Source organism: Macadamia integrifolia, chromosome 1, assembly GCF_013358625.1.
Source record: "Macadamia integrifolia cultivar HAES 741 chromosome 1, SCU_Mint_v3, whole genome shotgun sequence".
Taxonomy (NCBI): domain Eukaryota; kingdom Viridiplantae; phylum Streptophyta; class Magnoliopsida; order Proteales; family Proteaceae; genus Macadamia; species Macadamia integrifolia.
In genome coordinates, this window is record NC_056557.1 from 15,301,001 (window position 1) to 15,365,502 (window position 64,502).

At 37.6% G+C, this 64,502-nt stretch overlaps 5 protein-coding genes, 1 long non-coding RNA gene and 1 pseudogene across 6 annotated transcripts; 6 read left to right on the top strand and 1 right to left on the bottom strand.

Annotated features, from left to right (window-relative positions):
• The first annotated feature begins 420 nt into the window (after positions 1 to 420).
• LOC122083178 (uncharacterized isomerase BH0283-like) lies at positions 421 to 4,557 on the top strand. The gene is made up of 6 exons (XM_042650890.1): positions 421 to 1,591; positions 1,677 to 1,895; positions 2,562 to 2,867; positions 3,708 to 3,869; positions 4,081 to 4,164; positions 4,257 to 4,557. The coding sequence occupies exons 1-6, from the start codon at positions 1,562 to 1,564 to the stop codon at positions 4,362 to 4,364; spliced, it is 909 nt and encodes a 302-aa protein (XP_042506824.1). The 5' UTR covers positions 421 to 1,561; the 3' UTR covers positions 4,365 to 4,557.
• A 3,504-nt stretch (positions 4,558 to 8,061) lies between these two features.
• Positions 8,062 to 11,318, bottom strand: LOC122080692. Its single transcript, XR_006140872.1, has 2 exons — positions 9,029 to 11,318; positions 8,062 to 8,771 (listed from the first exon to the last, which is right to left on the bottom strand). It is a non-coding gene; the product is annotated as an uncharacterized LOC122080692 (long non-coding RNA).
• A 313-nt stretch (positions 11,319 to 11,631) lies between these two features.
• On the top strand, positions 11,632 to 16,602 carry LOC122080684 (uncharacterized isomerase BH0283-like). Its single transcript, XM_042647502.1, has 6 exons — positions 11,632 to 11,817; positions 11,909 to 12,139; positions 14,072 to 14,389; positions 14,631 to 14,792; positions 16,165 to 16,248; positions 16,329 to 16,602. Exons 1-6 carry the CDS (start codon positions 11,788 to 11,790, stop codon positions 16,434 to 16,436), a joined length of 933 nt encoding a protein of 310 aa, XP_042503436.1. The 5' UTR covers positions 11,632 to 11,787; the 3' UTR covers positions 16,437 to 16,602.
• A 1,294-nt stretch (positions 16,603 to 17,896) lies between these two features.
• On the top strand, positions 17,897 to 19,811 carry LOC122068181 (annotated as a pseudogene).
• Positions 19,812 to 20,187: 376 nt separating this feature from the next.
• Positions 20,188 to 24,570, top strand: LOC122080698 (uncharacterized isomerase BH0283-like). Its single transcript, XM_042647520.1, has 6 exons — positions 20,188 to 20,368; positions 20,470 to 20,706; positions 21,995 to 22,312; positions 22,739 to 22,900; positions 24,056 to 24,139; positions 24,222 to 24,570. Exons 1-6 carry the CDS (start codon positions 20,339 to 20,341, stop codon positions 24,327 to 24,329), a joined length of 939 nt encoding a protein of 312 aa, XP_042503454.1. The 5' UTR covers positions 20,188 to 20,338; the 3' UTR covers positions 24,330 to 24,570.
• A 1,598-nt stretch (positions 24,571 to 26,168) lies between these two features.
• LOC122088804 (probable E3 ubiquitin-protein ligase LUL4) lies at positions 26,169 to 39,385 on the top strand. Its single transcript, XM_042658171.1, has 3 exons — positions 26,169 to 27,081; positions 37,185 to 37,695; positions 39,005 to 39,385. The coding sequence occupies exons 1-3, from the start codon at positions 26,612 to 26,614 to the stop codon at positions 39,095 to 39,097; spliced, it is 1,074 nt and encodes a 357-aa protein (XP_042514105.1). The 5' UTR covers positions 26,169 to 26,611; the 3' UTR covers positions 39,098 to 39,385.
• An 8,695-nt stretch (positions 39,386 to 48,080) lies between these two features.
• Positions 48,081 to 50,699, top strand: LOC122073921 (heavy metal-associated isoprenylated plant protein 32-like). The gene is made up of 3 exons (XM_042638676.1): positions 48,081 to 48,567; positions 48,760 to 48,835; positions 48,993 to 50,699. The coding sequence occupies exons 1-3, from the start codon at positions 48,538 to 48,540 to the stop codon at positions 50,228 to 50,230; spliced, it is 1,344 nt and encodes a 447-aa protein (XP_042494610.1). The 5' UTR covers positions 48,081 to 48,537; the 3' UTR covers positions 50,231 to 50,699.
• The last annotated feature ends 13,803 nt before the right edge of the window (positions 50,700 to 64,502 follow it).

The window sequence follows — 64,502 nt, forward strand, 5'->3', positions numbered from 1 at the left end:
TCCAATTAGGATTAATATTGTCATTAACTGTTGTGTTAAAATGATTTTTAACTTTTGAAAATCTTTTTTTACCGGTGTTTTAAATAATTTTTCGGAATGATAAGATAAGGGATAATTAAAAGGTGTCAAGTTCTAAACACATCTATAAAGGTGTCATTTAGACAATTCCTTTAAGTAGTAAGCATTAATTCAAAGAGAAAGGGATAATTGTGAAGGAAGCGGTTTGAGATATAGAAGATTGTCACCTCATTAAGCATCATTAAAGCCTCAACTGAACGAATCAATGAGTGATAGGAAATAAAAACAAATATCTCCTAAACGAAAACTTTTGTCAAAAATCAAAGCCATCAAACTCCAAGACCTCTTTACCTTTTAGAATCCAAATAAATAAACAGTCACACCAGAAGTTAATGAAATGACCTTAAAATCAGATCAAATTTTATGATATATCTCATGAAATTAAAATGTCAATTGGCCACATTGTCACATACTCCCGACAAAACAAAATTCATAATTTCAAAATTGTATCAGCATCAACTAATCCCGATTTTGATTAATTTCAATACGATTTTTTCCCCCTTTGAAATCAGCAATGGATGCGCCATGCGCATACATCTACTTTTTAGCCATTTCTTACATTTTGAGGACTCGTTTGATTAGCAAGGAATTAATAGATTGGAAATGAACATTGAAGCAAAGTTCACAACTTTAGGCTGTGTTTGGTAGGTGTCAAAAGAAAAGAAAATAAAATAAAATTGTACAAAATTTGTAGAAATTCTCTCGGATCTGTATTTCTCCCCACGTTTGGAACGCATAAAGCCGACGGAAGATTCCAAATTTAAAATTTGATTTTTACATCGAATTGTAACGCCATTTTTTTATCGCCGTCAAGATAAAAATCTCGTCTACAAGATGAGATAACTCGGTTATGAGCGAGAAAACTTTGCTTCGATGAGTTTTCCCTCCCGTTGAAACTGTTGCAAGCCCTGTGGAGAAGATATGGAAGTTGTGGAAGGATCACTCATAACAGATGGTAGGGTAGCGACACAACTTCATGTGCTGGTGCCATAACCTATGAAGATGTTCGGATGACAGAGGTCCTCGACCTGGGATCGATATTGGCCGAGGCCAATCCAAGAGTGGTAGCTGGGAATGGGGATCGGATGATCCCATACGTAGAAAGGGATTAGAGCCCAGTTTGTAAAAATCCAAAATTGAACCTATTGACTTTACGTCTGTGGACTTGATTCCAGCTCAGCTTTGCTTGTCATGCACGACTCACGAGCATAGCTCAATTGCTCGAACGCATGCCGCGGTCGAATTTGGATCCTCTCGAGGCTACAACCCCATGTCACACGATCCATTTCCCTTCAGATTTAGGTTGGGACTTGGGAGGAAGGTTCCTCTATCTATTTACTTATAAATTACAGGAAAGACAAAAACTCACGCAGGCACACAGCACTCAGTCGATATAGGAAGAACCTTGCACGTTTCCTCTTCGATTCTCTCTCTCTCTCTCTGTCTCTCTCTCTCTCTTTCTTGGTTCTCCCATTCCGAAGAAATGGTGAAGCGTCCCGTAAAGTACTCTCTGGTAAATTCTCTCTCTCTCTTCTCTTTCTTTGGCTATGAGATTTTGTTTTTTAAAGATGAAAAATGAATGAGTGGATGATGAGTAGGTGGACGCGTTCACTGACACGGCGTACAAGGGAAACCCAGCGGCCGTGTGTTTGTTGGAAGAAGAAGAGCGCGATGAGCAGTGGATGCAATCTGTTGCCGCGGAGTTCAACCTTTCAGAAACTTGTTTCTTGACTCAGATTTCCTCTACTCACTCCAACGCTGATGCCCAATCTGTCCCCCCGCGGTTCCACCTCCGCTGGTTTACTCCTACCACTGAGGTTTGTTTTTTTCCTATGTTCTTCCTCTATTCTACCATCTATCGCCTATTCTAATCTCTAAGCCCTCACTTGTGACCGGAAATTAAAAAACAATACATTCAACTTTCAATTTTGCTTTTCCTGGGAATTTAGTACTCATTGAAGCACCGAGACTCGAGGTTTCGGTATTTTGAATATGATTTTTTTTTAGGCTGCGTTTGGTTGTTATCCAGAAAAACGTTTCTGATATTTTTTGGTTATATGGGAACAGAAAATGGAATAAGTTTTTGGTGTCAACTTGGTATTTTTTGATTTTTTTTCGGAAGGAAAAGAGCAAAAAATGCTAGAAACGCAAAATGATGGAACGACGAAACCTTGTTCCATCATTTCGGTTTCATTTCAAACACCAAAAAAAAAAAAAAAAAAAAAAAAAGAGGAAAAGTGAACTAGGGTAATCGGTAATCGTTCTTGAAACAGGTTCACCTACCATCATTTTTTGTTTTAAAACGACATTTCGACATAGAAATTGAATTTTTTATACGAAACATCGTTTTTGAAACTGAATGCCTATCAAACGCAGGCTAACTTTTTAATTAAAAAAGAGAAATATTTTCTGAAACTGTATAACTAACTAATGCAGCCCAGTTGTAAATAATCAATTATTTTTTTTTTCATTTTTATGGACAGGTGAAGCTTTGCGGTCATGCAACCTTGGCATCTGCCCATTTTCTCTTTACATCCAGGCTAGCAGCAACAACAAATGTCATCGAGTTCCTCACATTATCTGGAGTTCTGATTGCTAAAAAGGTTCCTACAGCAACAACAAATGTGGATGCATCACCAGAAGAGAACTTCTCTATAGAATTAGACTTCCCTACTTATCCTGTGCTTGAGTGTGAACATGCAGATATTCCATCATTTACTGAAACCCTCAATGGTGTTCACGTCGTCAGTATCAGTAAAACAGCTCAAACCAGTGATGCTGACCTCATGGTATTACTTATTTTATCTCAATATTCATTTATAATGACATTTGATTTTGGAGATGTTAGGATTCATCATTTGTATAGGTTTGAATCAGCATGCAAAAACAGTATGTATAGAACAACAATAGGAACCCATTTTTGATAGTGCAACGGTAAGGTTGTATTGGTGTACGATGTCTTGTATTCCTTCGCAGTTTAATCTAAAGAGTATTGGTACAAGTCCTCTGCCAAAATTGCAGTCCTATTTGCTGGCAAGTGGGCCATGGGGGTTGCAAGGGGGGCAAGAGGCCCCCTGCATAGCGTGGTTGTATGGGGGTGCCTCAAATTTTTTATTTGAGGATAGTTTTGTACTTTTTAATAGTAGGGTTTTTCGCTATATATTTGTAGAGAGAGTTACTTTCTCTGTAAGCAATTCTGAGAGGTAAGATGATGAGCGCTATAAACCTATTCTCCATTGATAGTGAAGCATAATCTCATCTCACTGAAGACGTAGGCAATCTTACCAAACCTTGTAAACCTGTGTGCATTGATTATTCTTGTTATTTCATTACCTTCTGCATTGCTTTTAGGGTTGCGTTTCTACAGGTTGCTCCATTTCGATCTAGTGTTTGTCAAATTGAATTGAAAAACAACCTCTCTATGAAGTGAGGGTAAGGTTACATACATTATGACCATCCCCAGACCCCGCAACATTGGGCAACGTCCCCTTATTATTGCATGTAATATGACATTATGGCCTCTAGGCACCACATGTTTGTTGGAAGCTATGTGGGTGCCTTCTTTTTGCTCAAATATAAGAATTTTTGGAATTTGTACTCACGGAGGGAACTTTGTTGCATTTTCTTAGGTGGTGCTCTCGTCAGGAAAGACTGTTGCAGATTTACAACCACAAATGGATGAGATAAAAAAATATCCTGGAAGAGGGGTCATTTTTACAGGGCCTGCTCCTGAGGGATCTGGCTTTGATTTCTTCAGTCGCTTTTTTTGTCCAAAATTGGGAGTTAATGAGGTAACTTCTTTGTTACTAATGAACATAAAATGGACTCCGTTTATTTTGTTGATCTTTCACATCTTCATCACATGTTTGGGTTTTTTTATATGATCTCTCTATGGTTATGATCTACACATTTAGTTGTTTAATTATATCAAACTTATGGAGGTTTTTAATATCCTTAATGGGTCTGGCTCATTTGAAATGGCTTACTCCATTTGTGTTCTAGGATCCTGTTACTGGAAGCATGCATTGTGCCTTAGTGCCCTATTGGAGCAAAAAGCTGGGAAAATGTGATCTTGTTGCACACCAGGTATCCTCTTTCACTCCCTCTCTTTCTATATATTACAGACACAAACAAATGTATGGGATTTCTGAATAATACAATTTATTTGGGTTAATTAGGTATCTCCAAGGGGTGGAGTACTGGAATTGCATTTAGATGAGGCAAACCAGAGAGTGCTGATTCGAGGCAAAGCTGTTGCTGTCATGGAAGGTTCCCTATTAGCCTAGCTTAAGAAATAAATTCCTCTTCCTTGGGGTTATATGTATACCGGTATTACGTGGAATTTTGAAACTATGTATTCTATTCTTGTGTTCCCTTAACTACTTTCTGTTGATTACCAAACCTTGTATTTTGCATTAATTGAAGGGAAAGTCCTACCCAGTTTAAAATCTAATGCTATTGGGTTCTCTCCTTTATTAATCTTCTTAGCTATACATATGTGCATTCATGTCTTTTAATTAGAAAGCATTAAATTAATTAAAGAGACGGGGAACAACAACGAACCCCAAGGGGTGTTGGATGCAGTTTCCAGCTTAGTATGGATTTACACGACACTTATTAGAAACTGACCTGGAGGAAACTCCATGATGAAGGCTCCGATGCCTAAGTCAGGTCTCAGATAGGTGAGAAAGGAAAGGAACGTAAAGTTCTGTGTGAGTTAAGAGTCTTATATCCTGCATATCCGTTACGTTCCCTTTTATATAGAGGTGGGTGCCTCCGTCCATTGGCTAACTGGTTGCTTTCCTTGTTGATGTGGACTTGCTTACTATTGGTAGATCAATCACCATCTAGGCTGAGGTGACTGATCTTATAACAGTTAATCTAATCATAGTCAATCCATAATAAAATAATCGTCTAACCCAACTCTGGTTAGGCTCGTTGGTTGTGTTCGAGTCTAGAAACAGTTACAGGTGTCACTATTCTATGATCAGGTGCATAATCCATATTGGTTGGTGTCATAATGACCTATTAGTTTGGGCCATGGTCTGGATGTTTGAGAATCAACAGGAGATTACTATTGATTGGTACTATAATGGTATATAAAAGGCATATAAGAGGGTAATGCAAAAAGTGTGTGGTTCCGAAATTGGCTCTTTATAGGACCACTCACATAGGATGTTTAGGGCCTGTTTGATAACAGTTCTGCCGTTTTTGTTTCAAGAAATGGTAGAAACAGAAATTCCCATTTCTGGAAACAGAAACGGATTTGAAGGTGTTTGACAAATCTTGTTTCTGGAAACGTTTCCTGTAGAAAATGGTGTTTGATAAAAGTTGTTTCTGAAAACGTTTCCCCTTTTTTTTTTTTTTTTTTTTTTATTTTTTGTCCCCATTAATCATGCTTAACCTAAGAACGTTAATTTCAAAAGATACACCTAACCCAACTAGATATTATACAGTGCAATTAGTCAAAATATAACAAATGTCTAACTTCAAGTTCAGCAGCTTGTCATGATCATCTAACTACCATATTTTTTAATGTCCAAATTCTTAACTGCATCCAGGATATCAGTATATATCCTACTCTTTTCCTCAGAAACATCCATCTCATTTTTCAATACTTTATATTACTCCTCTTCAACTTTGATTGCTCTTTCCAAGTACCCCTGCACAAACTCAAAGGATGATGATGATGGAGAAGAGTGGCCTTCAACCGTCGAATTGCTTGTTCCACATCCAAATGATCTTGCAGTTGATGAATTGCTGTCACTATAAATCCATCGAAAAAACTTGCACCCTCGATCTTGGGCCTGTAATTATCTTCAATTGAATTAGAACAATAATTTATAGAACATATATAATAGGTCGTTTAAAATATAAAAAATAGTTATACCCCAGTAGACTTAGGACAACACCAGAATCGACGATTAAAGTTCGTCGAGGTCTTCGCGATGCGTACCTTACACTGTCCTTTGTCACATTCACATAATCGGAATTCATCTACCCACATAACAAATTCATTGTGCCTTGGACATTTGAAATACGCTCTACCCCTATTAGGCCCTTGTTTTGTTGTGAATTTATCGCACAAATCATTACAGTATTCACATCTAGCCAGTATAGTGTCACTTGAAGACATCTGTAGAGCACAAATTATACTTATCAAATCAAAGTATCATGTATGACGATAAGTGGTACAAGTAAAGGCATCTCACAGTCACATTCAACAACACATATGATAGCACACCACCCATTATCAAGTATGTAACCACAATAAGCTGCATGTTACATTAATCAACAATTTTTACAAATGTATACTATGTCAAATCCCGACTATCATCGACAAAATTTACGATCCATCAAATGGAATCATAGCCATTCTCCTCGATCTAGCCAATTGATTAGCTATATTGAGGCGTACTAATGACATTTCTCTCGTCGAGCATCTCTGGGTCGTATCAGAAGTTGACGCATAGTACACCACAGGATCAGGATTCATAGGGTCATCAATAGCTTGTTCACTTTCAAGTTCATTAAATAACTGATCTTGAATTGTCTGTTCCTTGATGTGATTGTGGAGCCCACAACAGGCAACTATGATCTTTGTCTGATCTTCTATATTGTTAGCCTTCATACTCCTTAAAATATGGAATTTATTTTTCAAGACACAGAACGTTCTTTCAATAACATTTCGCAGTGATAAGTGTTTATGATTAAACAATTCCTTTGCTGTTCTAGGCCCAGGTCTACCGTCACCGTAATCCTGTAAGTGATACCTTTCTCCTTGGAATGGCACCAAATACCCCAGTTGATTTGCGTACCCCGAGTCAACCGCATAATACTTGCCTTGTATTAATTTAAAAATATGTACGGGATTAGATATGTACTCCATATCATACTTCTACAAAATAACAAACAGAAATTCATAATATATTAGTACTTGGTGGCGAATGAGGGAACCATAAAGTAACATCGTTCTTGCTTTTTCAAAAATCCGGGAGTCATGTGCACTACCTTCCCAACCCGCATACACAAACGTGAATCGCATGTCGAATGAACATGCACACATAACGTTCTGTGTGATCAGACCCTTCTGATTTTGATACCATGTTTCCTCCAACCTAGCTACGATGGCACTGATGTGGGTGCCATCAATAGGTCCAATGCAATCCTAGTTTTCAGTCCATATATGTTAGTCCAATATATCCACCTAAAGTGCATCGAAATTTCAGGAAAAACACAAGCATAAATTTGTTAAATCAAGATAGTAAGTTACTTTAAAATATGGATAGAACTTTAGATTGTGGGCAATCTCTGGCGGCACCACTTGGAAATTCGGAAGCCTAATTGTCTCATGCGACAGATGAAGCATAGCTTCTAATACCGTGTGAAAGACAACACTAATCGTCTGTCCCGACCTCTGAAATCTCCATTGTGTTTGTTTGTTACTCAATCTTTGGCCTACTACCATGAGAAACATTGCAAGCTGCTCATCTACTCGAATGTAACGGGTGTCTTCTAACCAACCTCTATGTACCATTCTATCTCGTAGATTGAGGAAGACATGTCTTTCAACTCTAAACTCGCGGTAGCATACATCTGCATGTCCTGCGAGAATCTCTACATCATTACAACACCAGTGTGACTACTATCATTCAGAGGTTCTCTTATCCTATATGTACTTAGCAGATTTTGGAATTGATATAATATAACTATGTCGTTGTCATCACTAGATGACCACTTGTCATTGGTTTCAGGGTCATTTGACATCCCTGTAATTATGACCAAATTCAGTATGCCACAATCTTAATTAAGCTATATGTACTATGACTAGTATTACTTGAAAAGAAAAATAAAATAAAATAACATCCTACAATACTAAAAGCCTAATAAGTCACACACTTTACCTTTCCTGTATATATGCGAACATATAAATATTAACATGCAATAAGTAGTTACATGATATCAACAAACAAACATGGAAAATGAGCATAAATATGAACCATAATCATTACCTATCCATATTTAATTATATGTCACATCCTATATTAAAAAGTTAACAAAAAACATTTACGAATCCAACATAAAACCATAAAACACAAGCAACATCCACCTAAAGTATCAACATCCCGGTCAGTTCACAACAAACGTATGTTAGAAAGAGGAATATATAAGTCCCAGAAATAAAACCAACTCAACCAGCTCAAATCAGTTCTGAAAAGTCCATACAATCTCCAACCCAACCAGCTCAATTTCTAAAAAGACCATGAAATAAAACCAACTGAAGTAGCTCACGGGATATCCTTCAAGTGTTAGATCATCCACAACCTCCTGTTAGCCCTAACTTCCACGAATGACAAGCGCCAACCAGCATCACTATGTATCTTATGCTGAGCCAAGACATACAAATCCAATGGAAGCTCTTCTAAAGAGTCAAAGAGCTTTTGACAGCTCATAATACTATGTGGCCTGTCATACATTGGATATGGAGGTCGGACAACGGCTGAAGTGGCAGAGGAGTTTCCCTTCTCCATCCTCCATCTCACAAACTCCCTGAAGTCCTGTGTAGAGTTCGTGAGTGTGCGTGTCTGACTCTTCCTCCTACTATCCGTAGGAGTCCTATCAATGTGTCGCCTAGGAGGAGCTGAATTATCGGGTTCGCCACTACAACCTTCACTTACATCCGGTTCAATGTCCTGAAATTTATCATCAACAACAACAACATTAGTGGACCTAGGAGTAATTGCTATAGTCTGTGATAACCCTCTATCCCCACGAGCACTGGAGTCGGAGAATATCTCTAACAACTCCGGCCACCATGGTAGACCTTCTCTCCTGTATTTTTCCCACTATTTGTTTTCTTATAATTCAAAGAAGTTTCTATAAGTAATCAACACAACGAATATCAGTAGTACATTTTCATACATATCTAAACCGAATAAAATATTCATACCTTAATTGTAGATTCCCACACAGAGTCTTCCGTTGTCGTAGTCCTTGCATTTGCATCCCATTCGAATCCCGTCGTTTCTAGCAAACGCTTGAAGCTGTTGTACTGCCTTCATAACTTGTTCATTTTGTTACGCAGTTGCTCCCTTGCAAATGGGTGACTGAATTCCTATTCTAAACCTTTCTTAATATTATCCCACCCCACCTTTGTGAAGGTGGAATTGGTCTTTTGACCTTTCCGGACATTCTCAACCATATGATTGATGAATGCTCTAACCTTAGCCTTATTCCATATAATAGTATTGCTTTTGGGGGTGGGGGTTCTTGGAGATCTCATATCGTTGAAGATGCATATGTAATTTAGCAAACATTCCAAATATCTAAATTAGTTGCATTCACATAAATTGTGCTTATATAATAACAAACTTGATGAACTGCCTCATTCCATACTTGCATCAATATAACTTCTATCAATGATATAAATAAAAGTTGTGTTTAAAAAAAAAATGGAAAATAGAAGGATGTGCAAATATATCCAATGCATTAGGTTCACATCTAAACATGCAATCCTTAAAAGGTGTAGGAGGTTAAAAATTAAGAAATGATGTTAAAGATTACTTTGAGGTAGAGGGAGGCAGAGAGCTGGAGAGAATAAGTAGAATTTACAGGATCAAACTCAAAGAAAATTTGAAACACTGACATAGGTCACTAATGCATATAAATAGTACCATATACTTCATTAACCTTTTATTTACTAGGGAAGAATAGATATTGGCAATAAATAAAACACAACAATGACAATAATAATGAAGTAATGTTGGAAATGGTGTTTGAAGTAATCATAAAAAAGGAACCATAATGAAGTGGGTGGATGGAAGATAAAAAAATATAAATAAGAAAACAGTTTTCAATGAGCCGATGATCCATGTACATGTCCACCATAAGGTAAATATTGGGGAAAAAACAATCTCACAACAACCTACCAACCCTCTTCAATCAAATACTTATACATATCAAGATGGTATCCATACAAGAGTTTAGTGTAGAAAATTTCAATGTCAAATAGTTACTTTGAACAAAAATGCAACATAACCTCTTTTGATTAATGATCACAAAAGAGTGTGAAAACTTCCCCCACTTGCTTCCTAAGAAAAAAATTACAAAGCAAAAGCTTCAATAGGAACATAGTCTCAATACTATACTGCATTCATAATGAAAGTGAACTGATAAGCCTAATTTCCTCATTTAGGACTCAGCCATGTCAAAGGAACTAAGGTAGAAACGAAACCCTCTATTATAGACAGAGTAAAGGCTTTAGTACATTACAACAGAAGGCAGAAACAGAGCATTTTAAGTGGTGAAACATATATAAATCTTTAAATCAAACAATGGCCAAAAATCGCATAACCAGTGGTGGCTCTTTTCCTCAATAAGAAACTTTCACATTCCTTCAGAAACGTATCGGGTATCCAACGATCTTCAAAGGATTTCCACTAATTCCAGTCGCACAACGGATTTACCTTGAACAATCGATGGTACAAGAGACCAACGGAATGAAATTCTCAAACTATAAATGGGTGCCGAAGTTTGTTAGAGAGAGAGACTCTGATGAACTACCATCTACATCTACTGGAAGGGTAGATCATGGAAAACCCTAAGTCAAAGAGGGATGTCAAAACCCCAGAAGAGAGGCCTGCTAGCTAGCAATCAACGATTATCAGGGTAGGGAATCAATAGTTTAAAAAATCCAACTACATACCTAGGGCACCAAAGGCTGAAATGCACAGGACAAAAATCCAGTCGCACAATGCAACGATCTTGAACAATCGAAGGTAAAATAGGTCTCCCGAAGTCCTATTTTAAAGCTGCATCTCTGCAACCCTCTTGCAGCAGTAGTATGTCACGGGAGCGTCTCTGCAACCCTCTTGCAGTGGTACTAGGTCACGGGAGTGCGAACGTACGACGTTGTTCTGCAACTTGAGAAGATGGATCGTCCTGTGCCTTCACGAGAGGGGAATCGCATGAAGAATATCTCTAATAACCTTAGGAGGCAACGTCGGTTTGTGGATAAGCTTGGCTCGGAGGTGGGAGGAGGAGTAGAGGTGGACTACTCTCGTCGAAAGAAGCGTCAGTTTGTGGATAAGCTCAGAGGTGGGAGGAGGAGTAGAGGTGGACTGCTCTCGTCGAAGGCAGCTTCTTTCGAAATAGGGCAATCAATTTTTGATCAAGGGTGGGTGGGTTTTTTGAGTGGAAAATGGTTCATGAAATGATGAAACATGTTTGGGCCGTTTCGTCAAAACTGGTTTTTGAATCATAAATCAAAAAAAAAAATTCTATTTCTATTCCTAGAAATAAGTGAAACGAAATGGATTTGCCAAATGTTTTTGCTCCTATTTCTCCATTTTTTTAAACAGAAAGCCACAAAAACAGCTGAAACGAGCCCTTAGTGTGCCAACCTTTTGCCGTCCAAAAAAAAAATTAATAAAATAAAAAGCTGCTGGTAGCAATTGTGCTGTTGGATATTAATACGGACGAGATTCCAGCTCAGCATGGATGCCCTGATTCATTTCCCTTTCGTTTTAGGTGGGGACTTGGGAGGAAGTTTCGTTCTATCTTTCTATTTACTTTATAAATACCAACTTTGTAAGGAGAAATCTCGGCTCAAAGCACTCAGTCGATAAAGGAAGAATATTCTTGCAGGTTTCCTCTTCGGCTCTCTCTCTCTCTCTTCCCACCCTCTCCCTCTCCCTCTCCAAAAAGACAATGGTGAAGCGTCCCGTGAAGTACTCTGTGGTAATTTCTCTCTGATTCTTGTCTCCTTTCTCTCTCTGTGGGCTTTTTTAGATTTTGGTTTTTTAAGATGAAAAATGAATGAGTCGAACAGGTGGACGCCTTCACCGACACAGCGTTTAAGGGAAACCCCGCGGCGGTGTGTTTGTTGGAAGAAGGAGAAGAGAGGGATGAGAAGTGGATGCAAGCTGTTGCTGCGGAATTCAATATTTCGGAAACCAGTTTCTTGATTCCGATTTCCTCTACCGACTCGGACGCTAATGACCTTTCGAATGGCCATTCTGTCCCACGGTTCCACCTCCGCTGGTTTACTCCTGTCACTGAGGTTCGTTTTTTATATTTTTCGAATTTCTAAAGAGAAACTTGCAATTTTGCTTTCACTGAAGCTCTAAGAGCTAGAGGTTTCGGTATTCTTCAATTTGATTTTTTCTGTTTAATTAGAGCGGATCAGGTTCACGTGCGAGAACATTTTCGTGAACCTGATCTGTTTAATTGAAGTTGAGCTTGAGAAGTAGGTCTCTGTGTTTGGGAGCACGATGGCCTACATCAGCATTTCATGTCTCTATAATTTTTTTTTTCTAAAATAAGAGATAAAGATGTCTTTTCACTTGGAACGAGATGAGGGAAAAAAAAAAACGAAGGGTTATATCATATATGTCATGCACTCATGCCTAGCTCCTAGAGCTCTTTTATTTTTATATTTTATTCTAAAAAAAAAATGCTACTTGCTCACAACCCTTATGACATTGGATTGGGTGAAAAGTTTGCCCTGGCCATGTGGTGGATGCCTTCAAGCTCTCTTATTTCTCCACGTGCTGACATAATAATAGTCATATCGTTGGGAAGAGGGAAAGGAAAACCCCCAAAAAAGAGTCAACTTCGCTTCTTTCAAGAGCTAAATTGATAGGAGAGGTCTTTAGGCACACGGATTGAAACCTCAACCTGTCAAATGTGGGGTTAAAATCGTCTGCAATTTTAATTTCGTACAATTCTGTGCAATACCATCTTCAAACGATGATACGTGTATTGATACCAATACGATGGCCCAGATCTGGTACAATTCATAAAACATTAAATTAGTGAAGAAACATTTAAATCAGATCTGGACCATTTTATTGGTATCAATACACGTGTCACTCCCTGAAGGTGGTATTTCACGAAATTGTACGAGATCGAAATTACAGACAATTTTTTTCCGTCAAATGTGGCATAAAAGAGGACCTTTTATGTCTAAGGGGGGACCCAGACTAGGGAAGATATGAAGTAATACGGTGGCTTAGACCCTGGTTCCAACTCAATGCGATGATCCACCTCTCGCTTAGGTGGAAGTCTTTTCAACAACTAAGATTGCAAGACATCTTTAAACTCTTTAAAGACTTCTACTATTACAGTATAGTCTATAGCTCCTCATCCCCATCTAGCGCAGTCGTCATCCCTCTTTTGTTTTACTTATGTAAATTATATGTAAACTATCCACCAAACCGATTTATAATTCCTAGAAGCAACTTAGCAACTTATTTTCATATAAAAAAAAAAAAAAAAAACTAAACCTTCCCTTGAAAAAGGGAGGGGGGGGGACCAATTGAGAACTCAAAAATAAATCAAATTAAATATATAAATTTAACTAAGCTTTAAGTGTCCCTCAGTGTTCCCATGTGTGTCTCTCTTTTCCTCTAGGAAATGACATCCTTACCTTTTGTTTGAAGGAGAGAGAGAAAGATAAGGAGCACTAGCATAGGCTCTCCCAAATTGAAAACCGCTTTTAGTAGTTGATTTATGCGGAGACATTAGAGAGGGATCCACTTTTTGAGGATTAAGAGGGAATTTTTTTTATTTCATATAAATAAATTAAAAGAGAGAGAGAGCGCCGTAAACTCGGACGTCCTAAGTTCGACTCCTACTAGACACACCTTGGCCCGCTCACACAAGGGTGTTTGGTGCTCTTCACTGCTTTCAATGAAAGTTGAATGGTTCTCATTCAAACCCAGTATAACTTGGTCTATGCGGTTGTGGGGTCAGTATGGACCCGTAGGACTAGTCAGGCCGAAGGCCTGGATACCCATTGTTAACAAAAAAGAAAAAGATAGTATTTCTAGTGAATCAACCCCTACAACGTTTTGGACCTTTGGTGCACTGCATACAAATTGAAACTAATTGAATGAGGAAGGCCTTCCTCCCGACCATGCCCTAGGTTCACTAGTGACCATTGTATGGTACCAATGGATTCACATAATTCTGTTTTCATTTTTATGTATAGGTCAAGCTTTGCGGTCATGCAACATTGGCATCTGCCCATGTTCTTTTTACATCCAGGCTACCAAGAACAAATGTTATTGAGTTCATCACGCTATCTGGAGTTCTGATTGCTAGAAGGATTCCTATAGTAAGAAATGTGGATGCATCAGAGTTTTCAAGCGGTGAAGCAGAAGACCAATTCTCCATAGAATTAAACTTCCCTACATCCCCTGTGCTTGAGTGTGAATTTGAAGACATTCCATCACTTACTGAAACCCTCAATGGTGCTTCCGTCGTCAATATAAGTAAAACAGCTAAAGCTGGTGACGAAGACCTCATTGTACTCACTTTATCCCCTTTTTATTAGCTTGAATACAAGTATAGGAAAAAAGAACTCTGTCTGGGAACATGGTCTATGCTTTCTCTCTCCTTTCCATGTAAAAAAATATTCCTGCCTCTTTTCTGAGAGAGGAGAGAAATAGACAAAGAAAGTGTTGACGTAAATCTCAGACAGAGAACCATTTCCCATAAGAATATTTGACATTTGTACTAAATAAAAGAACTTGGTTGCATTTTCATAGGTTGAGCTCTTATCTGGAAAGACAGTTGCAGATTTACTACCACAGTTAGATGAAATACGAAAATTTCCTGGAAGAGGAGTCATTGTTACTGGGCCAGCTCCTAATGGATCAGGATTTGATTTTTTCAGTCGAGTTTTTTTCCCGAAATTGGGAATTAAGGAGGTAACTTCTTTGTTTCTTATCACCATAAAATGGACTTGTTTTGTTCGATCTTTTTGATAAGGAAGGGTGTCCCTGGGGTTGTCAATGGGCCAAAATGGGCTGGCTTTTTTAAAAACCTGATCCAAACCTAAAGTTTCTTAACTCAACTCAAGCCCTGCTCAGCCCTAGGTCGGACTGGGATTTCTTAGCCCAGGCCCAAAGTGTTGGGTTTAGCCCAACCCAGCCCAACCTTGATGAACCTTGATCGGGCCGTGCTTAATCCAATCCAGCCCAGCCTAGTACTATTGGTTACTTGGTTGCTTGATCTTGATGCATTGCATAGGCCAAAGACCAAAATTTTTGTACATATGTAGATTGTGAAAAATGAAAGACTTTTTTATAGATATTTTTCTATAAATATCTATATATAATTATTAATATATTTATATTATTATATACTTAATATAGGGTTGGGTTGGATTGGGTTGGGTTGAGGTCTCCTAGCCTCGGGCCTAAAATTCTCAACCTAGCCCAGGCTTTGTTCGGGCTCAAGGCAGGTGCAGGTTCGGGCTGACCGAGTTTTTTTGACACCCCTGGTATCCCTATATTCTTTGAAGTGAAAATATTCCCTATGCACACCTGGGCCTTGGCGTGGAGGTTTGCAGTGCTCAGTGGAGTACCTTCCTGAAGGTTGGTCACTTGATCAACTCCTCTCAAGTGCATTGGTACTTGGTTTGTACCAATTCCCTTGCTTTCCAAGAAGTGTGGTCTTGGGCCCCTGTTGACTCCGTGGGTTTGTTCTTGGCCCCTATGTAGGTCTATTATGTAATGGCCAATAGGCCCTTGAACTTGAACAAAAAAATACTAGTCGCTATCAGTCCCCACAAGCCGTTTCCATTCTGAAGAGGGTGGGAGCCTTAAGGAATAAACAAAGATGGTGCCAATACAATTGATTTGGCGAAAGGGATTCGTTGGTTCAACTCGCTCCACATGTTGCAAAGCATGTGTCCTTTTTTTTTTTTTTAAGAAAAAAGGTGCGCTCTATGGTACTGATTATATCTCCCATGCCAAAGCGGTCATATGACAACCAATATTTCTACGGGATCGAGTGAGTAGAATATGTTGACTCAAACCCATAATCTGCCAACCCAAATTGTGATGAGGCAAAGGCTTCCTTCCACCATGCTACCAACCCCATTGGCATTTTTAAACCCTCTATAACCAATATATTTGCCTAAATTACTCCTAATTTGCAAATAAATTCCAATGTTGGACCATAATGATTGTTCCAAAGATTTCAGAGCAAAAAAAAAAATGTTTTGAACGTAATTTTATACTCCTAATATCCTTAATGGGTTTGGCTCATTTGAAATAGCTTCCATTTGTCCTTTAGGATCCTGTTTGTGGGAGCATGCATTGTGCCTTAGTGCCCTATTGGAGCAAAAAGCTGGGAAAATGTGATCTTGTTGCATACCAGGTATCCTCTTTCACTCCTTTGTTCTATCACTGACACAGACATTCATTGGATTTCTCAATAATACAATTTATTTGTATCAGGCATCTCGAAGGGGTGGAGTACTAGAATTACATTTAGATGAGGCAAACCAGAGAGTACTGATTCGAGGCAAAGCTGTTGCTGTCATGGAAGGTTCCCTATTAGCCTAGCTTGGGAAATAACTTCCTCTTCCTATGCAAATTGTACCGGTATTTTGCAAGTATAAAATATGTTATCTATTCTTCTGTTCTGAAGATCTCACATGTAGGACTTCCTTCCAATTTTGTAATTTCAGCTCTACCTATATTTAATTCACGTATGGCTATTATGAGACAACCTTGAAACAACATAGTTTTAACGTAAAATAGATATTTATCAAAAACATAAAAATATTTTTGATAGAAAATAGATGAATATTTATTGAAATAGAGAAAATTTTGAGTCCGAATCCTTTCTAACGCGTTCAGCATCCCAACACACATTGGACGGTTGAGAGGACCTAGGAATGCAACCCAGGTCAGCCCAATGCATGTTGGGGTGTTGGAGAGGATCCTGATGTACAAATTTTATACCACTTTCCCAGAAAATATATCACCACCAAGAATCTCATTTCAAGGAGAAGCTAGTAATGTCACATTTGTAAAAGGGGTAGAGTTAAGCTCATTAAAGATCAAGATCGAGTGAAATCAAATGGAATAGAAATTATGGAATAGTAAGAATTTCTGTTCCGTTTGATTTTTATTTCATTGAAATAGGATATAAAAATCAAATCAAACACTTTCAAAAATAAAAATCACTCTAATCGGGCCTTAGCTTTCTTTTCCTAAAATTTTTATGTGAAATGTATCATTACTAAAAAAAATTTAAGTTGTTATGAGGTAATGAGTAACAAAATTTCCTTTTTTAGGATTGCAAATTTTCAATTTCCTTCCTCTTAATTTCTCTTGCAACCAAAGGTACTCTTATGCTTGGACGTTAAGAAAGAATAATAATAATAATATTAAGACAAAAAGAATGGTGACAAAAATGATTAATTTATGGCAATGAAAAGACCGCCTTAACCCCTTGAGAAGGTGAAAATGCCCAACTATTGATTCTTCTAGGTGTGCAGTGTGCTCCTTTTGTTCCATTCTGGCGCAAGAGTCATGTTCACGGATAGAGAACTCATCCCATTACTTATAAATGAATGTTCCCCAATTGTGTGATGCCCCCACCCCTGCGAAACCTAAAAAACCAACTAGCATGAGAACCATGTATGCTTGCGTTTTCCCACACCTAGACACATGAGGAGGATTGTCACGGGCATCTTTTCATAGCCTGCCCCCATGTGCCTAGTCGTAGAGAACGAAAGCGGACAGTGTTTTTTTTTGTTGATGCCTATGTGTGCACTGCAAAATTATCCTCTGCAGTGAGTGCGGTCATACGGTGAACATCAGATGGTAGAGATGACCTCAGGGTGCGTGCCCGGATGGTCTCAGCCATCCGATGCTCACCGCTCGACCGCTCTCACTGCAGAGGATAATCACTTCGTGCACACCTGGTTGCCCACACTCGATGGTGCAGGGGCCGCGCGACTAGCACTTGGTCGTTACATAAAGAATCTTGTAGTCTCCTCGGATTTGGCTCTTCTATGGAGCGCGGGGTAAGCCACACATCTTCTGGCACGGCCCATCTAGTCGACACGTGTTGAAGAGACGATCGGGTGGCCAAGAAGGATGATGACGCAGAGAGAGAAAGGTACATGCAAAACACTAGGCGAGATTTTCCGTCTTCTCCCCCACCACCACGGCCGACCTTCACGACCCTGCATGCGTCTCCTTCTCTTACTACTTGCTCAACTTCAAGGGGCTTCCTCACTTGCCATGCTTAGTGCATCACTCACAAGCTCTAGAACTCTCATAGCCCCCTTGCCCTCGCCCTGCATTCTCATATCGCTGACGTCTTTGCCATCGACATTCACTCGGTAGCCAAGATTGGAAAGGGGATTCTGCTCGATCATGCCACTGGGGTTGTCGTCGGAGAGGCCGCAGTGATTGGAAATAATGTGTCCATTTCAGGGGATCGACACCCCAAGATCGGTGATGTGGTCCTGATTGGAGCTGGAGAGCCGATTTTGGGGAATGTGAAGATCGGAGAAGGAGCAAAGATTGGGGTGAGAGCAGTGGTTCTGATCGATGCACCATCGAAGACTACGGTCATGGGACATCCGGCCAGACTTGTGGGAGGGAAGGAGAAGCCTTCGAAGCTCGAAGACTGATAAGAACATGGTAGAAAGAGGAAGGAAAAATACGAAAAAGAAAGAAAATAGGGAGTTGAGCATATTAGGATGTTCCCTAACCTCGTCCTAAAAGAGAGAATATTCCTCTAGAGATTACTTGTCCAGCTTTTATTACATAATAATTCCTATTATATAGGATAGGATAACCGGTTATACCTTACAATCCACACTCTCAACGTTTTCATTATAACCTCTCTCCACTACTCCACCCTATAACCCCTTCTATAACTTTTCTCTTAATTACGAACTTATCGTAATAACTAACAATTCCACCTATAATAGTAATAATTATAATAATAATTGGGAATTGAAAAGTTTTAGGTACGTAACAATCCTTCCCCTTCAAATTGTCTTTGTCCTCAAGGACAATGAAGTAAAGTCATATAATTGTCCACTGGGATCTCATATCTTCACAGGAAAAATCACAATTAAAACGGTAATCTCATGGTATACGAATCTAGTTGTAGAAGCAGGCATCTCATTGAAGGAAGTGGTGAATAATACTTCCCTCTTCTTCTCCTCCTCCTCCTTTTTCGTCTTCTTTGGCTTCTTCTTTTTCATCTTCTTCTTCTTCACTTTCTTCTTCATGGTCTTCTTCTTTTTTGTGGTTTTCTTCTATTTCTTCATTTTTTTTTCCTTCTCTTCCTCCTTTGTTGGTTGCTCTAGATACACGAGACGGTGGCCACGGGCAATAACTCAATCTTTTTCAAGATTGTTTTCAACAATTCCAGAATTCTCAATTGAGAATCTCAATTTGGTTGAAAATTTGATCCATGAAGAACCGGCTCTGATACTAGATGATAAGAACACGGTAGAAAGAGGGAAAAAAAAAAAAAAATTGGAAAAAGAGAGAAAATAGGGAGTTGGGCGTATTAGGAGGTCGCCTAACCTTACCCTCAAAGAGAGAAAACATTAGAAAATAGGAGTTTTAATTTACTTATCTACCTTCTATTATATAATAATTCCTATTATATAAGATAGGATAACCGGTTACACCTTACAATCCACACTCTCCACGTTTTCTTTATAACCTCTTTTCACTACTTCACCCCATAACCCCTCGTATAACTTTTCCCTTAATTACTAACTTACCATAATAACTAACAATTCCTTAATTACTAACTTACCATAATAATTAACAATTCCACCTATAATAGCAATAATTATAATAATAATTGAAAAGTTTTAGGTACGTAACAAAGACATTCCTGAGGAGTCCACGGATCATACTTGCTTCGTCTATGAGTGGATTGATTTAAAAATCTGATCATCCAAAATTAAAGAACAACAGAAAGTCCAAAAATAAAACAACATAAATGATGTGTTGTCATCTATCATTTATGTATGAATTTAACTCATGGATTAATTCATTTTTTCATAGTCTAAATTTCCCTTTTCAATCTTGGCAGCCGTTTGAATGTCAACGGCAAAGACATTGGCGATGCGAGAATGGAGGGTGAGGGTGAGGGTGGGGGGATTGGTTCCAAGGCTTGTGAGCAACGCTCTAAGCCTTCCTTCTAGTTGAGGAGGCAGTGAGAGAAAGAGACGCATGGAGGGTTGCGGAGATAGGCAGCGCGGAGGTCGGCAATGGTGGTTGGGAAGAAGACAAAAATCTTGCTTAGTGCTGTCCCTTTCTGCGGCATCATCCTTCTTGGCTACCCAATCGTCTCTTCAACACGTGTCGGTTAGATGGGCCGTGCCAGAAGATGTATGGCACACCCCGCGCCATAGAAGAGCCAAATCCTCCTTCCTCACCTCTTCGGTTCTCTCTCTCTCTTCCTCTCAGAAAAGAAAATGGTGAAGCGTCCCGTGAAGTACTGTGTGGTAATTTCTCTCTTTTTCTCTTTGATTCTTGTCCTCTCCGTCTCTCTCTCTCTCTCTCTCTCTCTCTCTCTGGGCTTTGAGAGTTTGACTGACTCGAACAGGTGGATGCGTTCACTGACACGGCGTTTAAGGGAAACCCAGCGGCAGTGTGTTTGTTGGAAGAAGAAGAAGAAGAAGGGCGAGATAAGAAGTGGATGCAAGCTGTTGCCGCCGAATTCAACCTTTCGGAAACTTGTTTCTTGATTCCGATTTCCTCTACCGAGTCTGACGCTAATGACCTTTCGAATGACCATTCTGTCTCGCGGTTCCACCTCCGCTGGTTTACTACTGTAGCTGAGGTTCGTTTTATGATCTTCTATCATCTATGGCCTCTGTTCATCACTTTATCTTTATTCCCCCTCTCACTCTAGCCCGGCAGGGAGAGAAAAAAATAATAATAACATTCGACTTAGTCTAGTGATACCAAACTTGAGATTCTCCGTATTATCTTTGTTAGGATTTCTAAGAGAAAACGCAAACTTAGAGAGAGAGAGAGAGAGAGAGAGGTATCCTTGAATTTCTTTTTTTTGTTTGATTAAAGATTTGTTAAAACTGGTTTATAGTGGAAGTTTAAGTCGCTAAGTTGTTTTTCAGGTATTACAAATCGGTTGGTGGGTCTTCTACATATATAATTTACATATAAAGTATATGCGAAGGTAGTGAATTCGTATGGTTGAGTCATGATTCATGACTCATGGAGTGTGTGGTTTTGTGGGGTCTTTTCTAATAGTGTTGCTATCATAGGGCTGTTCTTCCTAATCCATGACTAAAGAAGCCTCCACCTTTTTAAAAATTTTTCTGGGGGGAGGTGGAGAAGGGTTAATTTTCCTCATTTCGATTTACCTCCTCTTTTTAGTCATGTGGATGATTTTCATGTAAGTGATTGCTGTTGTAAATTAGATCTAGGAAGCAGTAATATCTAGTTGTTGGCCACCATTATCACCTACCAGTACCTAATATTACTTCTCTTAATTGAATTGTGAAGAACTACATGGCTTGTGTGCAGTTTTAATTATGAAGGAAACTTCTCTATTAGTTGGTAAAATTCTGGTTTGTTCGGTAAATTCACTAGACTAGATCTCTCATGGTAGACAAACAATACTATGTTTTGCATTGGGCACGTTCATTTGATTGGACGGGCTAACATAGGCAGTCCTGCTATACTAGAAAGGAACTGGTCCATTGAACACATCTGGTATGGAGTTGATATATGCAGAGCTATTAGAGTGGGATCCACTTTTTGGAGATTATGAGTCCAAGCAATGACAAGATTTTTTCATGTGGAACAACCCCTGCAAAGTTATTTTGTTTGCCTTCCCATAGTTCATGATGCCTAAGGTAGCACGGAGGAACAGTCAACCCAGAGAGAAGCGTTTTGAACCTTTGGTGCACTATATATAAATCGGAACTAATTGAATGATGACTCCCTCCCTCCCTACCATGCCTCATGTTCACTATTTACCATTGTATGGTACCTATGGGTTCTGTTAAATTTCATACATTGCCTAGTTGTCAATAGATCAATTATTTTCACACCTGTTGATAAATAAAACTCCCACATAATTTGGTCTTCATTTTTATCTATAGGTCAAGCTTTGTGGTCATGCAACCTTGGCATCTGCACATGTTCTCTTTGCATCCAGGCTAGCAAGAACAAATGTTATCGAGTTTGTCACACTATCTGGAGTTCTGATTGCTAAAAGGGTTCCTACACTAACAAATGTGGATGCATCAAAGTTCTCAGATGGCAAACTAGAAGAGCACTTCTCTATAGAATTAGACTTCCCTGCAATTCCTGTGCTCGAGTGTGAATCTACAGATATTCCATCACTTCCTGGAACCCTGAATGGTGCTTCCATAGTCAATATAAGTAAAACAGCTGCAGCCGATGATGGTGACCTCATTGTAATTATTTTATCCCATTCATTTATAATGACACTTGATAATGGATATATGAGGTTGCATCATTTGTGTAGGTTTGAATCAGTATGCTACAGGAGTATGCATGGAACATCTATAGTAGCCCATTTCTGGTGGGCTTTATCTTGGTGACAACTTGGATACTTTCATTTCAAGAATCGATAGTGTTGGAAGCATCTGCTTTTCTTAATCCTTGTCCATCTCCTGTTTCGTGCTTAATGCTTGTAGCATTGCCTGTAATTTGATATTATGGCTGTCCCAGGTTGTACCATTGGACAAGAATTAAATGTATACCCACTTCAGGCACCAGATGTTTGTCAGAAACTTGGCGGATGCCTTCTTCTTATTAGCTTGAATTTAAGAATCTTTGGCATTTTTACTCAAAGAGGAACTTGGTTGCATTTTTCTTAGGTCGAGCTCTCATCTGGAAAGACAGTTGCAGATTTACGACCACAATTAGATGAGATACGAAAATGTCCGGGAATAGGGGTCATTATTACTGGGCCTGCTCCCGATGGATCTGGATTTGATATCTTCACTCGCTATTTTTGTCCAAAGTTGAAAATTAATGAGGTAACTTCTTTGTTACTTATGACCATAAAATGGACTTGTTTTGTTAGTTGAGCTTTCACAAGTGTGAAAGATGTTAATATCAGGCTGAACAGAATAGAAAACACCCTATATCGATCTCAAGTTTCAAGACTTTAAAAAAATCCTACTCGAAGTAGGACTTCATGAATAAACCAATAGAATTGAGAACTGGAAACAGATTATGAAAGGATTATGAAATCAGAATTTAGATAGGCAACCTATATCACTTTCAAAGTAGCTATCCTAGTGAGGGTTGGATTGATGAAATGCAGGAACCAAATCTGGACATCCAACTATCTTCTCTAGGCACAGGCAATTAAGAGTTTATATCACTGCCAAGCAGAAAATGGATTATTTGACTAAGCCACCACCTACTATGACTGCTACTAAGTATCCTATATGGACAGCGGACAATGTTACAATACTTTGTTGGTTGTGGAATAGTATGGAGCCTTCTGTGGTTGCCATTGTCATGTTTCATACCACAGCCAAGGGTATCTGGGATGCTCCCAAAGCGAGTTTCCCTCGAGACAAAAACATGTATAGGGTATTTGATTTATGGGAGAGGGATAGGTATGCCGCCGATATCAAGTATGCTAGCGGATAGCACCAATAGGAACACATGATGGAGTATCATTCAGGAAGGATATGGGGGTCATTTCAGAAAAAGGGAAGAGAGAGATAGACACAATGGGTGCTAGCATACTTGATATCGGCGGCATACCCAACATTTTCCCTTGATTTATATGAGAAGTTTTTCTCCTTCCAGAAGAATGATTATTCTGTTGGCTTACTACTACAGTTCTTTAAGGGGCATGTGGGAGGAACTCAACGTATATCAACCTGTCTCTACTAATATTGAAGTTCTAAAGTCTCAACGTGTTGAATTCTTAGTTTCTAATTTTTTTTATTTTTTTTTTGGTTTAGACTCTAATCTTCAACCCGTCAAAATCCAAAGACTTGCAGGAAAAATGATACCATCCATGAATGAGGGTTTCCGTTGGATTAAATCTATTGTTTCTCTCCATCCTTCACCAAATCCGAATCAGCCTACTCTAATTTTTTTAACATAATCTTAGACTCTTAATATCTTTAAGGGGTCTGGATCATTTGAAATGGCTTCCATTTGTCTTTCAGGATCCTGTCACTGGAAGCATACATTGTGCCTTAATGCCCTATTGGAGCAAAAAGCTGGGAAAATGTGATCTTGTTGCATACCAGGTACCCTTCTTCACTCCCTCTTTCTATTACTGACACAAACACATTCATTGGATTTCTCAATAAGACAATTTATTTGGATTAGGCATCTCCAAGGGGTGGAGTATTGGAATTGCATTTAGATGAGGCAACCCAGAGAGTACTGATTCGAGGCAAAGCTGTTGCTGTCATGGAAGGTTCCCTATTAGCTTAGCTTAGGAAATAACTTCTTCTTCCTCTGTTTTTGGGTCAAAACTTCCTCTTTCTTGGAGTTATATATAAATTGTACCAGTATTTTGGAATTTTAAAAGAGTATGTTTTCTGTTTTTATGTTCCCTTAAAATACTTGTATTTGCATTGAATGAATAAAAAGTGTAACCCAGTGCATGAGGCTCCCGTTACTGCAGGGTCTGGGAGGGGCAAGTGTAATGCTATTGGCTTCTCTCTTTTATTAATCTTCTAAGTGATCCATAAAGTGCATTCATGTCTTTCAATTAGTAAGCATTAATTTAAAGAGAGGGAACAACAGTGAAGGAAGCATATACCCATGTACTTTTATCAATTTAGGTGAATTTCCCAAAATTTTACATAATTGCCGCCATGCGTGATCTGTGCTTTCCATTGCATTTATTTTATCTTTCTGGAAAGAAAAAGACCATTCTGATAACTGATAAGGTTTGGACCTTGACCTTTTGAGAATCCACGTAAATAAACAGCCCCACCAGAAAATCCTACAGTAAGAAAAGCCACCAAATCACCGTACCCTTATCCACTTCATCACACAAAAAATAGCAATCCAATGCACGAAACTCCCACTACTACAAGTTCTGGGAGGGGCAAATGTACACAGCTTTACCCCTTGCTTCGCAGAAGAAGGTGTTTCCAAGTTTCTAACCTGTGACTAACATCACACACTTTCCCCCAAAATGTCCATTGTGCTCTGCCCAAAGTATCTCTCTCTCTCTCTGTACAAAACACTCAAAACAAGTTTATAATTTTGTAGGCTGAGAACTCACCAACTTCTCTTTCTAGTCACTAATAGCTCCCTGTTCATCATCACCCTTCTTCGTAGCCATCCTCTCAGAAAATCTTCTTTAAAGGAGAAATGGTATCACCTCTGCAAAAGGTTTCAACTTGAAATATCCATTCTTGTTCATAAAGTGGTAGTTATTTATTCTCCATGGAACATAACTTGGTACTTTTAGCCACCAGCAATTAAACTAAGCAAGAACGAACCTTGAAGAATTGCTTTTGAAAAAAAAAACCCATTCTCTTGCATTTTCATTTTCCCCTCCTATCTAAATTTTCTGTTTTACACAGTGTTCCACCTTTGAATTTTGACTGTTTTGCAATTAGCTTGTGTCAATCTCGTTTCATGGTGATTAACCAAACTGATTTGGGTCTGGGTTGGTGTTGTAAACACCTAGAGGAAGCAAAAGTGTTGCTTTTCAATATGATCTTGACGTGGAGAAGTGTTCTTTCGGTGGTCAAGGAGACCTGACTACCAAAGGAACCAAGCATTTATAACGTCATTCGACTGTTTTTTAGGTAACATCTTTCTTTGTAATAAACGAAAATAACGTTTCCAAAAATTATGAAGAGTCATTCATTTTTACCAACATAGGAGCCAATGGAAACATGAGGCTAAGGCTTCCAACAAAGGGAGGTAGGATGGTAATTTTGCTACCCATATGTTTGGCGTCTAAGATTGAATAGCAGTCTTTTCTCTTTTTGTGAGTTTTACTTGGTGTAACTACAAATGGTTAGGCCGAATTTGACACCAAAGCAACTTTGCCTTTTCCTTCAAACCTCATACAATGGGGTTCATGGTATATTATAAAACAAAAAATTAAATGAAAAAAAATTCATGGGGATGTCTATTTTCTATTTTCGTACTTTGAATTCCTCCCAATTTTAAGTTTAATATTATTAATTTAAATTTGGATTTGACTAGAAGATATTTCTCAAAGGAAACATAATTTTATCTTAATAGTTAATACCTGAGGTAATTTGGTTGGAATTTAGATTTGGTGAAAATTTTAGAATTTGGGAAAGTTTAGAAAATGGAGGTGGACAAGAAATGCTCAAAAATCAGAGGAACAGTTAGCTTCTCCATGATGTCTGCAGTTGAGTTCCAGTTCTATCTAATAGATAACTTATCTTGCAGCTCTGTAATGGAAACTTTTCTCCCCCTCGAATCTTACTTTCTAGTAAAACAAAACTGGGTAAGTGGTTTGTATACGTTACATAGTTTGACATTCTCAATTGAGCTGAAGTCTTACCCTTGGATGAGGAAACCGTCATGAATCCTCCCTAAATTCGTCAAACCCAATTTCTATCCGACTCTACCACACAATCTTCCGCAGTTCATCAACCAATCAAATTCATATTCTATTCTCTCTCTCTTTCTCTCTGCGCGTTTTCTTAAGGTGTAAAGATTTTCCCTCCTCGCTACTGAATTGGTAAGGCGAAACCCAGAAGACCAGAACCCAGAAGATGGGCATCGCCTTTAGCATGATAAGAAGAAGAAGAAGAAGAAGAAGGAACAACGATCCCTCTTACAATTCTTCTCCTTCTCAACTCTTATATATTTCGCCCGATACTTCTTACCTGTCTGCTCCTCCTCCGTCTTCAGGCTACCCTCCACCTCCTCTTCCGCCGAATTTTTTTTCATTTCCACCTCAGAATTCTTACCCTGCACCTTCTCCTCCTTCTCGTTCGCCTTACTACCAGTCTGCGGGTGGATATAATGACAGCGGATATGCTAATCATGTTGATGACTCGACTACCGTGAGGACTTCTTCTCAACCTTCACAGACTCCGCATCCTTCTGTTGGTCATCTGAATGCTAAAAAGGTAAAGAACGATATCAATGTGCGTAAAGATACGATAAAGCTTGAAGTCGATGAGATGGACCCGGACTGCCACTTGGTTTCCTTTACTTTCGATGCTATGGTGGATGGCAGGTATGAGAAATTCATGAATTGCTTAATTGTTTAGTGTTTGACTTGGTGTTATTTATTTATTTATTTTTTTTTGATTATGGATGGTTTTGAATCACGGGTGTTGATGACCACCCTCTCAATTCACTGTGGATATAAATTCTTTGTGAGTTTAAGTTCGAGGAATTGTTGATTGAGAATTTGAGAAGAGTTTTCTCCTTTGATAAAGGTTTGAAAATTGAAGCTTGGAAACTCTTTCCTGTGAACTGCTAAAAAAAATTAGGCCAAAACATAGATTAGTAACTTGAATGAATTAACTGATTTTTTTTTTCTTGTTTGGGGGTGGGGGGGTGTGGAGGGAGAAGAGGAGTTTGATGGTTGCATTTGATATTTAATCAAGTAATGAATACGGATAAGTTGTTGATAACCAGAGTGAAGGTCCTGAAATACTAGGGATTTTGCATATGTTTTAGTTTCAGATTGTTTATTATCACAACCACACCTGTCCCAAACTTGAGACATGGAAAGAGCAATGTGCAGCAAGAGAAAACTCGGCCAGAGTCGGTCACCAGAAGGTGGAAAGGACTACTTGCATTTGCAGCAAAGTAAGTGATGTAATATGTGGGCAGCTGTGGATGTTAGCTGCGGAGCTTGATTGAGTTTCATGACCTGATCTGAAGTACTTGACAGGCTTCCATTATTCTTCAGGTTTCCAGCGTTTTAGTTAGGTTCTAACACAATACCAGCTAGTGGGCAGGCCTATTTGTTTAGCTGGACAGAGATCCGTGTTCTGGATGTTGCTGGTGTTTGGAGTTTCTTAATCCTATTACAATTAAGAAGTTTCTATCAATGTTTGTTTTATTTCTCACTGTCCTGATCACCAAATATCTCAAAGAATCAGAAATTTGCATTCTGGATAGATTGTCATTTGCAAGGGGGCTGAATGATGGATCAACCAGCCAAAGAAGTTCTCTATGAGCTTTGGTTACAATAATTAGGTGGATATTTAGTGAAGAGGTGGAGTTTGTTTGCAGGGTGGTCAAGTGTGCCATTGTTTGTAGAGAGGCAGTGCACTATGTTGCATGTGGGAGCCTTGGGAAACATAAAATCCGGAAACATTATTGCTTTCACCATTATGGCAGCATTGGGAATGATAAAATGCAGAAGCTCTTTAAGTAAAATGCGGAAACATTTTGACAAACAGATTTTAGTGGCTTTAGTTTGTTAGGTTCTCTTGTAGTTAATGGACTTTGGAGTCTGGCTTTTGTTGCTGATCTGAGAATATGTTGTCTATTTCTTCAGATGCAACCCATTTATGGGTTGGTGGTTGTAGACCCCCCATAAATGGTGGTGAAAGAAACTTGAAGTAGCTAATGGCTGATAGGAGGACTAAATAAAATTTTGGTGACAATTTGTTGTGTAGGACTGTCCATTGAATATATGTTTGTCTTCTAAAATGCAAATGATATTTTTGGACAATCTTTTGAGGTGTTGGAATGGCAAGTTAGGCAGACTTATGGGCTTTACTGCAAGGCTTATTAATTTATGTTGCCACTTATCTGATCCTCTTAACGATAGAGCAACGCTCTGTGGGCTTTACTATAATTCACACACTTTTGTCGTAGTTACAAACTATGATTGTGTAACTAAAACACTTCCCAATTGTAGTAACTACATTTTACTCTTTTTTTTTTTTTTTTTTTTTTTTTTTTGAGGAAATTACACGCCCCTCCCTTTTGCTTTGCCTTAATATCAATCGCCTCCCCTCTACTTTGAAACCTATCAGCACTCTCCCCTGAGTTTCCAAGATGTTTACTTCCGTCCCATTGTTCCTTAGCAATGTTAGATGGTGAAATAAAAAGACAAATTTACCCTTATCATACATAAAACCCCAAATCTAAAAGGTCAATAATACCCTCATCATCTTTACTCCCCAAAAGTAGCCTATTCGATCAAATTTAGGGATTAGGAAAGAACTGTGGATGGTGACCTGAGTGAGGCAGCGGCGACTGAGGCAGTGGCAACTTGAGTGAGGCAGCATCAACTGACCAAACACAACGGTGACTGAGGCAGCCGCAAACGTAATTGCATATCTTACACTCAAGGATTGATGCATGTTACTCATTAGAATTCAAAATTTGCAGTCATGAAGATAAATCTATGCGATCTATAATTACTTGCCCAAACTCCCAAGTCTTTACACATAAAACAGAGCTACCACCTCTGCCGAGAAACAATGGCCTTACAAAATCTAATCTTTCTCTTCTTTTCTATTTTATTCTCATCGCCCAGTTTCCTTCTTCCATAGCTCAAAATGTGGTTAAAGCCACTTACTGGTTCCACTGATAGAGAGATTTCAGCCTCTGACATCAACTCTACTGTGTTCACTCACATCCTCTATGCTCTTACCGATGTCAACTCTCAAACTTACGAGGTCACCATCTCCAGCAACAACCATAATTCCTTCTCCACTTTTACCAGCACAGTTCAACAAAAGAGCCCATCAGTCAAGACCCTCTCATCAATCGGTGGAAGAAACTCAAAAGCCAGCGGTTTTGCTGCCATTGCAAGACAGGCTTCTTCACGGAAGAACTTTATTGATTCCTCCATAAGCATAGCCCGATCCTATGGATTCTAAGGCATAGTTTTTAAGGCGCTGGGCGCTGATGCGGTCCATGTGTGGTAAGGCAGCCCACTGACTTATGGGAAGTGCATAAGGCGACCGCCTTAGACGCTAAGGCGCTATAAGGCGCGAAAGGCGACGCCTTATACCTGAGGCGGTCGCCTTATATGTTCACTATTTTTAAAGTAAAATTTAAAATTGTTTTGATGAAGATTCCAAATTACATTTTCTCATTGGCAAGTGTATAAGTTTTGATGCACATGTGATGCATTGGATCGAATTTTTTTTTTTTTAAAACACATTATCACATCCGCAGGAGTGACAATTGAATGCTTCTTGTCATATATTTTTTTTATTCACGTATATCTTCAATCTATCATAATTACTGGAAACATTTGAAAATAGGTTACTGTGAATTAGAACTTTATAACACCATACGTCGGAATATGCTATCGCGCAATGCAAGAGTTGACACACCTTACCTTATCCGGACCAGATCATCGGTTACTATTTTTTTTTTTTAAACAAATTTTAAAATTGCTTGATGAAGATTCCAAATTACATATTCTAATTGGGAGGTGTATAAGGTCTGATGCACATGTGATGCATTGGATCATTTTTTTTTTTAAACAAATTTTAAAATTGCTTGATGAAGATTCCAAATTACATATTCTCATTGGGAGGTGTGTAAGGTCTGATGCACATGTGATGCAGTGGATCAAATTTTTTTTTTTAAACAAATTTTAAAATTGCTTGATGAAGATTCCAAATTACATATTCTCATTGGGAGGTGTATAAGGTCTGATGCACATGTGATGCATTGGATCAATTTTTCTTTTTAAAACAAATTTTAAAATTGCTTGATGAAGATTCCAAATTACATATTCTCATTGGGAGGTGTATAATGTTTGATGCACATGTGATGCATTGGATTAAAAATCATATAAAAAATAAAAACCCTTACCATAAAAAAAAAATAAAACCAAAATCAGTAAAATCGCGCCTCTCATTCTCTCTCAGTTTGCGACTCTGCCCTCTAAATCGCAAACCCCAAACGTCCGATGGTGAGCCTCCTTCGATCCTTCTTCGGCGACTTCTCCTTCTCCTCAGACAGTCTTCGGAGACCTCCGGCGACCTCCGACGAAGTGCTTTCATCTCTCTCAGTCTCCGCCCCAAATCGCAAAACCCCAAACTAACCGACGGTGAGCCGCGGCAGCCGCCTCCTTTGATTCTTCTCCGGCGGCTTCTCCTTCTCCTCCGACAGCCTTCGGCGACATCCAGCGACCTCCAACGGAGTGTCCTTCCACATCTCCAGATATGTTTTAGTTTATATTTTTAATTTCTAATTTGTGCGATTTTTCTTTCTCTTTTCTTCTTTCTTCTCCCTGCTTCTTCGTTCTTTCATATTGATCATATACCATACGGTGACTGTATCAGACAGGTTCGGTGTCTCACTGAGACTTCGTAGTTTGTATGATTAGTTTTTTTTTTCTCTTTTCTTCTTTCTTCTCCCTGCTTCTTCCTTCTTCTTTCATATTGATCATACACCATACGGTGACTGTATCAGACAGGTTCGGTGTCTCACTGAGACTTCGTAGTTCGTATGATTTTTTTTTTCTCTTTTCTTCTTTCTTCTCCCTGCTTCTTCCTTCTTCTTTCATATTGATCATACACCATACGGTGATTGTAAAGACTCGTTCGGTGTCTCACTGAGACTTTGTAGTACGTATGATTAGTTTTTTTTTTTTCCTACGGTGACTGTAAAGACTTGTCTGGTTGATCAGTGCAGTTTTTTTTTTTTTAATAACATTAGGGCTTAACGTATTTATTAAAATAATTTTGGAGAAATTAGAAGAAAAAACTTAGTTATGTAAAGAAAATCTCACAGAAAGGCTATCTGAATTTGAGCTTATGAATGAGCAGCACAAGTTTTGACTCCACATTTGACTCCAATTTATATAGATTGCGTTAATCTGAGCACTACTAATATTTTTCCTGGAGTATTTTTTTCTTTTTCTTATTTTGATTTTCCCATATCTCTTTAATGGAGGCATTTGCTTTTATTACCTTATTACCTAATAGGCTAATATTATAGTAGTAATATTCCCTTTTATTACCTTTTTCTTATTCTGATTACCTTTTCACATTACAGCCTTAGACAAAGAGACAAGTTGAATCCACTTATCTATAGAAACAATTGGTGGTAGCAGTGGGGGTGAAAATACAAGTACTGCTGTATATTTTACATGTATATTTTCTTTATATTTTATGTCTTCTTTTCTTTATATTTATAATTTTGTTTCATAATTATGTATTTATATTATATGTTAATATGATTGATGATTGATGATTGAATATTGATGATTGATGATTGATGAAGATGAACTTAGCTTATTCACTTTATTGATTTGTTTTCTTGATGAATATCTTACATTGGTATGAATATAAACCTTTAATATTTATTTAGCATATGGGTAATAGGATTCAACTAGGATTTGAGCCAAATAGATTGATTTTATAAAAAAAATTACACAAGAACGCTTTAGTCAATAAGGCGACGCTTTATGCCTGCCTTATTGCTAAGGCGCTCCGAAAGGCCCTCAAACGCCTCCGTCACCTTACCGCCTTAAAAACTATGTTCTAAGGTCTCGACCTCTATTGGGAACAGCCCCAAAATGATTTGGAGATGTCTAACCTGGGTTTGCTCCTAGACGAGTGGAGAACCACCATGAACAACAAGTCGAGTAACTCGCCCCTTCTGTTGACCGTTGGCGTTTTCTACTCCTCAAACTATTACTCAGTGAGTTTCCCAGTTGACTCAATCGGAAATAACTTGGATTGGATCAACATTATTGCTTACGATTATTACACGCCAGCTTCGTATTCTTTGCCAAACGTAACTGGTACCAAAGATTAAACTTCATTAAACTTTAACGAAAATCGGAACTAGGTACAAAGATCAGTGGTTACACACTCCAATCAAAGACAAAATTGAGTGAAGCAAACGATTCAGCAAACCTAGTTTAGATCGAACAGAAACAGCCTCTTCGAACCCTCCTCTTGTTCAGCTCGAACTTCAGCTTCAAGTTCATACTAATCTTCCTTCTTCTCTCCTCTGATTTCAGATGAGGCGCAAGAACAACAGCTCTCTCTCTCGAACCCTCATCTCCTTCACATCGATCGATTGAGGAAGGGTTTCTCTTGCTTCACAAATCCAAAAACATAAGGGGAGGGTGTTTTAGGAATCTTATAAAATATAAGGGTAATATGGGTAATAGAATGTTAGTGTTAGGCTGATGTCATCACTTAATAGTGTTAACTCACGTTTAGGTGATGGAAGTAAGCATCTTGGAAGCTCAGGGGAGAGTGCTGATAGGTTTCAAAGTAGAGGGGAGGTGATTGATATTAAGGCAAAGCACAGGGGAGGGGAGTGTAATTTCCTCCTTTTTTTTTTCTATCAAATTAATTGGGTTTTGAATGGGGAAATAAATAATCCACTTGAAAAGTTTAATTGCCATATTTGATAAGACTTCAGGTTGGTTACACCACCATCATCACAAAAGTTTCCATCTTCTTATTAAATTAGTTCCAGTTCCTTTCACTTTCCTTTTCTTGCAACCAGTAGGAGCCAACAGGAATTAAAGACTGGGATGTTAGCATACGTGATTGACGTTGAATTTTGTTCTGATAGGGTTTTTACCTGTTAAACTTTTCTCTTAATTGAGGGTGGACCTGGTGCAACAACAGTAAGGTTGCTCCATTGTGACCAAGTGGTCACAGGTTCGAGCTAGGAAACAGCATCTCTGCAAAGTGGCGGTCAACTGACTTTTTTCCAAGGCTGGACTGGGTTTTAAACCCTATTTCGGTAGACTTAGGAATAGTAAAACCCAAGGTTGGATTGGCTGGGTTAGGCCCTGGGTTTAATGTGGTCCAACCTTAGCCCAACATTTTATGCATGCAATGTGCACATTGGTATCATCTATATCAGGTATATAACTTAATAAAGCTTGGACTGGTACAAGAAGATGAAGGGTCACCCTGTTTTCTGTCTTTTATACTAAGTGGATTGATGTATTTTTACCTTCATGGTTTTTTTATATACTTTGTGTTAACATGGCTTTCTCGGCTCTTGTACACAATTTGAGGTACCTTGCAACTGGGAAACCTGAGCCAGTCCAATATGTTGTCATTCACTGATGGGAGATCTAGGTCAAGATCTCCTCTTAGTGAATGAAAAACTTGCTGAAAGTTTCAGCAGGATCCAATGGTTGGATCAGAATATTATAGGGAATGCTAATTAGACTAGGGGAAGGGGTATATCAGTCAATTCACAAATCAGAGTAATAATCAAGCAACAGAATTATAATCCCCAAACAGAACTGATGTTACGATATCAGTTGCAGATCTATCGAACCAACAGAACGACTAACTCGAATTCAGCAACTAAAGGTAACAAGCAGTCCTACTTAAACAAAAACTCCATTAATTACTTGGCAGAATCTGAAATTGGGCAGAGGAATTGATTGAGAAAATTCTTAATTGCAGTATTCTGTAATCAAATTCAAAATCAGTCTCATAAATCCAGCAAAATCAAGCAATCCTAATCAGAATAGGATTATTGTAGTCAGCTGTTAGATTCAGAAATAGAGAACAGATTCTGATAGAAGACGAGATGGAATGCTAGGTACTGAAATCAGAACTTGAATCAAATATTATAATTCACCTTCAAACAGAAACTAACAGTTATTAATTTGAGGTATAAATGAGAACATTAATTGACAGAAATTCCAGACCAAAAATGGTTCAGTACCTTAAGAAGAGTAACAGAGAGCAATGCACCTGGAATTCCAGCCACAAGGTGTTGACTAGATCAGACACCAGGACAAACCGTGATCACACACAGGGGAAGAGTATACCACAATAGGCAGCAGAGACAAAGATTTACGTTAATTAAAAATCATGAACAATACTGGACCCCCTTACATACTTATATAGAAGATCAAACACTAAAAAAAAATGGCCTAACCCAATCCTTTACTAATTAGGTAACATAGACCGACTGGGAAACTGAAATGATAAAGGAAACTGACTCGAAACAAGAATGGACTTGTAGAATCCTAATCCAGCCTAACTAAAACACTTAATAACAGTTAAAATAAAGAAATAAAAACACTTAACTAATCCTATATACCTAGCCTCTACCCATATTATAGGTCCCTTCAAGTGGCCCATTACAATGAGAACACACGAGATCAAAGGCCTAACACGTACATAACCCAACGCAAAGCTTATTTCTAATCAAATAAGCCCATTTATATGACTTGTCTGCATCACTGAGCTTAACCCAAATGGCCTGGGTTAGGGTTGAAAACCTCAATGATTGGGCTGGGCTGGGCTGGGTGGGGTTCAATGTTTTAACCCTTCAATTATTCCTAAGAGGTCTTCATCCAATATTATGGTGCAGTTGGGCCGAAGGGCAAGTTTCCATCCCTAGTTAGAGTTATGGTTTGCCTGCTAGGAGGAGGATAGACATAACTCTGCTGGTGGAAAGGTTATGAACCATGAATTCGCGTGGACTGTGTATGTGAGGCTTCAAAGCATTATGTTGTCTACTAGAGGACTTTGAGAGTTCCTATGTCCTTTTCCCTGTTTATTTGTGGTGAAAAATCTAAAATACCATGGTGTGGATGGGTGGAAATTATGTTACTTTATATCATAATGATGGTGAGTTGTATGGAAGGAAATATTTCTTTATCATTCTAATTATTTTAAGAACGATTTCAGTGCACCTGAAACTTCAAAAGAGAAGTGCACCTACTGCTTTAGCTATTGTTTGGAAGTAGATGTGGTATGCCAAAATCACTCTCCTTTCAATTTCTGAAAGGTTACTATACTTTATGATGCTGGTGGTAATTGATCAACTTTTGGAAGACCTGCACAATCCCTTGACTGGAATTGTTCATGGACTGGAACAATTTGATGAATTGTGTCCTTTATCTGTTGATGCTATCTGATGCATCCATACTCTCTGTCTGTACTCTGTTTACCCGGATACTGCATGTAACCCATAAAATACCCGTGTTAACATGAGGACATGACATACCATCACGGTATGAGAATGGGATATCATAAAAAATGCACACAAAATTGGAAATTTGGGCATTGCTGAAAGGAGGAAGAAGAACATCAACAACCCCTCTTTCTTTGGCACATCAAACCCCCTTCAGTTTCTCTTTTTCACACATTTTAGATGAGTCTGGTCTCACCTACCCATTCTTGGACGAATATCTCATATTCTAAGTGGTTTTTTTCCATAATGCATATGACCATATCCAATCCCCTTATCAAAACCCCATGTAACATAGAATTATCTATATCAATGATTGCTATTATTCCCTTTTGTTTTAGTTGAGGCTAAATTGGGGATTCGTACTTTTCCTCTTTCCATGCGACTTAGAGAATCAGGGTCAGTCATGATGTATCTAAAACTTAGGTTGTGGCTTATTACTTATTTTGCAGTTACCTTGAAAGCTAGTAAAGAGGATTCTTTTGAACACTAATTCATCCAAGTCATTTTTATGGTAGCATTCCAGTATATTATATGGGGCATTTACACTTCTGTTAACTGCAAAAAAGTAGAAGAAAGATTCCTTTGTTAGTTATTTTCTGTTTCTTTATTTGTTAGTGAAGGTTTGGAAGCCTTACTTAGAACTTGTTCACAGAACCTTCAGATAGTGCTGCCGCAAGCATTAATAGAGACCTCCAATACTTCAATCATCTGTTTTTCTGAATGGAGTGTTGGTGAAAAAGTTCTGAGGGCAGACCTCGGGGCAACGGTAAGGTTGCTCCATTACGATCTAGTGGTCGCAGGTTTGAGTCCGGAAACAGCCTCTTCGTGGGGGTAAGGCTGCGTGCGTTATGACCCTCCCCAGACCCTGCAGTGGCGGGAGCCTCGTGCACTGGGTTTGGCCTTTGATCTGTACAACATAAATAAAGGCCTGGGATAGGAAATTCTAGTTGAGGAGAGAGTTGGAAATAGGAGATTCTGAGGGAAGAGATATTGGGAGAGGGACTCTGGAAAAATTAGGACAGAGAGCCTTTTGGTTCTTTGATGTCTCATATTTTGTAAATGTCTGGTTAAGTTCATGATCCAAGTACTATGGGCTTTATGGTACAAGAGCATAAATTGGGAGCATTGGCATTGCATCCTGATACTCATGATCTCTTGACGAGTTAAGCCCCCAAAGGTTGGCTTGTTGGAGCGTTGCTGGCTGTTAGGATGTCGGAACAACATATCCAGGAATCAGAAATGCAATAAACTGCCTCATGAACTAGAATCCAGATGTTGATTTGAGTGGCCTTTATATCGACACAAATTGTGGTTTATCCTTGAGAAATGTTATGCAAACTAGGATTTAGGTCTTTCTTTCTTGCAGACATGCTACACACACACACACATGTTGGGACTAAATTTTGACTAAATTTTTTTACTTTTCGATGGCAGTATCACTGTCTACTACTTTGCAAAAGAAGGGGCAGACTGCAGCTTCAGTCAACTATATTCTGACACCTATATGCCAGTAAGAATGCCCTTTCAGAAAGGATTGGGCCAGAAATTCCGTCAAATTCCAGCAACTGGCATTGACCTAGGCTTCTTTGAGTTGGATGATCTGTCTAAGCCATCAGCAGGTGAAGATGTTTTCCCACTTGTTATCGTAGCTGAAGCAAGCTTACCACCTCAGCCTGATGATCAGCTCGATCAATCTTTGCAACCAACCAGATCCTCTAATGCACAGATTACTCAAGCTATCTTAGAGACGAACAATGGAGACCCATTCCAAGTGAGAGTTGTCAAGCAGATATTGTGGGTTGATGGGGTTCGCTATGAGCTTCGTGAAATTTATGGAATTGGCAACTCAGTTGAAGCAGGGTTTGGTGACAATGACGAAGGGAAGGAGTGTGTTATTTGCATGACAGAGCCGAAGGATACAGCTGTTTTACCTTGTCGACATTTGGTAAGAGCCTTCAAGAGCTTATCTGTTTTGTCCGTTACAATATTGAAGATAACTATCAGGTAGCGTATGCTTTCTGGTGGATGTGGCTCATAGACAGAGGGATGTGAGCCACATGCACCATTCGATCTTTTGTGGTCTTCTGGACAGCTTGAGAGATGTCACCCCGTGTGATGTTGGCAGAAGAGTCGATAGATTGGATGATTGGGTTACTCAAATCCATCTGGTGGTTTTGCTGGTCCTTTCTCCAATAGAGTATCAATATTGGAGACGGGGGATAGAACCATTGGTCATTGTCAGAGATCAAGGTCCTTGGATCATGGGTTGCAAGAGAACTTCCAGAGAGATTAAAAATGTTATCTTGACCCAGGAAATAGTGACTGACAAGATAAAAAGAAGAAAACAATGCTATACGTGAAACTGTGAAAGTTATTTGACCAGGAAAAAACAAAGAAGAGAAAAAACTATGAAAGTCAAAAAGTTCACATTTTCTTTGTAACCTTTTCTAAAAAAATATCTTGGAATTTCAGCCAAAAAAAGAGATTTTCCATTATGAATTTCAGTAGTTATAGTATCAGGGTTTTTTACACTTATGTTCTTGGAGTTTGTTTATATCATTTTCTAAGTTCTTGGTAACAACTGGGGTTATCAAGAGGAAGAAGAAAAAAAGAAAAGAAAAGAGGAAACGCTTAAGGTTCTTTGTGCTACCCGCTTAGGAAGGTATGACCTAGCGCTGCCCCTTGTCATTGGATCAAATACTGCCACATGTATTGACATGCTTCTCTGTGTATATCCATGTATGCCTAGTTGCCTATGAGTACCCTGACCACTACTGTGCACTCTCCCATCTATACTTGAAAAATTCATTTGAGCAGAAATTATATGCAAGTAGGGGACTTTGGGGCCTACCTGCCCACAAATTTTGGGCCCCAAATGAGTTGCTATGTGGCAGATATTTGGGTAGTAGAAACCCTTCCTAGGTGGGTCATGCAAGAAATGGGAGCTGGAAGAAAAAAATTGTTTCTGTTTTTTGTTTTTGTTTTTGTTTTTTGTTTTGTTTTTGTTTTGTTTTTGTTTTTGTTTTTGTTTTTTGTTTTTTGTTTTTGTTTTTGTTTTTGTTTTTGTTTTTGTTTTTGTTTTTGCTTTTGTTTTTGTTTTTGTTTTTGTTTTTTGTTTTGTTTTGTTGTTTTGTTGTTTTTTTTTTCCCTGGTAAACGAGAAAAACTTTCCTTTGCTAACATTAAGTTGCGGCTAATTTTTACTCTCTTCGTCTGCTTTGTGCTTATGTTGAATAATGGTGCTTCTGTGTTCAGTGTATGTGCAGAGAGTGTGCAAATGAATTGAAGCATCAATCGAATAAGTGTCCGATATGTCGTCAGGCCATTGAGGAGCTCTTAGAGATCTAAATTCAATTAAGGTGATCAGTGAGAAGTGAGAAATCCACTTCTCAATATTTCATCCACTTCTGCTTCTTAAGGTTTTTGTATTCCTGTTCTTTTACCTCTGTGTGCTTTTTATTCACCCATGAACTATTTTTTAAGATGATCTTATTATTCCAATTCTTTAGGATCCATCTTGCCTTCAGATGTAATCATATCATATTAGTTTGTTGATCTCTTGTAGATTGTAAATATGATTGTACATACAACTCAAAAAGTAAAGCAACATATATGGCTGGTTTGCCTTTTCTTTTCTGCCTTACCTTCCTCCTTTTAAAGGATCTCCTTGGTAGATTTACAATCTGTGGGTCTCAGCCTCTGCACAAATGAGTGCAGCGGCTCATGAAGCTCTTTGTTTCAAAAGCTAGGAGAAAGTTTGCGGTGTTGCTAATTTCTTTAGGCCATTCCCATTCTTCTGTCCTGCTCTTTCCTTTTTCTTCCCTTGGGGAAAGTATATTGAGTCAAAAAAGCAAGAAAAAGATAACTAAAGCGGCCAGTCCATAGGGATATCTGTCTGTTATTATTATCTTTCTTTTATAAGGAGAAGGATTGGGGGTGGGGTCTTGTTCTGAAGAGAAAGGGAGAGAATGTTTGATAAAGAAGTTAGCTCTAAAAGTAATAGGGTAAATTTAAAATTGCCAACAGTGGTTGGGGATTCTGAAGAGGAGGCATATATTCTTCAGTGGTGTGAAGTTGAAGAAATGGGAAGCTGCTATAATCTTACTTTGAATGAAATTATTGTGTTACAGGATTGCGGGTATTGGGCTGAGGTATGGCCGTATGGGTAGGGTTGCGGGTTAGGTGTTGCCTTGTCATGATAACCTCTCTCTCTCTCTTTTCCTATCTTTAACCAATTTTAATTGATTTTATTTATTTTATTTTTTGGGATGAGTGTGGGGTTTGGACATATGATTGGAAACAATATTTTTTGGTATGGTTTGCTTTCAAGGGGATATTATGAGGTTAAATAAATGCTAGGATTGTGTTTTCCATCAGTACCATCAGATGATTCAAGGAAAAAGTATTTTCAAATTTGTCAATAGGGATGAGAGTTTGTTGATGGGACAAGTGTCCCAACCTATGAGCACATCACTTAGTTGGCAGGGGATTCTTCCCATTTGATGGCTAAAGAAAAACTTTTGCTAAAAAGCTATACTGGGTTGAATGGATTGTGGGAAAGATTTTTTTTTTTTCCTTTTTAATTTGTGATATGGGAAGAACTCATTTGAGCAGCCTGCTTTGATAATCTTATCAAAGTAGTCCATCTTTATTGTGCCAAGTGAAATATGCTATGGTCATTTTGATTATTGGATAGGTGCTAATGGTTTGGATTTATCACATGCTAGATTTCATAGTCTAATTCAATCAAATATCCTCTATTAACATGCATCTCCATGAATGTCAAGATAAACTTACACTATTTGATTACTAACATGCACCCTCTCATAGTCCTTAATTTTCAATACTCTATTTTGTTACTTGGGAAACTCTATTTGGGCTGAAATTCTACATCTAAGCAAGAGACAAATGTCCACAAAATTTAGGCCCCACTCGATATGCCACATGGCAGATCTTTTGGGCACATATGATAGCTAATATTGATAGAAACACTCAGTTTCATAGCGTTGGGCCATGCTTGTTGTGCCACGTGGAATGATGATGTGACTATGATGATCGTTGGATTGATACAATATGTTGTTATGGATTGATTAACCATATGCCAAATGTAAACCCTAATTCAATCAAATGTTCTGTGTATTGGCATGCTTGTGGTGTATGTCCATGCACCATTTCAAAGCTTTATTTTACCAGTTGACAAGTTCTGTTTGGATTGAAATTTTATAGAGGAGAGGATCTTAGGGTCTATCTGTCTATTACAAAGCTTTGTTTTACCAGTTGACAAGTTCTATTTGGATTGAAATTTTACAAAGGAGAGGATCTTAGGGTCTATCTGTCTAGTTGTCTATAAAATTTGAGCTTCATTTAATCTACCTTTTTTTTTTTTTTTGGGTAAATCATTTAACCTATCATGTGAAAGATATTTGAATGCTTAGTAAATTTATCAAGGGAGCAAAAGTATTGCTCATTTCTCATATATAATATAGAGAAAAGAAGGCTATCTGCTAGTGTATCTACACCTAGGAACAGCGGGTATAGAGATCATGTTGCGTCACGTTGAAGATACGCGTACATGTCCTTCCATTAGCTGTACCCACTAATTTGTATTTGCACCAAAGGGTAACATTTTCTTGACCATAAAATATAGATATAATTGAGGTGCAATCAAAGCCATAGCCCACATGAGATGTATGGGGTGAGGGTTGGAGGAAGTGGCAGCCATGGAAAAGGGAGTAGGAACTGGGAGGAGACGTTATGATAGCCAGATGTGACAAAACAAGTAGATCTTTTCTCTTGTGCTTGCGTTGGATCTGCCTTCTCCGAAACTTCGATATTTAAATTCTGTTCGTTTGGCTGTGTCCACCATTACGGGCTTCTTGGTTGCTGTTCTAATCTGATTCTTCTCATTGTATTTCATGTGGATGACAAAATGTCTAGAGAGCATGAGCTTTCTTTATGGAGATATGGTCTGTACCTGTAGCCCTGTAAGGAAGAAAGAGATCTCCCCTCCCTATTTCTCGGTATAAAAAGCCAAAATCTTGAGTTAGTGTTACCACCATTTGCTGGAAATTAAGTAAAATTTAATTTTAAAAACTAATCATTAAGGATAGGGTGCTCAAGTCCTTAATGTGGGATCCCTTGCTTTGATATGGAACTCTGACATTCATGGCCAGGCTGATGACTGTCTTTCTCTGTTCTTGCTTAACGCTTGGCCGAAGTGGTGATAAAAGGAAATAACTACGAAGATTCATGAAGTAGTCAGCCCATAACTGAAACCTTCGAGCTCGGATTCTTTCCAGCGGACTGTACCCTTGAACCCAATCTCACACCATTCAAGGGTGTAAAACTTGGTGTATCCCTGCTGGAAGAGCTCAGAGGTGAAGTGTTTCCACCAAATGGAGTTCCTTTCATAAAGGGTCTCTCCAACTGATGAAGGAAAACTTTTGCCTAGTTAGAAAGCAAGGTTCTTTGATCCCTATCTCTATGGCAGGCTATATGGCTCTGCTGCACATTTGGGAACTCTTTTGACCTTATATAAGCTAGCTAGCTAGCTCTTGCAATATATTAAACCCAAGTTTAATGCACCCATTATTATGTCACACTCTATACCCACATGCTTGTAAGTTGAGGTTGGACTTTTTTCCATCCTTAGCTTTGACTTCTCTTAATCAAAGCAAGATCATGAAAGGCTCGTGCTTAAAAATGGGTGTGGTTGTGAGCAATGATGTGGTATTTTTTACATCAACCACTCAATCCAATTTTAATATAACCTAGAGAGAGAGAGATTGGCTTTAGGGTGGCTTTGGGAGATTTGGATCTTTTTTAAGTTTGAAATATTCGAAACTGAATATTTAAGAAAAGAGAGGTGAAGAGTGAATGAAATGTTCTTCATTCTTCTATGGAAAAGGTTTCTCTTCATCCAACTAGAAAGGAAAAAACCCTTCTCCACCGGTGATATAACCCTATTGTTGAACTTTGGGTTCATCATAAGTCCCACACCACCTTGTTCATTCTTACAAATACCCTTCTTGGATTCAATCAAATTCTTACAGTGCCCTTTTTGGGTTCAATGAAAAAGTTTAGATTCGTTTTTAACAATGACTCTCTCTCTCTCTCTCTCTCTCTCTCTCTCTCTCTCTCTCATGCCATACTCACATATAAAAGGTTTTAATCTTTGGATTAAACCACATAAGAAACTAAAGAAAGTTTAAGGAGGGCATCAAATAACTCTAGACCTGGTGATGGATTACAATCCCATCCTCTCACTCACTCGATAATTTGGGGACCTAGCATGACTACATGATCCGTATTCACTATAGCTAGGTGCTCTCTCACTCATTTTTCACCAAAAGGGTTGGGTCATTTAGGAAAAGGAAAAGGGTTGTTTTGATCATCATATATAGTAGATGTACTAAAATAGGTGACATAAGCCACGGCACCGCCTCACCATAGTAAGTAGTATGTACTTAATACTAAGTAAAGACTTCTATTTTCCATCGATTTCTTACCAACCAAACACACCCTTAGTTAATTATTATTGGTACAATCTTTTACTATCACTATACCATCATCACATGGTTCACAGCTCAAAGAAGAGACTCCTCTCCCCCGCCCCTGGACCCCACCTCATCAAATGTCAAGATCCTACCGGGCCTTGGTGGAATGGGTAAAGTTGTTTTATGGCAAAACGTCGTGGTTTCGGGTTTGAATCAAGAAACAATTTCTCCACAAGGTAGGGTTAAGTGTACTTACATATTTGTCCCTCCTCAAATCCTGCAGTGGCAGGAACCTCGTGTATTGTTCATTTTTATTAATATTTGAAAATGGGAACTCTCAACTCTGTCTTGCCAACGATACTAATCCATAGCTAATTGACTAAAGAACTAAACCCTACTTTCCCACCAATCAAAGAAGGAAATGAAGGGAAAAAAAAAAAAAGATTACTTATATGTCTTTGGCCTTAATGCTTGTTCTCTCGGTCATAATTAACAACATATTATAATAAGTGGCCATTATGCCTAACTTTCACGGATCTGTTATTAAAATATTTGTACTTTTATTATTTTACTTGGTTCAATAATTAAAGATATTAGAATAATATAAAATAATCATCCTTGTATCTGCCTAGAGTTGGTTCCCTTCTGGCTTGTTATGCCCATTTGATGGAATTTACACTTTGGCTTTTGGGTTGGGAAGAAATTAAAAATTGGTTGGGAAGAAATTACAAATTGAGTGCCAAGCATAATTAATGATTTTTTTTTATTTATTTATTTATTTATTATTATTATTTTTTATGTTAGAACAACCTTAACAAGCATGAGTCATTAAGAAGTTGTGAATTAGACCAACACCAATCAAACCAGTGAAGCAAATAACCAACAATGTAAACTAATGTGACGATCAATCTGAACAGTGAAGGAATATAAAGTTGATAGCTCACAAAGTATCCATCTAGACCTTGAAACACAAGCAGCTAGAAAATGTTTTGGAAATGTTAATGTAAGATATAAGCAAGCTAACCCATCAATTATTCACCCAAAAGATCTCCCATCATTTTCAATATAGAAAGAAAAACTTCTTATAGGTGTGATTCCATCTCTTTTCTAAATAGTCATGTGATGCAGCTCCTGTATACTTTGAGGCGTCTTGTTGAAGGGTCTAATTTAATACTTTAGGCATGAAGTAGAGAGAGTTCCTTAAATATATGAAGAAACCAAAGATCTCTGAACAAACTAATGTAAAAGTTTAACTCTATAACTCCCAACATCTCAACATGTCTTGCAAAGTTACACAAATAATTACCCTTTTAATTATGATACATATATATATATATAGGGTAAATGACACATAATAAATCGCCATGGGCCCATGGTAATACATGTCCTGTTCCATTCTCAAGATTTTCTCAAGTTTATATGGGGAAACGAATGCTATGCGGTTGCGTTCTCTACGCTAAGACACAAGATGCCATGAAAAGACGTCATTACCCCTCTAGTTGGATGTCTTTGCATGCATTCTTAGTCCCCCAAACGATAGTGCAATGGCCACATTACCAGAGAGCGTTCATTCTCTCAGAACTTATTATCATGTAAAAAACAAGAATATAAATCCTATGGTCAGTAAAATCCTTTCATAACAAAAAAAATCCCAGCCATTTATACTGGGATTTGGTGATACTTTGTCACCATTCATACTTCTTTTCCAGGCAAAGGTACATCTCCAAAGGAAAAAGAAGGTAAAAGGACAGGGTTTCCTTCATGGGTTAGGCTTTTAAGAACGACAACTATAATCGGCTTGAAAAAGTAAATGGTCCAAAGACTCCAACCATGGGTGGAATAGTGCCTCAATTTGAAAATCCAGTGTTTTGGGTTTTACTCATCTTATTTCACCTATTTCTATCTCTAAAGCAAGAGTTAATTAAGACAAAACGGTATTTCATCCTTTCTCATTACTACCAAAAAATTAAGAAAAAATTTCAAGGGACAAAGCTTTCTATTCACGAGTTCCCTCTGCGATACAAATATATGAGCCGTGAAATGATCACCTTGCCCCTCCTAGGATTGTGCGTTCCTGTGTCTGGGCACAAGAGAAGCTCTCGGACAAAAATTACCTACCTTTTTTTTCAAAGAGCATAGGTATGGTGCTCAAACTGTTCAATTGGATTGCAAAGCATTTATACTGATAAATTTATATGCTTACTTATATCGAACTGTTCATAGTGACAAAATAAAATAGAATAGAAAGATCTTAGTTAATATAGGAGAAATGTTTTCTGTCCCAAAGCGTGGCTCCTACGTTATTGCTCATTTGGTATTGATCAAGATGGGTACGATGGTCATTTTGCACTCCTTGTGAATAGGCATAAGGGCACACTCCTGAACAGAAAACGCGTCCCATTTAGTATATTACCTAAGCAATGATAATATAAATGGAGGAGAACTAATCATTTAAGTGTATGATATTATTTCTAAAGGAAGGGGGATTGCCATGACACAAAGTGTAGTTTTCCACCAATGATGGAAACTATGCACAAATCGTCCAATGAGGGAAGGGTTTGATGAGGGGAGAGAGAGAGAGAGTTTGTGGTCCACAGATGAAATGTGGGGGGATGTGAATATGTGAGTAGGAATATGCATATTAGCATCATGGTAATATATTTTCCAAATTTTTAATTTAACAAGAGGGAGAAAGATCGGCCGTGCTGGTGTAAGTACATGCCTAGACACAATAAGATAAAAAGACCATTCTACCTTGCACTAAAAGTTTTTTCATATGCCTTCCTATTAATCCGCAATGCTCATATGTACCTATGTTAGCAAGCAGGGTTCTTTCTCCCCTAACAAAATGTCAATCTTACATTTTAAGCCATGCCATCTTGCTCATTTAGTAGAATACCTAAATTTTTCCTTTTAAAAAAAATTTTATTTTTTTATTTTTTGCGAGGGGTAGAGGGGTTTGGGGATGAGGTTGAAACTTGAAACCAAATAGGGTATTTTTTTTTGGTAAAAAAAAAAAGAGTGCTCTATGATAGCGATCATAGCCCCAGGTAGGGGTGCAACAGGGCCGAGTTGGGCTGGGCTTCTTAAAACCCTAGCCCAACCCTTAGTCCCCTTAATTGGGCCCAAACCCGCTTTGACCCTAACTCAGGGCCGCAAAACTTCAACTCAAGCCCTACCCTTAAGGGTTCAGCTCAGCCCTTATCCGCCCTGATTGGCCCTAATTTTTCGGGTCAGATCGGGATGACCCTGACCCTAACCTTGATTGACCCTAACTCTGGTTTGCCATCAAGGACCGGAATGGCCCTGATTGACCTTGGCCCTAGTTTGCCATCAAGGGGCGAGTATACCCTGACTCTAATCCTACAAAATGTGAAATAACTTAAAAATAAAAAATATTCATAATAAAGAGGAGATAAAAAACACAGTTACAAATTACTTGTTATGAATAGAACATCTTAAAGCAAACATTCAAATAACACAAATAATTCTAACTATTATGATAAACAAAGAGGAGATCATCCTAAGAAAGTAAATAATCCAAAAAATTTCAATTATTTGTCATAATAAATAAAAAGATCATCCTAATAAGGCAAATAATCCGAAGATCTCAAAACCCTTGTCATGTTAAACAAAGAGATCTTTTTATTGGTAAAAAAGGAAAGAGAGACTCGGTGAGATTGAGAGAAGACATATTAGGAGTTTTGAGGTGTCAATGACTCAATGTGAAATAATATATAAAATTAGGTTAAAATTATGGTCACAACTAAGATCATAACAAGGGTTAACATCAGAGCAAAAATCAAGGCCGGGTAAGGTCAAAAGTTAGGATAAAAAAAATCAGGGTCAGGTTTAGGGCGCCCAAGGACATTAACCCTTACTCACCTTGACCCTAACTCAGGGTCAGAGATTTTAGGGTCAGGCCGGCCTTTAGGGCCAAAATTTTTGGGTCGGTACTTGTTAGGGATCAGGGCGAGCCAAGGGCGAGTCTGGGCCGTCAGGGCCAAACTTGCACCCCTAGCCCCAGGACAAGTTCATGTATGATAAACAACACTTTCACAAGACCAATGGATGATAATGGGCATATCAAGACTCAAACCCTCAACCAGCCAATCCGAATGGTGAAATGGGGAAAGAGAGGGTATTTAGGGTTTTTTATTTAAGTAGTAACACAAACTTCGTGGGTGCATTCAATAACTTATTTATTAGTTCCGGTTTGGGTTATTTTATGTGACAGGTTCTTTGGCCGTTTGTTGGGTTATTTATTACACCCTATTATCAGTTAATTGAAGCTCGCAGCTTTTTACCTGTTTCCATATTTTCTTTTCTTTGAAGCAGGGTTTCAAAAATCGGTGAATTGCATTAAGAATCGTTCTATTCATCATAAAATTGGCATTCGATGATTCGAACGATTCATACTGATTCACTCCGATATCTGACACTGACCGATTTTAGCTTATTGTACTGATTCCGAGTTTTAAAACCCTGCTGTGAAGCCCCATCTAACTCTGGAAAATAATCCTCTGTTTTTCCTTGTTTTGTTACTAGCAGAACACGACACGTGGATAATTTTAAGACCAACGCACCGGATGTAATAATCCTCACCCAATCTTGACCGTTGGTCTCCTTGTTGTTCACGTATTGCGTTATGCAGGTAGCAAAACAAGAAAAAATAGGGATAAGAAAAACAGAGGATTTTAATCCTCTAACTCTCATGCCAATCTGACGTTCGGACCTAACCGGTACCTAATTTGATATAAATTAGCAAATAAAGACACTTAAATTTGCCAAAATAGAAGGAAAAAAAAAATTGATAAAGTAGCAATAAATAAAGGGCAATTGGGAGGGAGGATAGAAGCTAAGATTAAGCTCTGTGTCTCCCTCTCTCCCTCTCTCCCTCTCTCTAGTGTCTTCCACTCTCCTCCCTTATCTCTCTTGCTGTCACAGAACAAAGGCAGCCCTGAAGTAGAGGAAGCGGTGATAAAGAGCATTTTAATGTCTGCCAAGCTCCTTTTTCTCTCTCTCCCCCTTTTGTAATCAGAGCCTGCTTGTCATTACTCCTCTGACCTCTCTTCTGCTGAGAAACCATTTGTTTTCGCAGCTGTCTACGTATGGGAGGGTGAACCCACCATAATAAAGGATAGCAGAGGAGAGCCCTTTCTGGGTTTTCAGCAAATCATCCCCTCTGTTTCATCTACTTCTGTTACTCAAATCTCAATTTTTTCTTCAGTCTTTTCCAATTTTTCTTCCCATTATCTCATTATATGTGTTGTTTCTGTTTGAGTGGAAGAGATGAGTAAAGAAGAATTTATGAAGATCCAGGTAGCATTCTATTTCTTTTTCTTTAATTTTTTTTTTTTTTAATGAGGTTTTGCTTGTTCTGTACTCCGACTGGGGTGCCTCTTTCTGTTTCTTTCATTCTTAACTCGGCATCTATCTCTAAAAACTTTTCCTTTTTCTCCTAAATAATCTGTCTTGTTTACTCTTCTTGTTGGTTCTTGTTGGTTGCCGCAGACTTGCGTTCTCAAAGTGAACATTCACTGTGATGGATGTAAGCAGAAGGTGAAGAAATTGTTACAGAAAATCGATGGTATATCCCGATTCTAAGATATTTTTGCTTTCTTTGAAGAACACTTATTTTCTGAAGTTTCTTTTCACTCTGTTTCATCATCCTCTGTTGTATTCTTCTTTTTGTCAATGTCATATCATAATTTCTGTTTTTTTTTTTCTTTTCCTTCTCTTGTCAGGGGTGTATACCACCACTATAGATTCAGAACAGGGGAAAGTGACAGTTTCAGGTAATGTTGACCCAGCAACACTCATAAAGAAACTCGGTAAATCGGGGAAACATGCAGAGCTGTGGAGTGCTCAAAAGGGCAACAGCCAGTTCAAGAACATGCAAATTGGGAATGGCAAGGGTGGCAAAGACAACCAATCTCAGAAGGGTGGAAAAGAACAACAGAAGGGCGGTCAACAGCAACAGCAGCAGCTTCAACGGCAACTACAGCAGCAGATGCAACAGATGAAAGGGTTGGGAGATCTGAGTAAGATGCCGCAATTCAAGGATCAGAAATCCGTCAAGTTCAACTTGCCCGAGGATGATGAGTTCAGTGATGAGGATGGCTTTGATGACTACGATGATGATGATTTTGATGACGAAGATGAATTTGATGATGATTTTGATGTGCCCTTGAACAAGATGAAACCCATGATCGGTAATGGTCACAATCCCCAACTCCAAGGTGGCAAAGGCGGTGGCGGTGGCGGCGGCGGCGGCGGCGGTAACGGGAAGAAAGGTGGTGGCGGTGAGATTCCTGTACAAGCGAAGGGCATGGGTGGAAATAATGATGGGAAGAATGGCAATGGAGGAAAGAAGGGTAGCGGTGGAAACAACGGAGGAAATCAAAATGCCCCCAAAAATGGAGGTAAAAACGGTGGTGGTTTACCGCAAGGTGGTAAAAATGGCGGCGGTGGAAATAACCAGAAGGGTGGAAATAATGGCAATGCCGGTGGTGGTGGTGGTGGAAACAATCCTGGTGGTGGTAAGAAAGGTGGAGGGAAGAACGATGGTGGTGGTCAAGCAATCAACAACATGCAACACCATCTAGGGTACCATGACATCGATGTCAAGCGTGGCTTGGGCGGGAATATGGGTCAGATGGGGAATATACCCATTGGTCGGATGGGCGACATCCCGGCGGTGCAAGGGCTTCCGGCAGCGGCGATGAATGCCGGCGGTGGCAGGTACTTCCACGGAGGAGGGCCGGAGATGATGGCTGGGAACCCATACCAACAACAACAACAACAGTACATGGCCATGATGATGAACCAGCAACGAGCCAACGGGAACGAACGGTTCCATCCCATGATGTATGCTCGGCCACCGCCGGCGGTCAACTACTACCCTGGTCCGCCACCTTCAGCGGCGGACCCCTACACCCATTTCTTCAGCGACGAGAATACTAACAGTTGCAGTGTGATGTGAATTGCTTGGGTTGTGAGTCTTATGATCCATCTCTATTTCTGTTTTCGTCTTGCTGGGTTCGTCTTCAACTTTTTGTGGAGGTGATGATGCTGAGTGCTACAACAGTGATGGACCAGAGAAAGTCTGATGCCAAATTTACAGAGGGAGAGATATGGAATGGGCCTTTCTTAATTTCCTTTTTTTTTTTTTTTTTTTTTAATCTTCTTTTGGTGGAAACTGGGGTTTTAATTACCATATAGAGAGACTATTTATTGATCCTATAATCAAAATCAGTGAAGTTAGTGGGGATTTGGAGGGTGGGGGAGTGATGTGATCTTATGACTATAAGATGTAAACATATGAAATGCAAACTTGTGAGGGTTGAGGAGCTTAGAGGATGTGGCTTTCTCTATGAGTTATCTGTTAATATGTGTTTACAAGGTGGGGGAAAATAATAATAAGAAAGATAATGGCCAGCAATTACTTTCCATACCCAAGTGTTTTTCAATCTTTTTCTTTAATTTATTTTAGTTTTTTTTTTTTTTTTTTTTTTATTTTTTTATTTACATCTTTTAGGAATTGCTCAAGGGACTTTACTCACACACAAGAGGGGAGGGGGATGATAGGAAAGAGAGACACAGCATGTGACAGGAGTTATTCTAAATCACAAACATGGCGCCTGCATTACAAGTAAAAGTAGCAACCAGTGTGATATGCATTGGATTCACCGGAAGCTCTGTCTATTGCATGTAAGATGGTCTGACCTAATTTTATTCCTTGATTCAAGAACTCGAGCTCCACATGCATGACCTAATAAATTTGCCTCTTACCAAAAAATAAATTTGCCTCTTACCAAAAAATATATATATTTTTTTATTTTCTTTACTTTATGTGATATTTTAGGGTGTGAATGAAGCTTTCACTGTTCTTGGTTTGATAAATAGCAAAAAAAAAAAAAAAAAAGACTTCTTGATTTGATAGAGTACGAATAGTGTGAGATGGGCTTGGATCCTCTGGTGAATTGATTGTGATTTAAATCATGAAAGTTGTGAGGGGGCGGGGTATGTGCAGAAGATGGTTGGGCAATGATGGCCCATGGACTCCGGCCAGCTTAAGTTTCGTCACCATCAGTCGGTACCAGCCATTCCGGAAGGTCCAACTCAATGCGTTTGCTTGTGCGTGTGCGTGTGCGTGTGCGATGTGCTCACATGAGCTGTCGCTTTTTTTTACTTGACTGTGAGTATTGATTAGAGTTAAGATGGTAATCATCAATTATATATCCCGCCAGACAACGTAGATGAGGTCATAGTCGTCGGATCAGAATCTTTGAGGGATACTGTGGGTTGTTAGGTCACACCGTCATGGGTTGGGCCGGGCCACTGCAGATCAAAGTTACAAGTTACAAGCTGAGGACCTTTAAAAATGTGTTAGGTAATGATTATTATTTTCCACTTTATGGGCCCATGACTTGTTAAGTAAGCAAAAGCATATTGGAAGCTAATGGAAGTGCGAAATTCATGAGACTTTGTGGGTCCCATTTATCTTATAATGTGTTAATCTATTTTTGTGTCACACTATCTCACTCACTCTAAAAGTGCTCCTAAATAGTATTTCAAAAAAGGCCAACCCGCATAAGACGAGGGAAAATGGTCGTGCACTGGGCGAGGTTACACTCGACAAGGAGACTTACAAGGATTTAGGCATCTTCTCTTTAATGGCTATCATAGTCAGTAATAAATGATATCTATGGTGAACAATTAATGATCAATTACAAATCTCTTTCAGCCCATTGATAAAGTTCGTGTTAAGGGTACCACTGAATTTTATTTTCTTAGTTTATCATTTATGTTACCATGGAGCTCGAGCCCGGCCCGATACAGGATCTGGGCTACCCGACTGGCAGATTGCTCCTTTGTTAGTTGTTTTAGTGCATAAGCCATAGGGAGGTACCTAATGTTCCCGGGAGCATTGGATGTGGTAGATTGGGTGCCGATTCAGGGTAGGCATAACACTATCACCAAACAAGATCTAGTTGACCTAACTCTTGCAATAACCAAAATTCATGTCAGGCAGTTATCTTTCGTTTCACCGCGCACACGTCAGATGTCAGGCTCCATGTGACACGTGTTGAGAAACAATACCAAGAAATTGAACACATATATTGATATATATATATATATATATATTTTTTTTTTTGTATTGTCATATTATTCATTTTAATAGTTTTTTTATTTTAAAAGATAAATCAAAATCAAAGTACAAAATTCTTTTTTGATGGAAAATCTAAACTTAGAGAGGGATAAGAATACTCATAATATGCCTTTTTAATATAATATTTATTTCAAATAATTAAAAAAATGGTTCTTTAAGTAATTTTTTTTTAATTGAAATCCTAAATACATATACATTTTATAATATATATTTTACTTATAAAGCGACCATATTAAACACATACCATATCATTGTTATACATGTTCTATTTTGTTAGATTAGTAAAAAGTATTATTGCCATCTGATCTATGTAATTGTTGTATGTATTTATTCTCATATTCTTTCTTAAACTTACTGGGTTTGGGTTTATGCTGTGTGGGTGTCTTGTACAGCTGTATCCATTTAAAAACTAAGAGGGCTCACAAGGATAGGGTGGGTTTGTTTGGTTTTGTGTACCTGGTAATCGGGTATGGGTTTGGTAGCAACTTGGCACACAGTGCTCCCCCTTGTTGCGTTTACCAAAAGAGTAATCAATCTCTTTTGAGCCCCATTTTAGGGGATGAGACAGAAAACTTTGACGATGCCAGCTCAACTCTTTTTCTTATTCTCCATTCTTCTCGAATTGACAAATTCTCTGCGGTGTTAGAAGGTCCAGGCCCACATGTTGTTTGCGCTCTAGTACACCATCTATAATGACAAACATTACCCTTTCGAATAGATTGGTGTGAGTGACGGTGTTACAATATGAAAATAAAATTCTCAGGGAGATTAGTACAGTAATCGTTCACTATGATCTCCACTTAAATTGTAAATGTATAAATAGAGAATGAAACCTGAGATTGTATGTTCATCCACACCATCTTTAATTCATCCTAACCATCTGGGCAACCTACCAATACATAAACCTTCATCCTCATCTAATAGTCTGGTGCATGACTGCACCATGCACGATTATGCATAGAATCTCTTTTATCTTCTTACAATATTTTCATGATATTTATTTTTATTAAGATTTTGGAGAAAGAATGTTACTTGGTCATATGGTTATTGCATCATTCTCTGGGCTTAGAAGTGTCAATTCCAAGCTCACATTAGTTAATTGATTGGGTTTGATTGTTTAAACATAGTCCAGTCTGTATTGATTATTAAATATGTTAGGCTCAGATCCAATCCGTTTATAAGCAGATAGTATACAATGCAAGGGGTAAGCCCGATGGATGCCCGACTGACCTAGCCTGGCCTGTTTACAAGTCTGGTTTTGTTCGACACATTTAGCTCAATCATTTATATATATATTTTGATTTTTTTTTTTTAAGATAGAATAGAGTATAAACTCATATTTTTCAATTATTGAAATGTAGTGAAGGTAATTATCTTTCTAAATTATTAATGATTTGATAAAAATATATTAAAATATCTTAAGTTTAAAACAATTAAAGACCGTTTAAGACCTGTTTAAGATTTTATTAGTACGTTACATTGTTCAAGGCCCAATTATATCCCAATTAGCCCGATTAGAAAAAGACTGGTTAAAATCTAAAATCCGACCAAGCCCAACACGAGACAGTCTCATTCCTTAAATAGGTTGATCAGAATCCAAGTCTATAGGCCTGCCACGACTAACCAAGGCTGACCTGACCAGTTGACACCCCTGTCTGAGCTAGTAAGAAAGCATACAACCCAGGGAAAGAGCATCTTTTTGTAATATTTTATAGATTGGAGTCATTGGAATAGATTGGCATTCAAGGGAAGCGGGTTTTTTTTTGGTAGAATGGTGGTGGATTCCACCATTTAGATTGACTAATGTTTGTGGCTATTAACCCAAGTTGATTAATGAAATCCATGAAAATTAATATATATATATATATATTTTTTTTTTTTTTTTAAAAACGAGAGAGCAAACGCTGCATGTGATCCTCGCCTCACCATACTATTCGCTTAAACCGCCAACTCAGCCATTCTCCAGCTCTTCATCCACGTGGAACCACAGGCTCTTGAAATTGTCTTTTCTATCATTTTCTTCTCTTGTTAGAGTGCGGATCCGCTATCGTATGAGTCAACGATCAACACCTATCCTTATTTGTTTCAAATATATTCCTCTTTATCCTTGTAATGGTAGAAAACGAGATAAGAATTGATCACTAACTCGTACTACCAGGTGATTGTACGAACAATAGATCCTATCTCCTCTTGTTACCAAACATAGCCTAAGGGAAAAATAAAATCAAATAGGCTCGTCATCCATTGAAAGCCACAAAAGCTAAGCAGTTCACATCAAGGTTTTTAAAAATGGAAATAGGGATTGAATCGATTGGTGTCATTCAAATCGGTTTGATGCAAGGATTTTGTTCTTGGCAGATATCGATACCCGTCAATGCAATATGACCAATACAGTCAATCCAATACCAATACCTGAAAACATAGTCCGAATTGATTAAAAAAAGATCATAAATTGGCAAGGATCATTATTGTGAATTGCCTGAATTGATCAATGCTGATCTTCATACAGAGAGATTTTATGAGAATATTGTATAAGGGTAAGGAAGTGAATCAGAATCGAATCATATGAATAGATATATCATTTCATATGAGTGATGTTAAAATACTCTCTAACAACTCGAAGAATCTATTCCCAAAAAGAAAAAACGCAAAATCAGTGGACCATGTATCTTCTATGGTCCAAAACAATTTTTTTTTAGGACCAATGTGATCAATAAATATTGTTTCATGTATGCAAGCCCTTCTGGCATAATAAATCGTTAAGATTTAAAGTTGTTCCTTGATCATATGTTCCACCTAGTTTTATATTTTTTATGAGCAAGAAATCAACATGTTGTAGGTGTGTAATCAAAATTTTCATGTAAAGCCAATGAGAGCAAGGGAGGGGATGCCATATATTTGTATAAAGAGGGGGACCCACATGTCAGGGGGAGAAATAATGTGAGGATATATGATACATCAAATTTTTTTAATCATAAAGGGTATGGTATTATTGCCAGGCTGTGTGATCCCTACACAAACATGGAGGCCAATGATTATTCACAGTAGTATTAACGGGAGTTTTTTTTTTTTAATTTTACGGGTTAAAACATCATTTCATCCCTTTCTATGTCTAGATGGAAGCAGCACACAGCTTAGAAGAAATCATTTTCTCAACATTATAAAAACATAGAACAAGAAAGTTAGGGCCTACTTGTGGACGAAGTTTGGGACTTTCGGGACTTTTTTGATGTCTATTATAGAAGATTGATAGAAGAATGACAAACTTGATACTGATACAGAGCATCCAGATCCAATAATTGTATATAAAGCACTATGTCATTGTTGTTTTCATCCGTTTGGATGTTCTATGAAAAATTCAATTAGATCCATATTTTTTTTTTGGGTAAGCTATTGGATCTATATATAACAACAATAACAATTTATCTCAATTGGATCTTCTATGTATATAAGAAATAACCAAGTTTTCCTTTCATCATGGGCCAATGAGAGATTCATTGTTTTCATTATCATCTGATGTGACTTTCGAATTAAAGTAGGCAAGGATTTCATACAATAAGAGCAGGGAGAGAAGTATGACACTCTATTACCTTCATCGTGGATGAAGAGAAATCTTCTTTTAAAAAAATTAACATTTATAGAAAAGTTTACTTCATGATCATATGTTCTAATCAAGTTAAGGTTTACTTGGCAACCCACCCTCTTAAAATCTATTGGGGAGTTGTTGTTGTTGTTTTTTTTTTTTTTTGTTTATGTTTCGCAACGGGTGATTGGGGGTGGGGTTTATTGGAGAGTTGAGTAATTTTTATTGATTAAACATGTTTTTAAATCAAACTCCCATCTCATATTCATATGGTTCATTGGCTCATGATATATCTGTTACTTTTGTATTTAAAAAAAAAAAAAAAATCTAAAATTAGCATAGTTAAAATTTCAATCACTCTGTTAGTCTCATCTCTACATTAAAAAAACATTTATATTAGACTTAAACTGACCACTAAATAATGATTGATTTATTTAATTGTCAAATAACTACCTTGTACTATACATGTCTCACATGTTCTATTTCTTTTTCATTTGGTATATATTTTCTCTTTAGTGCCATCAATTCACAAGGCTTTTACCATAATTTATATAATCTTATACTCACTTCGTAAAGAAATTATTTCTCAACTTGAACCCATAACAATTAGATTTCAATGAAACAATCTTACCATTACACTAAGATCTGCCCACATTATGACAACACGCAACCACTATATTCAATTCATGTTGTAATTAGCAAAAATGAAAATCAAAATAATTTATTAACTTTCTTCATGCCTGGCTGCTGGTGGGTGGATAAGTGGGTGAGTGGATGTGACCGGTGGTGGTGCCTCCACTGTCAATAGTATTACTACTCCACTACCTTTACTCCTCTTCTAGTCCATCATACTGGTCCACCACTAAGTCCCAACCATTTTCGTCTCCGGGTGCTGTGGTGATGGTGTGGGTGCAGCAACTATTTGCTTAAAAAAAAAAAAAAAAATCAATATCTCCATCATGATCAAAAGTCATAACTCAACTCTCAATTAGGGTTCAAAGTTTAAGGCTTTCTAAGCTAGCAGAACAAAATGGGGGGGGGGGGGTTGTTTTAATTTCAAATTTGACCATATGACTGACATTATTTATATCTGTTTGTTTTGGGAATTGGGGTTCTCAAAACTTTTTTTTTGTCTGAACATGTCCAATTACATCTCACTCCACTTGAACTTTTGATGTTTAAATTTCTGTTTATATTAATTAATTTAGGGATTTAAAATGAAAATCATCTTATATGAAACATGAAGGACATATTTTGGTATATGAAACACCAAGGACCTTAATAAATTGATATGAAACTATGGGCCATTTGATTTGAAAATTCTCAATTTAATCTAATTACTTTTTTGTGATTGTGTATATGTAATCTCTATTTTTATAACATACAAATATATGAAGGGCATATTTTGTTATAATTTTTTTTTCCACATGGACTGTAAGGCTATATTCAAAAGTTAAGAAAAAGAAATAAAAAAATAGTTGAATTTAAGGAGGGAGATAGACATATAAATTAATGATTATATTGTATTTTTTATTTTATTTTTTTGTAACAATTAAAACTATCACATGCTAGGCCGAGAAGTCCCAACAAAACTAGAAAATAAAAGAAGAAAAATAAAATGAGAAAAAATACTCTAAGAAAAGGATATTTGCGAATTTACTTTAATTTGGAGTCTCCGAAAGAAGTAATGCGATCAGTCATAACATTTCTTAATCTGAAACTATGTTTGAAAAGAACTAGATTTAGTCTTAAGCAAATACTCCAACAATAAGTTATTATGTGCTCGATTCTCTGGGGGATTGAATAAAGAAAAATTATTTAAAATATTAACTACAGTCAGATTTTTGCTCTCAAAGATAATATGCCGATAATTCATTTCCTCAAGTACCATTCATGGTTTAAAAAATACAGAACAGAACGGTTGAATCAAAACGATATTGATCTTGATCAATCCCCAATCCTAATCTTTCTGATCCCATTCCACATACATGGTTCAAAGGTATAATCGTGATAAAAACTTAATTTTTTGAAAACATAGGTAAATTTTTAATCCGATCCAATCCATTCTGAAGCAATATCAACTTTTATAGATCCCATGACCGTTCAACTACCACCATACCTGTGATTTTGTGAATCCCTTATCTAATTTCATGACGTTGTTCTAAGACAAAGATTTATGCATATCACAGTGATCAGTCAGTTTGCTTAGCTGCCTCTCTCATTTTTTTTTTTTTTTTTTTTTTTTTTTTTTTTTTTTTTTTTTTTTAAGAATTAATTATTTGATATTATTGCGAAGGTATCTGAGTGAAGTAAAAGTGGGGCCATCCTGTTTCGTTGATGGAGATATCTAATATGTTATGTGGTATCCTGTTGAAGTGGATTGGACTTTGGAGTGGACATGACATTATGAGTGCACATCTCCATCAATCATATCATATCACATCATATGTCCATATATATGATTTATCCACCATCCAATGGGATGAGAGTTATAATGAGAGGGAGAGAGGGTGTTTGTGTGACTGCGTCTCTTACCATTGGCGCATGTACGTGGGGGCTCCTATATAACTACTATTCAACATGTTTTTTTCTCCTGTTTTTCTTTGTTCTTGATTCGATATTCTAGTGTTTTAAGCATAGAGGAACCACATCAATCCATCTTGAACTTAGTGGTTAAACTCTACTGTGAACGATATTATAGAGAAAGTTATGTGGAAAAAATGCTCGAGCCATGATGATAAAAACCTTGACACCTCTAATTCTTATTATTTATTACTTTTCAATATGAAAAAAAAAAAAATCTTTTGATGAAAAAATGAAAAACGAAACGATCATCTATATACTAAAAGGGTTAAAGATTAAAATGTGGCCATGTTTAATGACAAAATTAATTGAAGTGTTTTTTCAATGGTTTTGGGTTTTTAAAATCTCACACTCAAATATAATTAAATTTTTAATACATAATTCTGAGTTTTTCTTTGTAATTACAACATAATCCTTGTATAAGTTTTTATTAGTAAATACTAATTCATACTAAATAAGTGAATATGTATCTTAAATGGCTCCTAATGGTTCTAATTTAATCGGTTCTATATTAGTCATTTGGTTATGGAACCATTGGAAAACCCATTCAATAAAGCAGCATATATGGCTTCTAATCTACTTAGTTGTTCTATTTATTAATTTCTAATTTTTGCTCATGGCCAGAAAAAAAAGAAAAAGAGCTCCATCTATTAGGATGTAAAATGAGATAAGTAATGAAAGAAGCTTAAAAAGAAGCAATAGTATAATTGAAAACTGTTATACTTCAGATACTCGTGGAAAAATGAAGAAATTTATTTCATTTTGGTTGAAAAGGGAAGTAAAAATTAGTTAGCATATTTAATGAGTTTTTTATATTAATTATATGGGAAAGAAAACATTATCTGGTCTTATAGCCTCTATATCAGCACACAAAACAATGGGAGCATACAGCCAAGCATCCAACCTGGGTCATGATGGTCATTTAACCACTCTTATGTCTCAGTGTTAGAATGCATGCACGACCTGGTGGTATTCTTTTCTCCTACTTTTATATTTTTTTTTATGAATAATTACTAGAGTAATTTCTATTTAGTTTCGATAAATATATCCTAGTTTGACATCCACCTTTAGTTTTGGCTGCAATCGAATACTCAATCCCACACTATGAGGATATATAGTGAGTTGGTCGGGAAGCTAATTAAGATCACAAAGTTGGCTTATTTTGAGCCTGCCAGTTCTAATATTTTATACCTCAATGGATTTGACAAGATTGTTCTTGGTAGAAAGACTACCCCATTTGGATAATTTTATTTTAAATTTCTTCAAATGTTAAGAGACAAAGTGTCTTTCCCTAAACCACAATTTTATTGAAGAATATTTTTAGTTGAAAAACTTCAAGGAAACTTCAAGTTAGATTTTTCTCTCTGTACCTGTACACACTCTATCAACTGTGCTAGGCATTTGTTCACGTTGTAATTGATTTTAATTAGGCATGTAATTGACTTTATTACGCATATGTACTTTAGTTGACTTACGTGGGTGCATGATAAAAAGTGGGATTATTAAGAAAAAAATATATTGAATTATAGAAGTCAAAAGCTTAAGCAATTAGATGAAGTGGCTCACTATTATGTGAAGTCATTTGAGATCCCAAACTATTTATCAAAATCCTATAAAAAAAATTATTATTTCAAAATGAAGGTGAAAATATTTGACATTCTCAATGGCCTATACTTTAAAGTGGGTTTTTCTGCTTTTATTTTTAATTTCAATTTTTTTATAAGTGCTATTTGTGGTCAAATACATCAATAACTCATATTCTAGCTGGTTAAAGTATTTTTTTGAGAGGGCTATATTTTGTGGTGCACATGTATTTCTTCTTTCATTATAAAAAAAAAATGAAAGGGGGGATTTCCATAGTGTAAGTAGAATAAAGTAGGATAAATTTTCAATTCTTCCAAAACAAGCATTGCACCATATTTAAAAAAAGGTAAAAGGACAGGAACATTACCCGCATGCGTCAAACTAGCAGCCGCAACAATGGAGGCACAAGGCATGGGGCAGGGATCAGGACATTGGAAGGAAAGGGGCCATTAATTTAAAAGGAGATAGAGAGAGATAGACACAATGGACGTTAGCTTACAGTGTCTCCAGATATTTTCTTTATTTTTTTATTTTGGAGAATCGTAGCCTCGTGGGTAAGGTATCTTCCTCTAATCCTCCCTCTTCCCGACTAAGCTTGGCTGCCCGTCACTATATCATTCTTCCCAGAAGAAAGTCGATGAAAAAAAAAACAGAGAAGCAAGTTTAGGGTGACCATAATTACGAGATAGATTGGGAATGGATTCACAATCATTCATTCATTCATCGAAGAAAGTGAGAAATTTAAAGAAGAGAACTCTCTTTTGATCGATGTTCATCACTAATAATAATAATAAAGAGTAACAAGGTTTCCTGAAGCAGCCAGGAAAAGGCAAGAAAGGTAGAACAGCTGTTCAGCTCTGCTTAGATGATGATGCTCATCATATCAGCTACCTCATCTTCTGCTTAATATATAATAATAAATGATTACTTTGTGAAGAAAGAGCAGCTTTAAGAGATTACGATTATCTCTTCAACAAGTATCGAATCATGACCATCATCATTATCATCACTTGGAAGATTCTTTTCTATTCTTTTCATGAAGAATTAATACTGTTAACAACTTCTATCTATCATCCTAAGTAGGGGTGTCAATCGGTCGATCTGATTCGGTTTTGATTCAGATTGAATCGGTTTTGATGTGGAAAAGTTGAAATCGAAACCGAACTAATAAGGAAATTTCAGTTTCGGTTTGGTTTCAGTTTCGGTGTGGTTTGATTTCGATTTGTCTTCGGTTTCTTAAATCGATTTGTAACCGGGTTGATTTTGGTTTTTGGTCTAGTTTGGATTCGACTTTCCATACAAAAGTATACAAAACTAAGCAAATTTTGATTTTTTTTAATGAATTTTGGAGTGTTTCGGTTTTTTACCGGTTTGGTTTCAGTTTTGGTCTGGGTTTTGAGCCGGTTTTGGCTTGGTTTCGGGTTCATCCAGTTTCCGGTGTGGTTCGATTTGGTTTTGGGGTTGCAATACTCCAAACCAAACCGAACCAATAAGACTTTGGTTCGGTTCGATCTGTATTGTTATCGATTTGGTCCGATCGATTTTACTGTTCGATTTAGGAATTGACACCCCTAATCCTAAGTATAAAATATGACTATGATTTTATGCTTTTAGAAACAGTACCAACAACACCTTACTCTTTAATGGAGGAGTCCAGAATTATTCTATTCTAATCTTCTCCTTTCACTTGAAGGTGATATTATTACTCCAGGATTTTTAGTTGCACCAGGGCCCATTCAGGACCTTTCAAGTTTTCATCTGATCAGAGGGGATTTTGTAAGATCCGGGAAATTTTACTTCATATGTTGACTAACGAATTTTTTTTCTTGTTACCAGAAAAGAGAAACGATTTTTTATTTTTTAAGCACAGTTTGTTGTTACAAAATCAACATAATTCATTAAAAAATTATTAACGATTCAATCATTATAATATAATCAAGCATTGATGGACCCTCCATTGTAGCCACATGCTCGAACCCTTTCCAAGGAAGAAATCCCACAATTATAGAAGCAAAGCCAACTTTTATTGGTCGATTAAGAATCCTAAGGTTATGATTAGATGACCCATCCCACGTTTTGGAAGATCTTGCCAAGTTTACGCAATTATTTTGACGTTATTTTCATTTATTGAAATAATATTTTGGAGCTATATATTGTTGTTTTGCTGTACCAATTCTAGTTTGAGCTCATTGTTAATTGAACCTATGCGCTTCATCTTGCACATCTTGCATTCTTCATAGAAGTTGTAGTGAAGTGAATCTAGTTTTCATTCTTTTTTGTTATTCTTACATTTTTAGGCCTAGTTTTATATTTTTAATGAGTTTTCTTATTCTATTGGTCAGTTTTTATTCTGGGTTTTCTATTGGTGACTTTCATATTGTAGACTATTTTTTTTTTTTTTAAGAATTCTGTATGAATTTTAGAAAAAAAGTTCCTTTTTCAAAATTGTAAATCAGTGTTTTCTCTTTTTAACCTGATTTTTCATTTTTTTTTCCTATTTTTCCAGAATTTTATACTTCTACATATGTTTTCTATTTAATTTTCAATCGATTTCTCATCGATAATCTTTATTTTTTATTATCTAATTTTAATTATTTTCTTCTTTTATTTTTCGCTAAAAGTTCATTTGTATTAAAAAGAATAAAAGAAGGGATGTACAAGAAAGCAAAATAGCAACAAACACAGATAGACTAATAGAAAGGAAAGGCCCCCCACCTTCGGCATTGCCATTAGCATGGAAGCCTCCCTGACCTTAGACTACAAAACAAAAGTTAAGGGAATCGGTATCTAGGACGCTGGGTAGCATCCATATTCATTTCCATAGACATCGACCTTGGCCAAACTACCACTAGAGAAGAAATTTCTAAACGAGCCGCTGATTTAACCAAGAAATCGGCCACTGTGTTTGCTTCCTTGAAACAGTGAGACACCTTCTAATTTATAGAATTCATAAAAGGTAAAACACCCCTCCATCTTTGCTGAATAAACCACGGGATCAGACCTTTAGATAGAAGGGTCACCATAGTCGCAGAGTCACATTCAATCCAGAGATTTTGAATGCCATGGTCCTTAGCCTGCTCAAGACCAGCCACAATCACAAAAAATTCAGCTTCAAAATTCGTTATAATATCAACGAATTCTCTATAATTCAGGATGGACTCTGCTCTCTCATTTCTAAAGATTCTTCCAACCCCTGCCTTCCCTGGATTACCCAGAGAGCACCCATCAATGTTCAACTTCACCCAACCAGGGAAAGGAGGACACCAGAACACTTCAATTATTTCCCTACGCTTACAAACCACACGGGAAATGCCTACCCTTTTAGCACATAATAGATCAGAAATTGAAAAGAACTACCCAATATGAATCGAGGCAAACAAACAAATTTCGTCGTTAACCATCGCGAATCATTGCTTGTACTACTTGGTTGCACTATTATAACATCTAGTATTTCTCTCATCCACACAAAGTATGGAATAAGGGAAATTCAACGGAGCCATACCTTTGAACTTCTCTATTGTTTTAAATTTTTTTTATAAGGTTTGACGAGTCCACGAATGTTATTTAAAATATGATATCTTAAAATAATAAAATAAAAAAAATAAAGAGAATAAAGAGTATAAAGAGTCAAACTTGAGAAGAGAAGAGGTAATAGGAGGGACATGTAACCGAGAGAGAATTAATTGAAATTCTTACTTTCAAAGCTCAATGGTCGAGGAGATCCTCAGATCATCACATGGATCCATGTTGGGCGCTGCCCACTGTACAACCACCATCTCTCCCTCTAAATAAAAAAACACCAACTTCTCTAAGGTTATTCGTCTCAATTGTCAATGCCCCCCACTAAAACCCACCATCAACTTCTCTTATTTGTTACAATTGTCAATGCCCTCCATCAACATCTCTTGGTTTCAATTGTCAATGCCCTCCATTAAAACCCACCGTCTCCCTCGCACTCTCGGGAGTGACAGTATGGCAGTCCCATCTCTCTCTCTCATATGTCGGGTGTTTTTTTTTTTTTTTTTTTTCAGGCATTTGATTTGATTACTTCTACGAGTCTATATTGACCCCACAACCATATAGATCAGGTCATTATCAGATTTAAATGAGAAATATTAAACTTTCACTAAAAGTAATGAAGATCCCTAAACACTTCCATGTGAATGACTAAAATGAGGTAAGATCAGTCATATTCAGAACCACACGCTTCTTAAGGCAAAGGTCCCTTGCCAACTCCACTACCTCATTGCATGGGTATCATGTGATTGTTTATTTGGCATGGGTATCATGTGACTGTTTATTTAGCATGCCTATGCACAGTTGCAAATAAAA

Coding starts and splice junctions, on each gene's coding strand:
- LOC122073921 (XM_042638676.1), top strand. CDS start 48,538: ATGAGTAAAGAAGAATTTATGAAGATCCAG. Junction 48,568..48,759: donor AAGAATTTATGAAGATCCAG/GTAGCATTCTAT, acceptor TGGTTGCCGCAG/ACTTGCGTTCTCAAAGTGAA. Junction 48,836..48,992: donor ATTGTTACAGAAAATCGATG/GTATATCCCGAT, acceptor TTCTCTTGTCAG/GGGTGTATACCACCACTATA.
- LOC122080684 (XM_042647502.1), top strand. CDS start 11,788: ATGGTGAAGCGTCCCGTGAAGTACTCTGTG. Junction 12,140..14,071: donor GGTTTACTCCTGTCACTGAG/GTTCGTTTTTTA, acceptor TTTTATGTATAG/GTCAAGCTTTGCGGTCATGC. Junction 14,793..16,164: donor CGAAATTGGGAATTAAGGAG/GTAACTTCTTTG, acceptor TTTGTCCTTTAG/GATCCTGTTTGTGGGAGCAT.
- LOC122083178 (XM_042650890.1), top strand. CDS start 1,562: ATGGTGAAGCGTCCCGTAAAGTACTCTCTG. Junction 1,896..2,561: donor GGTTTACTCCTACCACTGAG/GTTTGTTTTTTT, acceptor TTTTATGGACAG/GTGAAGCTTTGCGGTCATGC. Junction 2,868..3,707: donor CCAGTGATGCTGACCTCATG/GTATTACTTATT, acceptor GCATTTTCTTAG/GTGGTGCTCTCGTCAGGAAA.
- LOC122080698 (XM_042647520.1), top strand. CDS start 20,339: ATGGTGAAGCGTCCCGTGAAGTACTGTGTG. Junction 22,313..22,738: donor CCGATGATGGTGACCTCATT/GTAATTATTTTA, acceptor CATTTTTCTTAG/GTCGAGCTCTCATCTGGAAA. Junction 22,901..24,055: donor CAAAGTTGAAAATTAATGAG/GTAACTTCTTTG, acceptor TTTGTCTTTCAG/GATCCTGTCACTGGAAGCAT.
- LOC122088804 (XM_042658171.1), top strand. CDS start 26,612: ATGGGCATCGCCTTTAGCATGATAAGAAGAAGAAGAAGAAGAAGAAGG. Junction 27,082..37,184: donor GATGCTATGGTGGATGGCAG/GTATGAGAAATT, acceptor TTTCGATGGCAG/TATCACTGTCTACTACTTTG. Junction 37,696..39,004: donor TTTTACCTTGTCGACATTTG/GTAAGAGCCTTC, acceptor TTCTGTGTTCAG/TGTATGTGCAGAGAGTGTGC.